The 72,089-nt window shown below is 38.8% G+C and overlaps 2 protein-coding genes across 2 annotated transcripts in view; both read right to left on the reverse strand.

The window, feature by feature from the left end:
- Positions 1-40,235: 40,235 nt before the first annotated feature.
- On the reverse strand, positions 40,236-56,131 carry LIPI (lipase I). The gene is made up of 10 exons (XM_066568451.1): positions 56,083-56,131; positions 52,543-52,919; positions 50,566-50,674; positions 49,837-49,938; positions 48,725-48,814; positions 47,485-47,652; positions 45,985-46,077; positions 44,323-44,434; positions 43,805-43,978; positions 40,236-40,331 (listed from the first exon to the last, which is right to left on the reverse strand). Exons 1-10 carry the CDS (start codon positions 56,129-56,131, stop codon positions 40,244-40,246), a joined length of 1,362 nt encoding a protein of 453 aa, XP_066424548.1. The 3' UTR covers positions 40,236-40,243.
- Positions 56,132-68,278: 12,147 nt separating this feature from the next.
- Positions 68,279-72,089, reverse strand: part of HSPA13 (heat shock protein family A (Hsp70) member 13) — a 9,327-nt gene continuing 5,516 nt past the window's right edge. Inside the window, exon 5 of the mRNA XM_066571927.1 lies at positions 68,279-71,612. Within this exon, the coding sequence (XP_066428024.1) occupies positions 70,957-71,612 (656 nt within the window). The 3' untranslated portion in view covers positions 68,279-70,956. The remainder of the gene's footprint in view (positions 71,613-72,089) is intronic.

The following is a 72,089-nucleotide window of genomic DNA, read 5'->3' on the forward strand; positions in this document are numbered from 1 at the left end:
AGCAAGATTTCCAAGCTCCCTAAGGTGACCAAAGCAACATGAAGACTTTTCAGTGCAAGTGTGCTTGTGCTGACACATTTCAGCCTGCTGCTCTGAAGAATGAAGGCAGATACTATGGCTCAGCAAACAAGCTCTAACCCAAATTTTCTCTTTTCAGTGCTGGAATTTAGCGGGGGAATTTTCAAGGTGAGCCCTTTGCTCTGACTGGACAAGAAAAAACAAGGGGAAAAAAAAATCCCTGCCTCCATCAGAAGAGAGAGTATGATGACTATATGAGTGTCAAATGTATATTTAATGACTGGAAACAACTCTGGAATATCTGGATGCCTCATACACAAACTGGAATGCTGAACCTGCTGGAATTTGCTCAGGACCCGTGCAGTCCCGTGTTCTCAAGGGAGTGCAGAAGCACCACCACGTTCCAGCTCCCCCAACATGGGAGCACAGCTGCAGAAATCAATAATTCAGTTTTTACAGCAGCCAACAGTCTTGCAAGTCTTCATGGAGAGCAACTAAGGCATGAGAGATGCCAGGCTGACCTGGGGATCTGCTCAGGTGCATACAAGCAGGTGGTAAAGTCTGAGTAGGTTCAAAGCCTGACACCTCTCCTAACCATCTACAAATGAGTAAGTCCTAGTTGTGCTATTTCGTATGCACAAGATTTCCAAATTATTTGCTTTGGTCCCTACTGGCTTCTTTTTTTTTGTTTTTTCTTTTCTTTTTTTCTTTTGTACAGTTACAGATGCTTGTAATGTTGTACAGGACTTTTTAGAATAACTAAATTAGCTGGAGGTTGACCTATTGACTACATTCCAGTGAATGTATTTCATCATCTAGTATAGCTAAGAAATCTGATCATTATTTAATAAGTTATTAAATTACAGAGTTGTCTATATACTACACATTTTTACATTATTACCACTAACAAGGAACACTGGCACAGTTGTTCTTGTAAATCCCCCCTGCCTGACCTAAGCTAATTTTGATGGACTTGGAAAAAAAAAAACAAGTCAGGGTAGAATAACTGTGAAGAATGAGAAAAGTCAAAAACTCATCGAATCACCTAATTTTTTGAGTGGGAGTACCAACAGAGATGGAAGCAGTTGGTTAGGGCTTTTTTTCCTGTTGAGTATGCAGAATCCAAGTAGGCATAAATCCCAGGGTAATAAAACAGTCAATCTTCCCCCCATACAAGCAATCATACCTTCATATGTTCAGAGAGTGCATAATTTACCAAAAAAGTTTTTGAGAGTAGTCTAGCAGTTTCTAATATTTATTGGAATTCTGCTTACATCTCTTTTAAAGGATCTCTCCAGAGTTTAGCTGTTTGGGCTTCTATAAGATAAAAAGCACAGTGGCTAATAAATTTTAAAATCCTCAAGAAATTCTTTGAGTAACTTTCCTATGCATAAAAACATTGCATCTTGTGATTTTAAAGACCTGATCCATGAGAGCTACTTCTACCTTTAGGGGCAGACACCTTCCCTCTGTGACCTGAAGAAGTCTTTATTCTGACCAAGCTGCCTGAGAATCTGCCACCTTAAAACCATTGTTCATTCAATATTTTATAACTCTGATTCTAGGCTCTAACTAAGTGTACTTCTGTGACAGAAACTTCTTGTTTACAAGGTGAAGAGGGAAGGAAATGCTTCTTCAGCCATTAGTTTGGATTTATTACTTTGGGAGTTTTGTCTTCTGTTTAAAAGAAAAACTAGCATTGTTGGAGGCCCTGGGTTTTGAAAAGTGAAACTATTTGACAAATCATGGTTGAAAACAGGTTAGAAAAGAAGAAAACATTCTACTGTGAAAATCAACATAGTATTTAATATTGTTTTTCCCACAGCCAAGGACATGCTACCTTCCAGAAGCCCAGTTATGACTCCCAGACAAACCCCATGAAGTTGTGAGGTGCAAGGTAGAGCTGATGAATAAATTCTGCTGATTGAGAAGCAGACCAGCAGATAAAAGAAAAATCAATGCCTGAGCATCAGTACAGTGTAATAAAAGCAATATCTCATTTTGACACCTTGACTGAAGGCATTTTTTGGACAAAGACTGCCATTATTTTTCCACTTTCACCAGAGTTTAACCCCTGATGCCATGTTATGATTTCTCTGACTCCTGCCTCAGCTCCAGTTGCAGCCACAGAGCTTGTTTCTGTCTTTCATAAAGGCTGCCAAGACTTTTCTCTCCCTCAGAGCAAGCTAAACATGCACTAGGAGGAGATCAGAGACCAGATATTGTGATACTCAGATAAAGGTATTTGGGCTCCAGGGATTTTATTCCCTCCAAAAGGTGAAGACTGCTTTGTCCTTCTCACAAAATATTTCATCAGCAGAGACTTCATAGGTGGCCATTTGTTGTTGCTTATAACTTCTAGCTGACCTTGTAACAGGTTCTCTACATTCAATGTTTAAAGACAAAGCCCTGGAGCTGAAGGCACTCCTGAGTTTTTTTTTATTGAGCTGAACCATGGATCAAGATTTAATCTGATGCCAATTCCCCACATTCATTAAGATCAGTTATTCCACAGAAAAACCCAAATATTCCAAGGGAATTGGTGTCAGATAAACTGTCTCTCCAGATAACCAACAAAGAAAAGCACCACTTCAAAACACTCTTTAAATAGATGACTTGGCTTTCAGCTTTGTAGGCGTGTTAAGAGATTTCAATTGCTACTTGTGAAAAAGCCTGGTGACGTCTCACTGTTGGGAAACTTAATTTTAGCACAAACAAGAAGTCAAGGAGGGAGAAAGGAAGGTAATAACACCCACCTAGTACTTGAACCTGCACAAAAATTTGCATTGGAAACATCAATCCTGCTAAATTTCAGTAAAAACATATCATGAAGTGGCTTTCATCCATAATGGTATTTCTTTTCCTTATTGTTTCTTTAAGAAATAGGATTGGTGGGATTCTTTTCATGTTTATTCTCATGTTTACAACCTACCTAATTTAGGAATTTTGGGATAAAGGGACTTTCAGTATAAGCATATATACTTATACTGTTTTCTGTTGATTTTGAGAACTCTACTTGACATCAGAACAGATATTTTTAATTCATTCTGAAGCCACAGTAAATTGTGCAACAGAAATACGTAACTATTCAGAGAAACAGAACACCATAACTGCACTGTAAGAACTCCAGTAGCTCAAGAAACATACAGATCACATGGCAGTCCTCTGCACACAGGCAAAGGTCATTTGAGAGAGGAAGGACACATATTTACACTCAATTTCTACATATTAACTGAAAAGAAATTTTCCATCTGATGTTCTGAGTTTTCCACAATGGTACAAAGGTTATTAATGTTACCAAGAATGTCAGCTGAATGTCCACTGTAACTGTGAGTTACAGCAACAGCCTGGTGAATATCCTGTGCCCATATTAATCACTCTCATTCAATTAATCATTCAATCATTTCTCTGACTGACACTGCTGATGGAGCCTTGGATGGGAAGATGCAGGTAAACACCTCCTACTTGCACCAGATTTGAGCTGCAGCAGAGAGCACCTATTTCTCACCACCCAGCAGGAGACATGAGGCAAGGGAATTAATACTTGTCACAATTTTGCCTCTGTGCTTCTGGCTTACAGCAGTGTAATGACCAGAAACAACCACCTATGTTCTTGCTATACCCAGCTGTATGAAAAAATGCCAGAGAAATAGTGAAATGTGTACCAGGTATGAAGTACCTGAAATGTAACAAGTAACATGTAACTCCAAAACTAGTTCCCATCATTAATTTCTGGTACATTAGGAATAAAATATGGTTGGTTTTCCACAAATATTTTAATTCATGAAGTATATGTTATGTAGGTTAAATCTGAAATAAGTAACCCAGTATCAATAGCTTTAAATAGGAGGCTGTACCCTTGGCTAGAAGGATAATTACTTCTCTGGATTTACAGCTGGTACCCAGCCTATTCTTGACCCAAGATTTAAAAAAAAAAAAAAAGTTAGAGCCCATTTTTGCAATCCTATGGGCCTATGTTGGGACCCATCTTAAGCATTAGTATTCCTTCTTGACCATAAATGTTTTATCTACACACATAGGTATGTGGTGGACATACTTCCACTTATCCAAACTTAAGAAAAGAAAAAAAAACAAAAAGGCTCCTTCTGAGTTGGTTGCACACAGCTTAAATTCATCAGGTTGGGTTTCCTTTGGTGCAACATGTCTGTACTGGAGTGTCATCACACTCATTTGCATTTGTATTACTTCTCCCAAAGCTAATTACAACTATCTTTCTTGCCTAACTTTTTTCTTATTATTAACTTCAGCCAAATTCAATATATTATGCTAGCTCCAAATTAATGGAGGAAGTGTGCAATTTCCAATTTACATACTGCACTCTAATACCTTTTATGAGCTGCTTGGTATATTGTGATCTATAATTTGAAATAGCTGGCATTTTGATGCATTAAATTGTAGGTAAAAGAGGATGAATGAGCAAAACTCCAACACTCTTTCTTCATGCCAGCACTATTGGCTCCTCCCTTAGCTTTGCCATCAGGATTCCGAGGGATGCCCAGGACAAGCCCAGCTGGAAGCACGAGGGGTTATCCCTGCTGCCCTTGGGCTCCGCGCCCCCGGAGCCCACCGACCTCTCCAGCTTTCCCACCTCCAGCCCCGGCCAAACTTGGGGAAGTTACCTGGGCGGCGGGAGGCACCAGCCGAGGGAGCAGAGGGTTCCCGGAGGGCGGTGCGGGGCCGGGGCGGCCGCTCTCGGGGATGCTCCGAAGGGGGAGGATGCTCCCAAGGGGGAGGATGCTCCGAAGGGGGAGGATGCTCCGCCGCGCCCACCCCCATCCCCAGGGTGAGCCCCGGCCCGGCTCGGGCTGTGCTGGGGATAAACCGCAAGATTCCAGCCCCATCCCCTTTTTTCATCTCTCAGCTCCTGCCCTCTCCCCTCTTACCTGGAAACGCGGTCCCGGGAGACGCGGGCGGCGCCCGAAGTTTGCCGGGAAGGGCGGGGGCAGATCCCGCTGGAACTGAAGCCCAGTGCGGGGTGCGCGGTCCGCAGCGAGCGCAGCCCAGGCGGAGCAGGCTGACTTGCTCTGCTAAAGGGGGTGAAAAAAAAGAAGGGGAGCGGATGGAGAGCGAGAGGAAGGCCCCCGTTCCTACGGGCTCCGCAGCCGAAGGGAGGAGTTAGTTTAATGAGGGAAACGTGCCCGAGTGGGCGCACGGCCGGGCGGGGCGCGAAAGTTGCGGCGCTCCCGAGCTCCAGCACCGCGGACAGCGGCGCCGGCCCGGGCACCCGGCAGCCGCACATGGGGAGAAACCCCGCCTGCCGAATCGCTGATGGAAAACCCGGCAAGCTGTTCCAACCGTAAATTTTTATCACCCTTTGAAGATGGCATGCTATCCCTCCTGGGAATATGCCAAGCGGTTCCTGCCAGCACTCTCTGAAAATAGGGATCACGTCATGAGAGCCTGAAGCATCACTGATATCCCCCCCAATACACACAAATTATACTTTATTGTATGCATTCTGACAGATTAGTGATCCACTACCACTGGCTGGTAAATATTATTAACCTTATTCTGCAGCTGAGGACATTGGGACAGAGAGGTTATGATTGATGTTTCATACATAGAGCCAGATCCCTGTATGAATCCAGATCTGCATGTACTTAACCTGTGGGATGACTTTCCTCTTCAGATCATTTCTTTCCCTCCTCCTTGCTTCTTTTGTTGAATCATGGAATCAAGAGAATCCCAGAATATTTTGGGTTTAAAGGGAACTTAAAGATCATCTCATTCCGACCCCCGTGCCACGGGCAGGGACAACCTCCACTAGACCAGGTTGCTCAGAGCTCCATCCAATTTGGCCTTGGACATTCCCAGGGATGGGGCATCCACAGCTCCTCTGGGCAGCCTTAAGTGTAGTGCCTCAATAACACTACAACTTGGTTATCAATACTTGAAGTGTTATAGAACTGCCCCAAGCACAGAAATATGACTTGAGGTCCTCCAGAAAATTGGTATTTTGAATGTAATACCCAAAAATAAAGCAGCACAGTTTTGTGAGAAACAAACAATAAAGAGCATGAGAACAGAACCAGATATTTTATCTACACAGAGATGACCATGGAACAAGTCAGGTAAGAATTCACATTTTAGGCACTCTCAAGCAAAAAGGGAAGTATTTGCTTTTTGTAAGCCTCAGCGAACAAAAATTTCCAGAAATTAAATGCTTATTATCTCCAGTCCATGAAATATTTCATAAACATTCCAGGACAACAAACAATCTGTGTTCAACATTGTCAAAAAAGCACTGCTAAGTTATTAAAAAAAAAAAAAAACAAAAAAGAATTTTACACTGAGAAAGGAAATTTTCATTACTAATAATTCACATAAAGTTGAAACAAAAAGAACTCACCGCTTGCTGTTTGTTGGAAATAGTTTAGCAACTGAAAAAAAAAATAAAGGCAGACTTGTGGAAAGTTCATCAATGATCAAGAAAGACAAGGAGTAGGTAAGGTTATCTTAGAAACAATATGCATGGCCCTTCAGTTCATCAACACTTATATTATCTACTTATGTGCACACATTTTCTAAATACCTGTATGGGATGAGAATACAAACTACAGCTGTGAAAATGGAAGAGTATGAAAGGCTGGACAGGTGGAAGTAATTAAAGCAATTAAATAATTGTTTAGTATGTATGTATTTTGTTTTAAATAATACATGCAATTCCTCATAGCCCTCCCAAGGTGTTTACTGTTAATGTACATTCTAAAATGTACATTTTCCTTTTTCTGCTGAGCTTCCTTTTGTTAGCTAAGAAAAAATTTTACCTATATATATATATGTACATACACACACATATACATATGACAAAACCCAGTTCCAGGCATTTACGACATTTTGCAAAATGGAGCAAAACCAAAGGAAAGACAGGCTTTGAAATCTCAGAATCTGAGATGTAGACAGTAACATAAGCTTAGAAGAAGGGTTTTAGAGTAGCAACACACTTAAAATTGCCTGGTGGAAGTTTCCCCAACAAGAGCCTGAAAGCAGGTGTGCCAATTAGGCTCCTCACAGATTGTGCAGCAAAGACACAGGCGTCTTCAGTGGAAGTGTCTTGGAGCATATCCAGTACTGATCCATGACTATGGATATGACTGTGTCAAAACTCAGGCTGCTATGGCTTCACACCCAGCAGTCACCTTGCTGTACAGATGGCCTGAGAGATGGAGCATGGAAGAAGAGAGCTGAAATGCTGGTGGCAGGAGTCATGAACTGACTGGGACCAACTGCACGAAGCAATGTATGGCATCCTGCTGTGGCAGAGAAGACCTGCTTTGCTACCCTGGGCTAGCCACTTATTCCCAGTCAGGAAGCTCATTTAGGGTAGTGTCCAGTTTGGTGTGCTCATTTTACAGGGCAATCAACACCATCCTCATGACTGACACCCGGCAGTGTGGGTAGAACTGCTCTGACATGGCACAAGTTCTTGGCATCCATGGCCTCAGGGCAGTTTCCACCAGACAAAAATTTTCCTCAGACAGTGAAAAATCAAAATCAAACAAAGGCCGAACAGTTGTGATCAGAAATTATCAAGGACTGAATAATGATCAGCTCAGAATGTAATTAAAATTACAAGATGCATGAACGTATTCTTAAGACAAGATATTTTTGGCGTCCTCCACTTTTGCCATAGAGGAGACAGAGTCCTCTTATGCCAGACACAAAGCATGGATCAGCAACAGCAAAAATCTGCCTTCATTGCAGAGCTTATAGTGTATTAAGGTAAAAGTCTTGAGAAGAATAATGTACTTACTGTACTGCTGTGTGGGCAGCATAAGTTTTAAGTGTTCTTAATTATTCATTTCTTTGCTGCTAAGTGCTTTGATTTTAAAATGATGTGATGTGTACATGCAGTGTTGATACTCAGATAACTTAATTGTTTTAGTAATATAACAAAGCATATGATGTAATGTCAATAGACTGCACCTTGTGTGCATTACAAGCTTTTCCATGTGGATGCTTATCCTCTAGTGACAAAGCTAATGATTCCTAATATGTACACAGGGTAAGAAAGAGACTGTTGTGATGGACACTTAATAAACAGTTAAACAGATTGGTGGGAGAGCCAAGAAAAAGCCTCAAAATCTTGGCTTAGAACTGGTTTTGGGATGATATAAGCAGATGCAACAGATTTGAACATGAAGAAAAGGAAAAGCCTGTGGGAGAAAGATACTGAACTACTGCAGATATTTGTTCATAATTACAAACTATCGTCTTCCCTCCCAAAAATATGCTCCAAGCAACACCAAATTTACAGTGTATTCTGAGGAGTAATTCAGACTCAAAAATATTAGTTACTATAGGGAACAATGAATTTTCTTCTCCAGGTGTTTCAAGAAAGGAGTACAAAGTATCTAATTAAATGTAAACATCCAAGTGGGTATTCATGCCTTCCAACTGATGTCATCTGAATTACTGCCTAGGAAAATCTCTCTGTTGACTATACAGAAAATCTACATTTCTAATCATGTCACCTAAACAGCAATAAGTAAATAAGTAGATGGCTTTCATTTTTTTTTTTTTTGAGGTTCACATCCATTTGTTTTGAAGCAAAATAGAACTGGAATACACAATAGAGAGAAAGAGATATAAAATCTAGGCAATTACTACCATTATGGCTCTGCCACTTAGGAGCAGTAGCATTTATTGAAGGAAGAGGGTCTAGATGAGACAGGTATCAACAGCTCACTGTTCAGAGCAAAGAGGAAATGATCACCTTTATGTAATAATTGTGTGCTGTGTAGCCTTTTAAAACTCATATAGTCCATACTATTTACTGTGAGGGCAGTGAGGCACTGGCATGGGTTGCCCAGAGAATTTGTGGGTGGCCCATCCCTGGAAGTGTTCAAGGCCAGCTTGGATGGAGCTCTGGGAAGTGTGGTCTGGTGGAAAGTGTCCCCAACCTTGGCAGGAGGTTGAAACAAGGTGATCTTTATGTTCCTTTCCAGCCCAAACCACTCAGTCATTCTATGATCCGATGCAAGAACATTCATATAGGAGTCACCCTAGATCTGTTATAAAGTGCATCTTTCTGGACAGCTTGTGGGATATTTCTTGGTTTTGGTATTATTGTTGGTGGTTGTTTAGTTTATTTTTTGGGTTAGTTTTTTTTTTTGTTTGGTTGGTTTTTTTGTTTTTTTTTTTTTCCTTTGTGTGTGTGTGTGTATTCGGGATTTTGAAGATACCAATATTACGGATAGGTAGCAAAAAAGAGCAGGAAATCACCTCCTGTAATTGAGATAGGAAGACTAATTAGAGCAATCAACTTTCTTCTCCATGAATGTTAGTCTCATTGAAATTAGTTAGTATTTTGGAAGTGATTTCAGCAGAATTGGGATTTTATTGAACAATTTTAGTAGGTAGGAAGTATGAATGTGTTAACAAAATGGGAGGAGGTTGGAAAATAGGCTGTAAATGTAACATCTCTAATTAAACCTATAATGAAATATAAGCAAATCACCACCATCACTACCATGATTCACATTTTCTTTTTAGAAGCACATCTACTAACACCTTTTTTCCTCCAGTCAGCCTCAACTTAAAAGTCAGATTTACATTCCACTTGCCCAAAGGTGTTGCCCCATTTGAAGGATTTCTGACACAGAAAACAGACGTGATAAATAAGAACAAACCCATCATTGTGGTATCAGACACGAGTACAAAATAAAGTATTGGGTTATCAGGATGAACTAAGGGGTCCTTCACCTTTTTCCAATTTCTTGTCTTTAAGATTTGATCTGAGTTGTGTCAAAAATAAAGTACAATCATGCTGTTGAGTGAAAATTAGCCTCTGAACCCCTTGTAGTGTAGGAAGGTTAAGCACTTTGGTTACTTCCTACCTAGATCTGACCCAAAATCTCAGTTTCACAATGCCAAACCAATTTCTAATTGATTTTATATCACCATTGATTATTACAGCTATGTAAGACTTCATCCAATTGAGTTATAGAGAAGGGGAGGGGGAAAAAAAAATCTATCACAAAGATACAGAAGCATCCATCAAAGATGCATTTAGAGCAAATGGACAATGCACTTTTTTTTTTTTTAAGTTGTAATTGTATTCAAGGGAATGACATTTAGTAGCCATCCATTGTAGGTTATTGAAATATTCTGTGACCTTGGCTCCACTTCCAAATGGAAAACAAAACCACAAATAAAACTGCAGGGAATACAGAAATCAAATTTTTGTCTCAATTACAGTTTTTTGAAAATGTTCAATAGCATGCTAATGATCTTAATTAGTCTCAGAGATACCAATTTTGGAATCAGTGCTTAGCCAAAAACCACATGTTGAATAAGCCCACAATCTGTAAATAGGCAGAGTTCAAATGCATAAGTGAATCTATACATATTTACTAGAGTAGTCCAACTGTTTTGCTAAGAGCAGGGAGTTTTTGCCCAAATAGTTGTTCCAGTAGTCTTGTATAGGTCCAACACATAGAGAAAACTTTAATTATGAGTCAGTTCATCACTCTCTAAGATTAAACCACAGTGATACAGCTGCAGTCATGCTGGATGGGCATTTTCCACCCTGCTATATCACTATATCCTGGCAATTAAAGCAGTAAGCATGTGTTTAGCAGTAATGCTCTTTTTTATTCATGTCACTACTTCTTGGAATGCAAAATGAGCCAATTTTTTTTTTTTTTTTTTTTTTTTTAACATTTTATTTCAGAAGAGACAGGGAAGTGTAGAAGTTGAAGGCCATCCCCTCGAGTGCCAGTGTCTTTAAGAGTTATTTAGTACAGCTTGGGTCTGTTCACTGAATACAGCTGTAAAGGAGTAGGAAGAGAGGAGAGAGAGAGAGCAAGAGCTCTTTGCCTGACAGCAGTTGTTAGAGCAGCACTCCTGATTACTGTAATGGGTTCACTTGCCAAATGCCTTTCATACCAAAAGTAAGGCTGTTAAATGTGAAGTTGAGACGGTAGATGGTTTTTTTCCCCCAATGAAAAAGTATTCTGCACATCAACCCCCCACCAATGAGCATTAAAAGCATTTTGATGTTTGAGGGAGTCATTTCCAGGGGGACATCACAGCATCTACCTGTCTTTTGTGGCTTCTGAACACTTTGTTCACAACAATGAATCAGTGCATAGGAGTCCTTTTAGACTTTACTAATAACTAAGGTTTAGTTTTATCTCTTTTGATCAGTAGGATTCATAAATAAGGTCTATTTCTCACTTCCCACTCCCTGGAAACAATTAGAGTGACTGAACTGAAAGCCTTTGCTCATCTTTTCAGCTCTTTAGCAGCAAAGTTCATTTTAGACAAAAATCAAAGATCAATGCTGGTTTTTTATCGGCTACTAACCTGCCCCCAAAACGACACAGTTACTACACGAATATTTGGACACCTTAAAAATGAACAAACAACCAAAACCCACACACTTCAAACCCTTCCTCTACTGACTGAGAGGCAAAAAAAAAAAAAATCTTTGAGCAGCAAAGAAGAAAGCAAGCCTTTGGTTCCTTTGAAGGGAACACCTCTCCCATACCTTGACCAGGGCACAGCTGTCACCCGTGAGGCTGCTGCAGGCTGAGTGACAGAGCACAGAGCTGGAGCAAATGCCAGTGGGAGGGAGAGAACTCCAGGGCTTCCTGCAGCCTGGGAGGTCTGGGGCTGGGAAAACACATTGCAAGGAACATATGGATTGGTGGGGAAAATCATAGCTGGAAAGACTGATGATTGATCCCACGAAGAGTGCAGCTGAGGCAAATACTACACCCCTCCTGTCATGAAAGTGGAGTGATTTTAGACATCACAGTAGAATTGAAAACATGAAGATGTATAAAGGAAAATCAAGGAATTCATGCTCTTGCTGATGCTTTCCAGTAAGCAGAATTCAATGAGGGCAATTACTCCCTGGGTATGTGGTAACCCAGTTGGAACAGAATTAGGAAACAATAAATCACCTCAGTGACTGAGATTCTGACACAGAATTTTAATATAAAAACAACAATTAAAATAATCTGCTTCTCAACTCTTTACTTTATAAGGGGCATTTTGGAACCTCAACAATGTAGCTAGTACCAAATTCACATAAACAAGAATATAAGGACAACTAGAAGACTCAGTAAGAGGAGTCAAAATAGACTTGCTTTTTTTTTTAATTTTGTTTCAGAGTATTATTATTACTGTTATTACTGTTTACACTTCCAGATAGGTCACACTGTGTTTCCAGGAGAGGGAGAGGGAGTGTTCTTTGCCTTCTGTGTTAGGCTGGGAAGATTGACTTCTTTTGGTGCTAAGCAAGTCATGTACCATATGCTGGCTAGTTTCTTTCAATCACAAAAAATAAAAAGTTTTGTTTACTCCACAGATTTTTTTTTTAATAATAATATTTTTGTTTGCTTTGTATGAAGGATACTCTTGCACTTGCATTTTAGAGCACATATGAATATAGTGAGTATACAGATGAGTACCTCCACATTGCTTGAGCTTTATGGGAAAATAAAAACTATAATTACTGCTCCCAGTTTACCTAACTTATTAAAATACCAATTCATGAGGCATTTCTACTGGCTTTTAAACCATCAAAACACCTGCAATTCACTTGAGCCCTTACAGACCTGCAATTGTCTTTGCTGACACATTATGCACAGATTTTATGTATGATATTCCATTACACATGCCTCAAGCCACCAGCCTGCTTGCAGAATTTAAAAGAATTAGAAAAAGGAATTTTAAAAGACAAGTAAGAGGAGGAAGAGAACTCTGTGTGGAAATCACTACCAAAATTGAAATGAGATTTTTCAATTATTTTTCTAAAGCACTTTTTAGGCAAGGCAACAAAGAGAATGAGCTAGTATAGTCAAAGAAACCTCAATTCCTTTTGCTACTGTTCTGTAATGGATGTGCTAAAAAAATCATTAATATATCTCTGAAAGATGAGGAGTTGGAAATATAGCACCAGAGTTATTGGTTGTCCTTTATTACCAAGTCAATGTATTGCTCCAGGTTTTCTTACCATATGTATTGAAAAAAAAGAAAAAAGAAAAGCTGCAAAAAGGATTAATTCTGAAAATAGCATACAAAAGTAGAAAAAGAAATCAATAGCAACAGGAATCTAGGGAATAGATTAAAAAAAATCACAAGGGCTGGAATAGTTACTTATAAATGACAGATGAAAAGCAAAAATCAATAGAAAACTCTGAAGAAGGTATCACAGGAATAAATGAATATATTCTCCAGAAAAATGAATGGTTTGTGTATGGCAGACAAAACCAATGGACCCAGTCATCATGAAATGGAAAAATGCCATCACATCCCATGACACTTTGTAATGACCTTGATAGGAAGAAACTGCTGAGAAGTTACATCTCACTTAGTCTGGCAGGAATTTGTGCAGATTTGAAGGCCTCCACTTGATCCTTGTCATGGTTTATCACCAATCAGCAACCAAGTACCACGGAGCTGCCAGCTACATTAACCACACTTCATTACCTACAAACCCCTTGTAAACTGAAATCATGTCTTCCCCTGAATCAAGGCAAGACAGTGATAAATACTATGATTCTCATATTTGTTAGCTGCCTTTTTACTGCTTGAAGTGCAGTAAAAACAGCACGTTGAGACAAAAGTGGGAAGAAAGCCACTGAGTCACACTTTCTGATCTGGAAATGACAATTCAACATTGCTCCTATTCTGCAACTTCCCAGAAAGTTTCATGAATATATTTTCTTTGAAAACAAAGGGAATTTCTACTGCCAAGTGTGAATATACTGGTTAGGCAGCTTAACTAGGAAACCAGTTCATGTGCTCTGCTTAGATCTGACTAAGCAATCCACCTTTTGTTCCACAGCTCAGGAGAAAGGTCCCTAAGAACAAGTGATCACTAGTTTTTGAAGGGTTTTCCTATCATTTTGTTCTTGTTCCTGATTACATTTGTGTTTTATAGGGCATACAGCTAATATGGAAGATGTCCTGTGTTGGTAGTAAAGTTTAAATAGATTCATCTAATGGGATTTCATGCAATAGTTTTTGTTTAAATTCTTAAGACCCTTTTTTATATATTCTTGTTAGTTCATGTTAAAAGAAAACAAACATATGTGTAGCAAGACATTTTCTGAAAGTTTCTCTTTGCAGCACATTAAAGGACCTTAAAATCTCTGATTAAATCACTTTGTTTGCTTTAATTTTGGTGCTGTGGTGTCCTGACTCTTGCCTCGATGTTAAGAAACTAAGGCAGCATGTTCTTCTTGCCTTGAGCTGGCCTAGTGTCAGGACAGGAGTGACTGGACTGACAGACAAGCCACCTAAAAAATGTTGTCCTGAGCTATATTTTGGCTCATAACACCTGTTCTTTGTCTCAGCATTAGGATGTATGAACTAGACAGACAGAAATGTAAACAGCTAACTGGGTATTCCCCAGGTACTGATGATGCATCTAGAAACTTTTAGTCTGGAACTAATTGCTCTCCAGCCATCCATACCTGGGAGAAGCCTCTCAGGGACTGTTAGAATACACTGCAATTTGAGCAATTTCAATTAGACTGGACAGGGAGGCCTCCAAAAGGATAAATGAGGAACCTTGAAAAGCACCTTACGATCACATACTCAGTGATATCTATAATTCCTGAAATTTTAAATGGCTTTTTGAAAATGCCAGTGTGGCTGATGCATGATTTACATGCATGATCACTGTATTTTCCTCTTCCTGAATCCTCCCTTGCTTTGCTGACCTCCTTTTTCTTGCATCTGGCTGTTTTATCCTTGGAAAAAGCAGAATTGGATGTTCACATTTTGCTCTGAGAAAAGAGAAGAACTCAACATTTTGTGAAAAAATCAGAAAATGAAGCAGAAAATTTTTTTTTCATCCTCTGCTCTTCCTTGATGCTCATGTGCTAACCTTACCCTGCAGCCACTCAGGTTTAAACCAGTTGCTACCTCACAATCCACTCTGCATATTTTTGAGAGTTTTGAGCTTATTCCATTCTGCTCCCATTAAGAAATAGTTCTGGACAAGCAAGAAGAGGAACCACAGGAACTTCAAACTTTACTCTTACTTCTTGTGAGCATATACTTACAAAAGATTGAAGTCAGATGAATCTTTATGGAAACCTTGTGAAAAAAGCTACAGATCTCTGACAAGGAAAAATGCAAATGTTATTTCCTCAGTTCTTTAATCCATTCTTTATGCTGCTCTCACAGCTTTTTTTTCATCTTTTAACATTGGTTCCTACCTAAATAATCTATCTATAGCTAACATTCAGCTATATTGCATAAGCCTACAGTACTGCCTCCCCTTGTTTCAAAAAGAATTCTGTACCACTGCCGCAGGCAATCTCTCTAACCTTCCTTTTCACATCACAGTGTTTGAGGAAGAATTTTTCTCTCCTATTCCCAACAACTTCTCAGCTGTACCCTTGACAGATTTTAATCAGGGTTTCTCTCTGACCAAAGGACGGACACCTCTCTCTCCCAATTAGTTAATGGCTTCCTACTCTCTGCTGCTTCTGTTGTTGTTTCCATCTCACTCACTGTCCTCCTTGACCTCACAGCAGCTGGAACTCTGAAATTAGACAGGTTCATGCAACTCTCTCAGCTGCACAGAGGCTGCTGGAGTAGTTTTGCTATTTGTGTCTAAAAATATGACTGAATTAGTAATTTTTCTATAAATTGCAGCAATGGCAGGTATGTAGTAATGGACATGACCATTTCAAATGAATGCAGGAAAAAAGCAGAAGGCAGGTGCATTTCCTTTTGTAGCACAAACACACATAAGACAAATATGCCTTCCCAAAGACTGTATTTAAAGCACTGTTCATTCTACACTGCCCTAGACACAGCCTTACAAAAGGAAAACTACTGGTGATATTATATTCCACTGATAAGGAATGGTTTATTATTAAAAATGCTCTACTGATATTATGACTGGTCAGGAACTAATCTTTCAATTTTAAGTATGCTACAGTTGTACTGCAAGCCTCATGGTAATACTAGAACCAAAGTGCAAGGGAAAAGGATTTTACATAGACAGACAAACCTCTATTTTACTAATTCCTGTCTCTTATGAAGCAACATTAACTCAAGTGTGCTCTCTAATTCTCAGTGCTTATATTTTACAAAAAATTTAAAGAGATATGGGCTTTAGCAGCAACTACTCACAAAGAGTCCTTTCTGCAGGTCATTTGCACAGTTTTGAAAAACTGGAGTGAAGGCCATGCAAAGAAAACATTACCTGAAAACTACAGATAGCAAGAGAAACAGAAGATAAGGCCATTGGTTGAAAATGCAACTGAATGTGGTGGAACAAATTAATTGCTGCTCAGCAAGAGCCTGTCAGTAGCTAGAATGGTATGGCAGTCCATACTGCACACCATGGAATTGTAGAATGCTTTGGGTTGGGTGGGACTTTAAAGAGCATTTATTTCTAAATCCCCTGCCATGGGCAGGTACACCTTCAACTAAAACAGGTTGTTCAGGGCCCCATCAAACCTGGCCCTGAACACTTCCAAGGATAGGACATCCACAACTTCTCTGGGCAGCTTGTGCCAGTGCCTCACCACCTTCATATAGACCTTAATCATTGATCTATTAATTTAAAAAACAAAAACAACAAAAAAAATTCAGCAGAGGAAGAGGTAGCCATCATTTCTATTACTGCATCTATTTTTTTACAACATGCTGGGCAGAAGGAACCTGTTGCTATTCTTTACAGAGGAAACATGATGGTGTGCTAAAGCTTCTGCTGCTTTTCTTAAGGAGCAGTGCAATTTAAGTTTTACACTTTAACAACTGTTCCTTTTTCACCTTGATGCCTTTCTGCTGTTAAAGTAGAGCAGGATCAAAGAGAGATGTTTGTTAAACAACTTCCCCAGAACCTTCATACTCAGTTTCAATTCCTCTGACTGTGACATTTCCGTTTCATATATACAAAGGGTCAAATCCAGGCTGCCTGAGCTCTTTCTGAACCCTCAGGAAACATCCCTCCATCCACACCTCCTCTCATTTCCCTTACATTTTGCCAAACAATAAGGAGCCCACGCCTCAAATCAGGCATCTGAGCTCTGCAGGGTGCATATGGTTGAATATAGGAAAAGTAGGTCAGATGTTTCAATTCAAAGAGCCTAACTGGTATGCTAATTAATCTTTCCGAATTCTAATGAATAATTAGAGATGTTATTTCTGTGATGTCATTATTTTCATTATTACAGTAGTGTAAAATAATTTGCATTATTTTACTAATGCAACATGATGCTCTGTGAATGTTAAGGATTTCATCAGTAAAGCAGCCTTGACAGATATCTGTTACTATGCAAAACAGTGAACTTCAAAGCTGTTGAGTTACAGTGAAAGTTAAGGGGAAAAAACACCAGAAAACCCAAACCAGACAAATGGGAAAAAATAAAACAAACCCAAGCAATAATAGCAGAAGCTTTCATAGAACATATAATTCCTGATAGCTAATCTGCCCTTTAAGAAACAGCAATTGATCTGGATAAGAATAGAAAAAACAAAAGAAGGACTTTCTCCCATTGTCAGTCAGAGAGTCGAAGACATGAAAGATATTCATCGAAAGGGCAAAATTCCAGAAATTTTTATCTGCATAAGCAAAGAGCTACAGAATTGATCCTGCTAATTGTTTTAATCATCCATTGCAATGAAGCTAAGAGAAATCTATCTACTCTGTGGGGTGCAGGACCAAACAGTAGTGTCAGGTCAAGTCTAATGTGCATATCAAATGTTGCTTGATAGAGTCCATAAACATCAATGTTATTTCATCACAAAAATGAATAATTGAATACATAAAGAGACCTCAACTGTACACCAAGATTCAACTTCATTAAAAATAACTGCAAGGACTTAACTTTGAGAGCACTTGTAGATAACCCTCCCTCACTCAGAAGTACCCACTGTTAGTAAATATAACATCATTTGGCTTTCTATTGCTCTCCCAAGTACATGATTACGGCTGCAACAGAAAATGAGTATTCCATTTGCTACAAATGTATTACTGCTTGTTTAGGACCCTCCCTCCACTGCCACCTTACTGGTAATATGATGCATTTCACAGCATTTTGCTGAGTTCAGTGCATTTCAATACTTCCTTTAAGTGTTTTCCACTTTCTTTTCAATTCTCTCTTTGCAGTGCATCAAACTTTGTTTATTATATTTCAGATACTGGGGCAGATAAATAGCGTCTACCATGATATACTTCCAATTGAGGATTGAAAGTGCCTGCTTAAAATTCCCTTTGAATAAATTATAGTTTATAAAAAAGAAAGATTTTAGCAAGCCATTAATTATCACACAATTATTTGTGCTAGGCAGTCATAAGAAGTGGATGTAGCACACACATTTTGTAATTGAATAGCAAAGAACATCCCGACCATCTTTCCCAGTGAAGAATTTGTTGCACAATCCCAAATAAATCACATACATGTCCTATAAAAAGGATTTTAGGCACATTTCTCTGGACACACACACTACTTTAAGTTTGGCAGTTTCCTTTAAAACAAAGAACCTCTACTCTTAGAGGCAGGATAAGCCACATTTTTTAACAGTTCGCACCCGTTTGAATGAACAATTCCGAGGAGAAATTGTATAGGATCTGCTGCTCGATTTGGATCCTTACAAATCTATGGGGTCTGATGGGGTTCATCCAAGACTCCTCAAAGAGCTGGCCAAGCAAAACCTCTTACAATGATTTTTTTAGTGCTGTTGAAAAACCAGAAGTCCCAGCTGACTGGAAGCTGATGAACATTGTCCCGATTTTCAAAAAGGGGGACTTTGGAAGCTACAGACTGTCAGTCCCACTTCAGTGCCTGGTAAAGTTATGGAGGAGATTATTTGGGGATTATTGAAAAACACCTGGAAGCCAGCACAGCCATTGGTCACAGCTGGCACAGCTTCATGAGGGGAAAGTCCTGCTTATCAAACCTGGTTTCCTTTTGTGGAAAGGAAACCACCCAGCTGACCAAGGGAAGAGAGTTAATGTCCAGATCTTTCTGGATTTCAATGAAGCTTTGATCCTGGCTCTCCCAGGATCCTTCTGGATAAAATGGCCATCCCACAGCTGGACAAACACACATGGGATGGGTGAGTGACCAGCTCACAAAGGGATACAGTGAATGGAGGGACATCAGGCTGGTGACCTGTCACCAGTGGGGTTCCATCCTCAGCCCTGTGCTCTTCAACACCTTCATAAACAATCTCTGCAGATAAATCCTAAAAATATTCTGAAACTCTGTCCAGAAGCATCTTCAAGATGCTTTTCAATAAATCATCTTCACTTCAATATTTGACAATTAAAATTCTGTCTGATTCATACACTTGAGGTAGAAAACATCAGGAACTGAGCTTTGACCTTCTCTTATTTCTATAGGACTCAATCAGGGATAAATATTGCCGAGTTTCCCCTACACAAGGGACATCAAAAAGTCACCATAGATACCCATTTTTGCTTTTTGCCCTGATCATATGTTTTTTTGTTGTGTTTGGTTTGGCTGAGATGGAAATAACTTTCTTCAGAGCAAGCTGTATGTGGTGCTATATTTTGGATTTTTGACTAAAACAGTGTTGATAACACATCAATATTTGGACTTTTGCTGAGCAGTGCTTCAAAAGGAGTAAAAAAAGCCTTTCCTTTTTTTGTTGTTTGTTTTTCCTGCAGCAAAGAAGATGGGTAAGAAGAAGAGTGAGGGGTCACAGCTGGGACAGCTGACCCAAATTGGCTGAAGGGAGATTCCATGAACCATAATATTATGGGATGGAGAAAGCAAGGGCTGGGTGGTTTGAGGGGATGGGGAGGGCAGGGAGAGTTATCTTCGGAGGTGGCTGGTGCTCAGAGGTTTCTGGGCATCACTTTGCTGGCAACAGGCAACTCATGACTACTTTTCCTCAGTTTTGGTTTGTTTGTTTCCCCTGCCCTTTCCCTCACCTATCAAACTGTTTCCACGTTGACACAGGAGCTTTTTCATCACAAGGGGAAGGAATGAGCAGCAGTGTGGGTGCTTGGAGGCTGGCTGGGGTCAGCCCACAACACTTGCCAAGTTATTCCATGTATTTTGTCTTTTCCTGTATCCTTTCCTGCCTTCCCAACAACCTGTTGCCCAGTCTTGACCAAGCTCCTTACTTAGGGACAGAACTGAAGGACACCATATGGAGAGCAATTCCCTCCTCCCTTAAGCTGTCTCATGCTGCACAATTCAAATAAGTGAAATGTGCTACACACAGCACCGAGCTTTTAATGAAGCTGAACGTTTTGCAGCTGGCAGTTTATGATGTAAACTGATCCTAGTGTCACCTTTTTAGTAAGGAGTTTTAAAACCAACAGAACAGTTTCCCTGAGAAAGGCAGTCAGACACTGCTCAATTCACACAATTAATTCCTTTTAAATAAACTGATATTTCTAGTGCACAAACCCATACCTGAATCCTTCTTCCAGTGTCTGCCTGAAACACAATCCAAACAGTAATTGTACTGTAACTTTGATGCTGTTAATTTGGGTATTTGAAACAGCCTAACCATAGAAAGGCAGATTTAACCTTTTCTATTAACTCACCTGGAACCTCAGGAGAGATGCTCAGCCAGGCAAACTTGTGTCTGTGCCCAGCATAGCCAGACAGACCCACCACAAAGTGGCTGGGCTAAGGGAAATTTTGCTTTTAAAATCTCAGAACAGCCATGACCTATATTAGATGTGATGACGCTGTATATGGACTTGCACAATAAAAAATTATACAATTTATTCTATTACTTGCTCTGTTTGCAAAAATATTTTTTTCCAGATCACAAGGCAAGAGAGACTATTTGCTAGAGAAACTATCCACTTGCCTGTGAAGTAATATTAAATTCCTGGAGGAATTATTCAGATATTTGGAGAAAGAATAGGATCATTGAAGATATTTCAGGAAAGACAGTCTGTAACCACTTATTGGCACAACATATTCTAAAAGGTCATTGATTATTACCAACCATGTCTATTAAAATCCAATTTTATGTGACATTTTAAGAAGTGCATTGGGCAATAAAATGCTGGATTGAAAGTGTTTTTCGAAAGAAGAGAAGGTAGCCACAAGGGCAGATACACATTGCAGACCAGTAATATTGCAATAAACTAAAGTACACTATCAATCTGCTGAATTAAAGCAGGGGGGCTGATCCATTGTATTTGCTGAAATAGAGAGAGTTGTCAGAGAAAAAGCACAATGTTATGAGGCTTGATAACTATAACTGTGCTGAATGCTAAAGGACAAGGCAGTTCTTGAGATGCCCATGACAAAGCTGATATCCAACTTATTTCAGATAGGCATGAAAAATATTTTTATATTGCCCTTTTTCTTCCAATAAGCTCTGGCATTAATGGCTTATTAATTGCCATAAACATAGGCCCAAAAAAGAAGGCTGAAGTTTCTCAGGATTCTTCCCTCACTATCCATCCTGCAACAGAGCCTCAAATCTGGTGCTGCTGGCAGCTAGGAAATCTACTACTAAAATGTGTTAGAATAAGGAGAATTTTACAGCAATGGATTATTCAAACAGTCCTCCTGCAATTTTCAGAGATCTAATACCTCTCTGGTATGCTTTTCCTCCAGCTACACAAGGGAAATAATATTAACTCAGAGAAGCTCCTGTTTACAGATCTGCTGGTTTTCAGGAGCAACAAAGCTCATGAAAACAGGTGTTGTAGTGTGTTTAACTCTCTGATGTGAAACAACTAAATCTGAATTCTGGGAAAAGTCTTCCTGTGGGTGAGGCACTGGTAAAATCTTTCTCCCTCGTGGCTTCTCTGGTACTTAATAAGGACTGAACTCACCCCACAGCCTTTCCCTTCCTCAGGGAGAGTTAATGGTGTCTGTCTGTCCTCAGCACCTACTGTCAGAAAATGCCAAAATGACTGTCTCAAAGACCACCAGAAGACTTAGATATTTCAAAGCAATGGCTGGATGGAAAAGCAGCCTGATATCAAAACCTACACCCTAGGAAACCCAGGTTTCCTACTACCTTCAGGAAAGAAACATTTTTGTTACATCATTGTTTATACCTGATTTGGGCAAGTTTTATCTCTTTGAAACTTAACTGTTAGAATGCTACTAAGACTAAATAATAGCTATCCCACATTTTAGTACTATAGAAACCGTAGGAATGAGAGAGTGAAAAAGCAAACAATTCCAGCAAATCATGTCTCACTAATGGCAACATAAATCTGCAGCTAGCCAGTGGACCTCAATGAATCTACTTTACATTTATGCTGCTGTAGCCAAGCATGAAATTCATCCCAGTGATTTATTCCACAGATAGGAGAGATCTAGGTTGAACTCAGTTGTGCACTTAGAAAATGGTCCTTAGTTGAGAAAACCCTGGTAATTAGAGATAGAATTCATGTTTGAGGAGTGTTTCCAGAGAAGAAACTTTTAAATGTGTCAGGGATGGAAGTACTACAAAGGGCCAGATGTATGCAGCCACCTATGACTCAAAGTGCATGTTTCAGATGTGAAATAGTTCTTAGGGCTCACATTTAGAGAATAGACCTGTAAAGGTGATTGCTTCTCACCTTTTAACAAAGGCTACAACTTCATGCTGTAGTATTCCTGTGTCTGTAATCAATTTCATCCACCAAAACAAAAGCTTTACCTAAGAAACAGAGTTGAAGAAGGAAATAGAATAAATCTAAACCAAAAATCTATTGGCCACCTTACTCTCTAATTTGGAGCTGCAAACACTTAAAAGAGTTTTACCTTAATTACACAGGCATTAGGGTCATAAAGAAGATGTAGCCAGACTCTTCTCAGGAGTATCCAGTGACACGATAAGAAGCAATAAGCAGCACAAATTGCAATACAGAATATTCCAGTCAAACATAAAAGGAATGCTCTAACTATGAATTCCTATTAAGTTGTTGCGAGTTACTCAGCTACTCTTGATAAAAAGCAGTCTTTTAACTTCAACAGAAGACCTAAAATTTTTCTGTACCTCACAGTTCAACAGCTTGGGGCTTGTTGTTAAAATAGATCTGTCTTCAGGAAAAGAAATCTTGCTCTACAGCTCTTATTCTGCTTCTGCAGAAAAACTGGAGCAATACTCATTGTCTGCCATGGGTGGATCACAGGATCAAAGTCATTACAATGAATCCTCCATTTCTTCCCCAAGAAATGTCTTTTAATTTCTTGAATTTGGTTTCTTTTCTGGAAAAAAAAAAAACAACAAAAAAACTCAAAAAACCAAAAAAAAAAAGACAAAACTGAATTAGTAAGAGTGTTGGAAATTGTCTACATTGACAAAAATTGAAAGCAATTTCCTGCCTCTTCCAAAACTGGTCTGATCCAAAACTTATTTAAAAATCAAAAAAGTATTTTCCCTGATTTCAATCACAGCATTTGAGAAAGATACCATGTCAGAATCCATAAAAGAATTTAAAAATAATCAGGAAAGATAAGTTAGATGTTTTCCCCCTCAACTGACTACACTCTCTACCCTTTTCAGTAGTTGAACAATAGATGCTCTGTAACAAAGTTCAGAGGGAATTTACGTACCCATCTGGATAAAATACAAAATTCATTAACACCTTATATTATAGATGAAAATTGCAAATTTAAAACCTTTCTTCTTGTGACAAACTGAAGTCTTTTTTTGTCAGTTGTGTGAATTGATGTTTCCCATCTTTTACTTCAAGTGTTTGGTGGGAAATGTACAATTTGCACTTCAAAGACTCACTCCAGATTAGTCCTGTGCTTTGTGGCTGTAGGAAAGTCTTGCAATTGTATCATTAGAGTCAAGACATTTCCATATATTTAAGGTGACAGGCTTGTATTTATTAAATTGCATAGGAAGCATTAGACTGCATATTCTGAGAAGCATTTCTGTGTATTTGGATCTCTGATCTATTTATTTAATCATACAAATGATATTCTGGGTTCCCATTGCAGTACAAACCCTCGTCTGTGTGAAACAGTTTACCAAATAAACCTAAAACATGAAGCAAAATAAAAGCTGGCTCCATGGCCCAAAGCAATCCTCTCAAAACCATTCCTCCTGCCTTAGGCCATTATTTGATTGTACAATTAGCTTTTAAATCCACGAGCTAGCAGACTGAACCCTGACAACTTTACTCATTAAGTATTCCTGACAGGGAATGTCCATCACAAAGATTTTGTGTGAGAGGTCATCGGGGCACCCATCATACCCTTCAAGCACCATTATTCATCGGGGCACCCATCATACCCTTCAAGCACCCATCATACCCTTCAAGCACCATTATTCCTGCTATGCCTGTTTAGAGAACCAGCTCTGTGATGGCGTGGAGGCCCTGAAATGTTCATTATTCCCATTCATAGCCTGCATGGAGAGTATTTCTTCACAAAAGGATTTGGGAGATGTATGTCCCATAAAGTGCTATCCCAGCAAGTAGATGAGATGGCCCCACTTTTGGTGCTGCATCCCTCCAGAGCCAGCAGCCAGGAGACCCACACCCTGTGGCATTCTGCTCCTGGCACTAGAGCCCCAGTGCATCCTGGCAGGACACACACCTTGGTCCTACCAACTATGGGCACACGGAGTTGCTCATTCCTGCCTGCCCCCACATGGGAATATATCAACGCCACAGAACTCAAGACACTGCTGCCTAGGAAGTGTGCTGAATAGATCCTCTGGAAATTATCAAACCCTTGGGGGCACTATTATTGTATTTGCTGGGACCCCTGTGGCAGGATGGAATGATGAATCTGACTCCATGTTCTTAGAAGGCTAATTTAGTTTTTTATGATACTATATTATATTATATTAAAGAATACTATACTATACTAAAGAATACAGAAAGGATATTTACAGAAGGCTAAAAAAAGATAATGATGAAAACTTGTGACTCTTTGCAGAGTCCCAACACAGCTTGGCCCCAGTTGGCCACTAAGTCAAAACACTCACACCAGAAATCCAATGAAACAATCACTTGTGGTAAACAATCTCTAAACATATTCCACAACACAGGAGAAGCAAATGAGATAAGAATTTGTTTTCCTCTTTCTCTGAGGCTTCTCAGCTTCCTAGGAGAAAAATCCTGGGCGAAGGGATTTTTCAGAAAATGTGAATGCCACACACTTTGTGATGAGTCTGTGCCATTACAATTCATGAGAACTGTATCAAAAAACTGAAAAAAAGCCCTGAGAAAACTGTGCCAGGCACCCTGGGGGCAGTGGCCATGGTGTCTCTCTAACCAGCCACCTCCTCAGCAAGGTCCAAGGGGCCAGGGGAGGTGGCTGGGGTCAGCCACAGCCTGGCCATCCCCAGGCACTGCCCCAGGCAGAGCCATCCTGGATGGGATGGGGTCGCACTCAAGGCCTGGACACCAATATTTCCCCCAAGTGGATCCAGCTGATATGTAGGGTTTTATCAGGCTTTTAATGCTTTTATTCTGCAGAAACAGGGACAAACTGCAGAGCTCTTCCACCAGCTCAGCAGGGCTGGTTTGAGTCCAGCCACCCTTCCAGGGAGGGAATGGCCACAGGCTCAATCTTCCCATTGCTGATTAAATTCCTCCTTGTTACAACTGCAGCTACACCAGCAGCCAACAGACCTAGCCCCAAGCTACTATTTCCATTATTTCCATTAGTTCCTCAGTACAATGTAAAAAGAAGTTAAATCCACAGTCTGGTGACGGTCAAGCATTTTTGGGGTTAAGTTTGTTTCAAGCAATTCATCTGTGTAAACTTATGTCCATTCACAATAAAAGGCTGATGACAAAAATAGAGTAATCCTGTAGGGTATAAGTCTTAATTTGCCATCAAGTCTAGCACAGCTCAGTCTAACCTGAAAATACAGCACTTGCAATTAAAAAACAAACAAAAAACCCAAAAAACCCAGACCTGTCTAAAATCTCTAGTCAGCTGAAACTGATTCTTAAACTAGAAGGCTTAAGCTGGGGGATTCCTCAATAGCAGAAAAAGCTTTTTTTTCACAAGGCATTCCATCCTCTATACTTTTGCATTGCTAAATAGCAAGTTCTTCACAAGCCTTAGTGAATTTATAACACTTCTGGAAGGTAGAGGAATACCATTATTTTACATTTTACAGATGGAGAGCTGAGACAGAGGCATTAATTTTTGGCTGCCAACAGGTGGACAAGGAATAGATTCTATACAGATTTCTTCAGCAGGATTTGCCACACAACTGTTCTGGGGAGCAGCCAGAAGAGATGGCTAAAAATTCCTTGTTACTTACAGTTTTTGTGGCCAAACTGTCCTAAGCCATCAGCATCAATGAAAACCTGGCACCAGCAGGAGGGAGAATCAGAAAATGTCCACTGCTGCTTTTAACCCTGGACTGAATTATTTCATTCTTCCGGACACACGTTACTTCCCTCCATAGTACATGAGACTTTTTCCTCTACAGAAGAAAATAATACAAAAAGATTACATAAACAAAATATTGCTGACTTTGCCACTGCCTTTTCTTGCAGCACTTTCTATGGAATTGTGTTCTCCACAGAATTACACAGTCACATTGGTAGTGTATCTGCATAGATAGTATTTCTCCTACTCTCCCAGATTCTAAACTCTTTGGTCCTTCTGTATTCTGTCATCTGGTCTCCTTGATTGTAGGTTAAAACATTTTATTTTTCAGAAGTCTGTCTTTCTACTAGGTAAAGAAAAATTCTATAGATTTAATGAATTAACATTACTTCTGATACAAACTTATTTATTTCAACTGTTCATGTTCATAAAACTGCATTGCCAATGAATCCTTGCTACAAGTGGATGCAATCAGAGCTAGTCATTGCTGCAGTGATAATTTTGGCACTTCAACTTCAAAAAAAAACTGATTATAATGATCAGTCTCTTGGAGTTTGTTTTATAATTTCTAATTCTTTTGTTTTAACACACTGTATGGCTCTAATAAGATAATGCCTAATGCCTAAAAGGAATGCCTACTTTAAATAGAAAACCATGTTTTCTGCTTTTTTCCTCTTTCAGAAACTGAAACTCCTGCAATGTTTGACAGATAATTGAATAATGAAAATGATGTACTCATTTTTAACTGAAAAAGCCCCAAACCATCTTGCAGAGCAATTCAGTCTTGGAAGTCTGAAAGATAAGAGGAGCTGTTATTCAGATAAAGTCCTGCCCAGTGCTTTGCAATCAGACAAAATTCCTACTTGTTTTAATAGAAGTTTGAAGGAGACTAAAGTACTTTGATACTGAAAGCTTTTACATATGAAAAGCATGGACATGAGAATGGAGGCTACTTATTTAACAAGAAAAGCACCTCATAAGGAACCCAGCTGGAAAGGATAAGATTTAGGGACAAGTAGATCTACTGTGACCTCTATGATCTGCAATGCCCTGACTTTGGAAAAGGTCACGAGACCATAATGTGCATAGATTAGTGGATAACCCAACTGGTCACTGATTCCTGCACAATGAACAATACTGAACAGAGAAATTCCAATATCATGTCTGAATGATGGTATTTCCTTATACATATTGTGGCAGTTTACCTGCTGAGAAAAGTGTTTATAGCAAAGAAATATTTATCTACTTATATTGGCTTCAATAAGAACTGCTATAGATTTGGGGTTTTTAATATGGAATTTGCTGATGGCAATTTTTTAAATTTGATCCAGAAAATACTAAAATGTTGTAGTAGACTGAAAAAAAATAATATTTTGTTTCCCTTCTGGGTTCATGTTCTTTTTATGTTCTTTCCTATCATTACATGACATCTGAGCAGCAATAACTCCTACTGACATGTCATAATAATTGAAATGTTCTGTTAGTCATGCTCTCTTTCCAAAACCAACACAAACAGTTGAATATTATCTTCAGATCTGAAGACAAGAAGATTTATTATATTATTTAGAAATAAGCCTCCTGTGTCTGCTGTAATGAAAGCATTGCCACTGGCACATACTCAGCTCCGTTGTATTGATTCACCAAAGTGCTGCTATTTGCCATCTTGCTCTGATGATTTCAAAGAAAACCTAAAATGCAGGCTAAAGGAGTGCTTAAAAACATGTTTCTTTCTTGCAGTAAAGCAGATCATTCTCATACTCACATTTTATCTTCCCTGAATTATCTCATACAATTGCCTGGAAGTCAGCACAGTGAGATGTATTTCTGTAACTCGCTGGGTTACAAATGCTTGAGAGGTGTTTTTTAGCTTATTTTACCACACAGGTTTTTCCATTGCTGAGTTCACCCTTTTGACAGTGTGCTGGCAGAAATTAGAAAGCAATAAATCATGAGGGTAGGGGGGAAAAAAACCAAAGTGGGGAAGGGATGTTTCAGAACAGCTTCTCAATTTAAGACAAGTAGCCAGACAGAAAGTTTAAGTGCTGAAGAGGCTGATGCGCAGAAAGCCTGATTCAACAGGTAAGATGGAAAAACTGCTCCAACCACAGCAAGAATTTCCCAAATCCCAGAAGGTTTGCAGAGCATTCAGCAGCTGTGTTAGACTCAGAACTAGCTGGCTTTGGCACAAGTAACAGGAGCTACAGCAGCCAGGGACTCAGTTGAGCTAGAATGGCTGTGTGTGAGAGCATTCTACAAACCATATCTGGGAATTGGGCTCTGCCAAAACTCTTTCCTGCTTTTGCTGCTATTATTTTCAAGCTTTGAATTCAGCCATGTAGTGAAACCATAGTTTGAGCAGCACTTAGACAGGAGTTTCAGCTTCTTTCATTTTTAATTACTCAAAAAAATTAGGTGAGACAAGATCCAAATTAAGCAGATTGATGCAGGCTCAAGACCATTTCTTGAGGAAAAGATTTTTGTAACCCTACATGCTTCTGAATAAACACACATTCATAAATCTCCAAAACACTCAGGATGGAATACTTCACAATGTAAGCATACAAAGTAGGTAATTACTGCCTTGCTCACTCTTTCTGCCATTCTGCAATTTTCATTTCACTTTGCCAAAATGCCTGGCAGGAATATATGGAATAAGAATGAGAAAGAAAACAAACTTGAAGTGCCACCCTCAACAAGTTAGTAAGACATTAAGGGTAGTTTCAATGTTATTTTCTGGAATGACTGCAGTGTCAAAGCATATTGAAAGAAATTTATGAAGAGCTGTGGAATAGGGACACAATAGACACTCAAATCCCTAAACTTTGGAGTGTGCAAGCATATAATTAGGAGAATGCTGCATAATAAACACCCAGAAAGCCAGAATAATTACAAGGGAAATATCAAAATGAATACTAAAGCAGGGAACCCAAAGCTATCTGCACACTGAAAAATACTATGAATTCAAAACAGTCTGTGTATGACTGCACACCTGAAAATGTATTTATTACCAAAATGTGCAAAGAGGGAGAAAGGATGTCATAAAATCAACATCCTTGTTGCAAACTTGTTCAGCTGGGATGAAATTAACATATAGGCACCATGTGATAAATTGTTTCATGAAAGACACTAAAAAACTAAAATCAAATGGAAAATAAAAGAAAATAGAGAAGGATTATCTGTAATCATTTGTTTAAAATAAGTTAGCTCTGCTCACAGCCAAGACTGAACCTAAATACTTTAACATCAATGCAATAACAGGAAAAGGTTTATTTTGCCTATGGAGATTCACTGAAGGTTTTCTTCCTGTGACTCACCTGATCACAGGCATCCAGGCCATGGACAGCAGCAGCCAGCATCAATAATAGTTACAACATCCCTTCTCTAACCAGTATCAATCCACCTGCTTCACATTCCTCTCTACTAACATCTTAAGTTCTTCTTTATTTTACCCCAAACAATTACAGCTATAGAAGTGTCTTATTTTCCCAAACATGGAGAGCTCTTATTCCCTTTGCCTGGTAAATAAAGGCCTCATTCTCACAAAGACTTAAATCTAATTTCACAAGGAATTTTCTACATGAGTAGTAAAATTAACATCATTTGCGATCTGTCCTGGAGAAGTATCCAGGCAGCTTTATTTAGTGTTGCACTTGTTACAGGAAACAAAACTTTAACCATATGAGTGTGTAAAACTTTAAACACATGAGTTTACCTGGTGGCTTTTTGCAGGGGAGTTATTTCTAGAACAGAAATCCTTCCATTTCATCCAGCATCCCTGTTGCAGCCTGACATCCAGCCTCTGGGTGCCTGTGAGTGCAGGGAGACGCTGCAAATTCCCCCATCTACAAGGTGATGGCATCAGCAATGCCACCAAGAAGGAAGAAAATAAGGGAAAAGCGAAGGACAAGATGCAAAGGCTATAGTTTAATTAGGCTGCAGCTTCATTAAATCTGGGATCATTTCTCAGCAGTAAATTGTTCCACCCATGATTGCCCCAATCCATTTGGGAGGGTGCTCCTCACCCTGCTGACATGGTAGCAATCTTTCAGTCCCTCCTTGGCTAAAAATCAAAGGAGAGCTGATCACTGTTATTTGTTACCCTGTGACCTCACAGAAAATAGGTATTTTAATGCCTTTCACCTTCTTCCTGACAGCCCATTTCCCACCTGGCTTACCAGATAACAAGACCTTCTGGTTCTTCTTCTACCATGAATACAGTTGAAGAAAAATCAAATCAGAACAAACCAAAAAAACTTGACCAGCCCAGTCTCCTAATAAGAGAAAATACACTCTTTGTTCAGTTTCAATCTCCTGCAGAATGCAGCAGTCCTCAATGTGAATTTCCAAGCACACAAATAGCAATGTGGGTGCTGGTCACTTTTGCCATGTCTCAGGTGAAAGGAGAAGAGGAAACTGCCTCAGGTTGCAGCAGGGGAAGTTCAGATTAGATCCATCAAAAAAAAATTAACTGAAATAGCATTGGAATAATTACCCAGGAAGATGGTGGAGTCACTGTCTCTGGATTTGTTCAAGAGGCATCTGGATGTGGCCCTTGGGGATACCACTTAGGGGTTTATTGTAGTGCTGGGATGCTGGTCAGACTAGATGATCTTGAAGGTCTCTGGATCCTCCTAAATATTTGCCTGTATATTGCTTAAAGCTAGATGATAAATTAAATGTTAGAATTCTATATTTTTGACAATACATTATTTCTGTAAAATGAAAAGTCAGAAGAGAAAATAAAACACTGTACCCAACAATATTGATCAGTATAAATGATGCATGACTCATTTGGAATTACTTCTATAACCCAATAATCTCATCTTGCTAGTGGAAATAAATTAATTATAACATGAGGAGCCATTGTACAAAGGTTAAAAACAGGCATGCATGCATTCATCTGCAGAAAACTAAAAAGTTTAGGTTAATGAAATGTCTGAGGAAAGCAGTCTTATTAATTAGCAAGTTCACAGCATCCTTCACAGCTGTATTTCAGAGATGCCAAACTGTAATATATTAACGCTGTAGGCAAAATCTGCATCTCCATCTTGAAAATAATTTCAAGCTTCTTTCATTCAATGTTGGATCTTTCTTCTAGTGATTTGTATGCCTGAAAGCACTATCTCTTCTTCAAAGTCTTGCATGAGGCAGAAACCCAAATGCAATGTCTATGTCTCTGTAGATAATGGGATAAAACTACTGCAAGAGCCCTAGTTATATTTATTTTTTTTAGAATGGATTCCATTTTCAAAGTTTCATTAACATTATACCTCATTTCCCCTTCACTGGCTTTAGATTTTTTATTGATATTATGACACTTTTTTTCATATTGGTGGGGGTAGGTTGGGAGGGGGCTCATCCAAGCTCATTGCCATCAGAAGGAATTTTTCCACTGACTCTACTGAATACTTCAAGACCTAGAAAACAAAAAAGTACAGTACCTTGCAACTTAATAAATGTGAAGCAGAGAAGACATGGAGTGAGGAGTATTGGGACTAGCTATGACCCTGCTTCAGTCCTTTAATTGAAACCCAAAAGACATTCAGGGGCAGGTATTGCAGTGCTTCATATTTTTCTCTTTGCAGCCTTTGTGCTTTGAAGAGCGTCAATAATGTTTATTGAGATTGTTTTTGTGAGATGGGTGTTTCCATTTTTTAAACACCAAGGTTACTCTGTCACTGAGCATCACCTTTACAAAGCAAGCAGTAAAGTAGGGTTTGTGAGGTTTTTTTCTTGGGAGGAAAAGTTGCTGCTGGAGGGAGGTGCAGGAATGGGTGAGTTGCCAGACTTACAGGCAGTTCCAGTGATAGGGACTTGATGTTCTGTGCTTGAGTGGGCAGGGGAAGGAGGAGCTCACTGCTGAGCCAAGTTTGGGTGGCATGGCTCCCAGAAAAAAGTGTACCAGCATGGAGAGCTGCACTTTTTCAGCTGAGAGACAGCTGAGGATCCAGCTCTGACTTTAATACCCACTCATCTGAACTAGAATGAACCCCATCTGCCTCAGCCTGGGATGGAACTATGTCTAACAACAAAGGCCCCCCCAATTAGCAATTCAAAATTCTTTCCCCAGGTAAAACTGTATCCAGAAATCTCCCTCTTTTACCCTGGACAGGTTCCAGACTTTGTCATTATTTTGACTGTCTCTTTCTGAAAGACTTCCTTGGTTTTCCTTTATTTCTCTGACTTTACACAGCTGATCAGGTTGATGATTTGTGTTATTCTTCAGCTCTGTTCTTTAGGACTCATCACCCCTGTCCTGGTAGTTACAATGTCCTCAAAGCTGCAAGCTTCCTATCTATTCAGATAAAGGTGACTGACACAGTTTAGCTGAAGCAATTGAAACACAAGGTTTTGACACCAGCCAGAGTACACTGAGGTGGATGGAGCAGCAATAATTTTTGCAGGAAAGGCAGATGGATTTACTTGGATATTAATCAGCATAAGCCCTACCCTTGATAGAGCTTAACACTTCACCATTATTTATTATATTATATATTTACTATATTTATTTTTAAAATGGTTCTAGTTTAAGATTTTTTTAAAAGTAATCTTTTCACAATAAGGACACATGATTTCAAAGTGGGCAATTTGGCTGACCAGAAACAATTTCTCCCCTCTTTGTCCAGAAAGAAAAGAATGGAAAAATTAGGGAAAAACATAATCCAGGTATTGAAAAATTAAAGGATGGCCTAGGAATCCTAATGACAAGCCAAAGATAATGTCTGTGAGGGGAGAAACTTTGATTGTGTTGTACTGGGTTTGTGTGACCAGGCATGACTTGCAGGAAGCCCACACTGGAGGAGGCTCCTGATGGGACCCGTGGCCCTGGGGCACCCCATGGCAGGAAGGAATGATGAATCTGACTCCATGCTCTTAGAACGCTAATTTAGTATTTTATGATACTATATTATACTAAAGAATAATAAACTAAACTAAAGAATACAGAAAGGATATTTATAGAAGGCTAAAAAGATAATAATGAAAACTCGTGACTTTCCAGAGCCCCAACACAGCTTGGCTGTAATTGGCCAATAAGTCAAGACAATTCACAGAAAACCAATGAAACACTCACCTGTTGGATAAACAATCTCCAAACACATTCCAAAGCAGCAAAACACAGGAGAAGCAAATGAGATAATATTGTTTTCCTTTTTCTCTGAGGCTTCTCAGCTTCCCAGGAACAAAATCCTGAGCAAGGGGATTTTTCAGAAAATATGACCGTGACAGCCCACACTGGAGCAGGATTTGTGACCCTGTGGAGGACCCACTCTGGAGCTGTTTGTGAAGAACTGCAGCCTGTGGGGGAACTTCAGCTGGAGTTGATGTAGGACTGCCTCCCATGGGAGAGAGCCCAGGTGGGATCAGGGGAAGGGTGTGAGGAGGGAGCAGCAGAGAGAGCCCAGGATGGACTGACAGAGACCCTGCTCCCACTGTGGGGAAGGAGGCAGAGAACCCAGGAGTGAAGCTGAGCCTGGGAAGAAAGGAGAGATGGGGGGAAGGGTTTTAAGATCTTGTTTTCTCTCTCATTACCCTGCTCTGATTGGACTGGTAATAAGTTAATCTGATCTGCCCAGGGTGAGTGTGTTTTACCTGTGACAGTGACTGCTGAGTGATGTCTCCCCACGAGCCTCTTGTGGTGTTTTCTCTCCCGTGTCCAGCTGAGGAGGGCAGGGATGGAGCAGCTTTGGGGGGCACCTGGCACCCAGCTGGGGTCAGCCCACCACACACACACCAACAGGGACAAGGACACAAGGCTGCTACCTCCAACCAGGCTCAGAAGGAAACATCATAACAAACAGCTAGAGTCATACTGTTCCTGGAGAATTTCCAATTTATACGTGTCTCTTCAATAACGGGGACCTACCAGGAACCCATGTGTTTTGCTAGTCAAAACATTGGGAAATATCCAAAATTCAGCTATCTCAAACTACGGTAATAGGCTGTTTGTTTGTTTCTTAACTGGAACAATGGCATAAAATGCATATCACACACAAACTAAATATTTTATGATGTTTTTAAGTACTAAAGTAATCATTAATATCTGAGCAAAAAGCACTTAAGCGCTTGAGACTACAATTAGGTAGGCTTCTGTTAAAGTGCCTAATTTTTATCTTAACCAATCACTTAAATCACTGGAGCTTAACTTCTTTGCTGAATCAAGATCTAAAAACTTCATTAACTGAAGCTGAGTCCTCACTCAGCCCAGTGTCTAGACCCAAATTCCCAGTCTAGATATTTGGCCTGGCTTTCCATTCAGAGTTCTGCTCCATAGCCCAGCCCTACCAGGAGCCAATTTACTCACAGAGACACAGCCAAAAGGTTACTCCATCCACTCAGGAACAAGAAATTAAAAGAATAATAAATAAAACCAAAACAAACAATCAAAAAACCCCAACGAAACAACAAAATGAAAAACATCTTCATAATCTCTATCAGTTCACAAATGACATTCATTGAAATTCTGGCACTTTTTCCACTGCAGCAACAAATTCACTGGAATTGTTACAGACTAGCTGTAGCTGAAGCCTACTGACAGCAATGAGTTTTGTAGGAAACCAGTGTAGTCTGCCAATTGTTTATGACATAAATTACACTATTTGAAACAGTCTTCATGAACTACATATTGTATTTGAATAAATACTGAGACAGATTGATGTGATTAAGAATACATTAATAAAGCATCATTCATTTAATTTTCTAGTTCTTTGTTCACTCTTGATCTAAAGATTGACTTACTTCTCTGCAATATTTAAGCAAGCATCTTTTGTCCCTGATATCCAAAGTTCATTTCTCTTTAACAAAATAAAAACCAAAAAGGAGGATGATTTCATTTCCCTTTGTTGACTCATCTTACAATCATTTCTAACTCTATTGTCTGAACATAAGAGGAAAAAAATATTTCTACAAAGCCAGGCCTATGTCCTTTGTAGATAGCACAAAAGAGAAGCATTCTTGTTGTGATCAAGTTTCATGCATGTTCCATGGTTAACAAGGTTAACCCCACAGTGGCATGCCTAACTAGTGAAAGGAATAATTTCAGATGTTTTCTGTGTTGTTGCTTTATAGTTTATGGGAAAAGGCTGCCCTCTTCTGACAACTTTTCAATTTCTACAAAAGCCTTTACACATTTTTGTATTCTCCATTTCTAGTTTCTCCTTTGTTTCTTTGTACATGGTATCAAATAGGGCCATTATCCATACTCCTTATGCTCATATTCAGAATGATAAAACATAGAAATGAGAGGGTTAAATACACCAAACAATTAATGTGTAAACCGCATGTATTTGATAAACATTATAAAAATCACCATCCTTCATACCCAGTCAAGCAGGAAGCAAGTAGGTGTCTGGTATTTTGAGCTGTGGTAAAAATATTAACTGCCACATTTCCCCTTTTTAAACAGGTGTCATCTTCCCATTTTTCAGACACACCCATGGTATGGATCTCTATCCACAGCATCTTGGCAGTATCTATGTAAGCCTTTTAGTCTGAATCCTGACTTACCACATCTAACTTCACATTGCAGACTGGTCTCAGAACAGGCAGAGCATTTCATTGCTTTCAAATGAAATTAAATAGAAAGAAGCTTTCCAGGAGCACACCTAATGCATTCTGACCAGTGCTGGGGAGTCAGCTCTTCCATTCCTACAGTACACAGAAGGATGCAAGGGCTGAAATAAAACTGGATTTTGATGCCACACTGCAGAGCCTCCCTGGCAGCTGCAGCAAATCCAGAGGTGTCTGGTACCAGCCATACAGGCTGCTTCTTACCTTCTAAGAAAGGACAGAGAGTTCACTTGAAATTGACAACTGAACACAGAATTTTAGGAGTTACACATTGATCATCCAGTATTAAAATTATATTGAATAAGGCCTGTCACCCAGGAGTCCCTCTCCCACTGAGAAATCCAATTTCTGGGCTATCCTGGGCTTTCTCTGTCCCAATAGCGCAAAAGAAACCTTGGAAACTTCAAAGTGGAAAGAGAAGCTGAGTGCTGCCAGTGGCAGCTGTCAAATGCATGAGATGACTATGGACTTACCCTGGTTTAGTACCTGTTTAGGACCCCATGTCTGAATCCTTCATTCCTGACTCGTATCAGCTGTGCTGCACTGACCCATCAGTTTCTATCCAGACATTATTGCCTCATGTGATTATTAATTACCCTAAAATTCTCCTTCAGAAGTAACCTATAACTCTATTTACAAAACTTGCATGAGAAGAGTAGATGTTTTTACAGTGTTTTCTTCTTCTTAAAAAGGTACCCAACCTCCTTTGAGCATCTCCTTATTAAATTGCTTTCCACTTAGCTGCATATAAACCCAGCCCTTAATTCCACCATCACACATCTGCACTTCACCTTATACAAATAAGTATTTCCAATGTGTAATCAATCCTTATCTGAGGCAGAGATCATAAACCACAGCCTTAACTCTACACAGCATCACTGAAATCAATACAGTCATCCCAAATTAAACTAGCAAATGGTCTTGTCCTGCATATCTTTGATCTAGAGCATTTCAGCTTATCATGAATTAAGATGATGATGCAGCAAACATCTCCTGTCTTAGACTCGTTGCCTTTCATCCAAGTAACATCCTGCTTGCTCCAGTGACTCCTAGCACTTAGAGCTTCTTGACTTATCCTTCCTGTCATGCCATTCCAAACAGTATAGTTAAAAGAAAAAATGAATTTATCAAATACCAAACAGGTCCTATACACACACAGGAAAAACAAGTTTGTAGGAGTTTTTTAAACTGTTCACTTAACAATTTAATCTCTTTATGACTACACACTAAGTATAAATACTGCATTAAATTTCCCAAGCTTGTTGCATCTGATGAAACTAACTTAGAGCTCATTACTGCAAGTACACACTAATGAGATCCCTTTGGTATCACTACAATACAGTGGTTAATTACAGAGCCTACATTTACTCATGGGACATATCTTCCTTCTCACGTATAGAGATTCTCCCCTACTGTTTAACAAAGTAGCTACAAGTAATTTTTTAAAAATAAAAAAAGTTAAAATATTTATCATCACAAATTGGTGTTTCCATTTCACAGGTGGGAAAATCAAAGCACAATGACATCACCAGGCAACCCAACAGGAATTATTGCCAAATACTGAACCAGGAGAAAACTGGAGCATTTAGGGCATTTGTATAAGGAAAACATTTATTTCTAAATCAAACTGGTCTGAAATTAACTAATGAATGACTTAGGATATTCTCAAAGGAAGCTGATTTGGTGTTTTCAGCCCTTTCTGAATTTCCCCAATGACACCTTTTTGCATTAAAATGAACAATGTTAGTGGGTATTTTGCACTCTGAACACAGATACACAAAGGAACTGCAATGAGTCCAGCCTCTCTCCAGCTCTGATGCAGAAGTTTGCTCCACTGAGCCACCAAGCACTTGCTTCAGAACAGGGAACTCCCTGGAAGATTTTCATTTTCTGCATCATCTGCTGAGTCTGAGAGCTGACACAATTAGTACAAAGTAGCATGTGGCAGCAAGCCACAGAAAGCACTGCTTTCCCAAATAATTACAGCCCATTTTGCTGGGACTGGGAGACACAAGTGCTCAGCCACTTGAGAAGTGCAATTTCATGCTGGAAATGCACTGCCTGGAACAGTCCCTCTTACAAAACAGAATTTACCAGCCTGTTGTTTAGAACACAAAATAAAGCAATGTGAATACAGGATTTTTAAGGTAAAAATAAGGGTGTTTAATTTTTTACTTTAACATTTATAGATTTTTAAAAGTGACAGTGGATTGGAGGATGAGAGTGTCACTTACCCAATGACACTGAATTAACAGTTTATCAATTTTTTTTCATTTAGAGAAGAATGCAAAACAATAAGCTATTTACATAAAGTGCATAAGAAAAAAAGTTTGTTGCAAGAAAATAAACATCAGAAGGCTTAGAAAAACTTAAACAAGCTAACACCAGCTGAAATGGGAAATTGGGAAAAGAAAGTTTCTTTGTCTCACGCTGTTTGTTGGAACCTCCAGAGTTATCAACCCCACTGTTTCTTTCCTTTTTACCCAAAGCTTATGAAAAACAAGGCAAAAAAATCATTATTCCTGTCCCACATATTTTATAGGGATGTGTGAAAATATCATTCCCTTATCACAGCACTGAACAACACTTAGTCATGTCTGTATGCCTTCCTGTCTCAACAGGGAAAACAGAAAAATTTTAGCAAGGTGTCTCAGTCTGATGTATTTCTATGCCTGAATATCTATATCACACAGATTGAAAGACTCCAGTTCCAGACATGCGAAATCTAGCATCAGGTCTCTGTGCTTGTTTAAAGGGATATAAGTAGCAGGTATTTGGAGGCAAGGTGAGGAAAGAAAAGGAGATTCAGAGACCTGTTAAGGTCAGACTAGGTAGATGAAAGTCTGGACAAAAACCTGCAGAATGAAATGAGAGTAACAGCAGTTTCAAAAAACAGAAAAAAGGAGAAATCTTTAAAATCCACCCCTTAACAAGCATATCGGCAGACAAAACAAGTCTTCTCCTGTGTATCTCCTAATGATGGCCTCAAAGGAAAGAAAGAAGTATAAAGTAAAATGCTAAAGCTGAGAACTTGACTAGATCTATGGTAATTGCCTACGGTAATGCAATTACTATTTCTCAAGAATTATTTTTTTCTTTTAAAGAGTCAGTCCATAAGCATGGCTGTCCACAAGTCTGTGTATTTTTGGTTTATTCAGACAAGAAAAAGCATGTGCAATGGCTGGTTCAGAGTTTTGCATGGTCTGACCAGCATGCTGGAGCTGTCTCCAGCAGGGAAAACGTGCCTGCCTAGCTGCCTTAGGTCACTGTATTCCATCTTCCTTACTACCCAGCTTTTGACTTGCAACAAAACCTACAATTCACAGGTTTGGACATCCCATTCCACTGACATTCAGTTGAAATTGGTTAATAGGTTCAACCAAGCATTGCTGTCAAGTGTAGGGACAGAGGGGACATGGGAGAGGAAGGAAATGGATAATGTGCATAGGAAGAATTTGCATGAGAAACCAGCATGAAACACATGAAAATAGCTTTACAGAAGAAAAATACACCCATCTCTCCTCCAATCAGTTCCATCAGGAAAGGCAGTCTGGGACAAGAATACTTGTTTTTCTGAAGAGGAGGAGGTAATGTTTTTGTACCATTTATTCCTGCTCACATCCCAATAGGTGGAAAGCTTTCATCAGCCTCAACCCAAACCACAGATCTGATTCCAAGAGGCCCAAACAGAAACAAAATGAAAATAAATTTATTTCACTTCTAAGTTATTCTCCTCAGAATAGATATTGGATTACTTTGCATCTGAAACAGCACTACTCCGTCCGTAACAGTTATAAAAAAAATCTGAAAGTCTGCAATAGCATTCATCTATGATAAAGACAACAGATTTAAACCAGAAAATTTACAAATGTACTCACAAATATTATTGTTCCACTCCTCATACTGAGATGTTACATAAAGAGAAAATATGAATTCATTTATCCAATGAACACAGCACAGCAAAACTGTTGTGTATTAGATCTGTAGATCACATGTACAGTATATTAAATTCATTTAGTAGACAGATTGTTATGTTTCCATGAAAAAGCCATTACGAATAATAAATATTTAAATATATGTATGACAAATAATGTGCCAGGATTATGCAGACAATTCATATTTAATTCAGTAGTTGCTTCATTGCTAACAAAGAGTAATGAACAGACCACTGCATGTTCTCCACCATGATACATTTACTTTACTCAAATAATTTTCCAAGCACATACATGTCTCAACTTTTCAATTAATTTCAGCCTAAGGCACTCAGAGCAAGTAATGCATATTATCAGGTAGACTCTTGAAAAATAAATCTAGCTTATCTCATTTCCTTTCTCATTGCAGTCTTTATCCTGAGGAAGCATCAAAATGTCACTGCCCTGAGAGAAATTAGGTTAGTAGTAGCTCTCTTTTCATGTACCCCTCTCAGAGCAAGGGATAGGTTTGAAGGTCACTTCAGTGTTCTCCATCAGTACAAAATCATATCTGCACAGCTGTAGCCTACAAAAGCAGAGAAAGAAAAAAAATATCACAACAGAAAAAGTTCACTTTAACAGAAAAATAATCCAGTATTTGAATTATTAAATCTCCAGTATTTACCAGCTCTCAGAGACAGTACTCAGGACAAGTGTCTCCAGGTATAAGTTTATACCTTATTTCACACATTCCTAGAGTAGCTTTGATGGACTGAAAACAACCAAACATCAGCTGGATGATGCAAAGAAGTGCATCGCACTGGTCTGAAGCATAAAGATGCAGCATTTCCTCCAATACAGCTATTAATCTTCATTCAAATTAACTCCTTAGCAGCATGACCCAAAATCTGCACGATTCTTGCTAACACAGGGTCTGAATAATTGATTTTGACTTCCCTATGTAGAAAAATTTCTTTGTTTTTATTTTACATAGGAAAGTAAGGAACCACATGATAATATTTTCTCTTTCACTTGCAATGACAGCATGTGTAAGAAATTTTAATGCAAGAGTGCAATTTGTCTTCTAAACACCTAGAAAACTCACAGCTGACTAATATTACATGAACACATAAAGAGGTCACAAAGGCAGCCACATATACACGAAAAACATGCTTTTTGAGGTCAATGTAAGTGCTCTGCCTTTTAGGGCAGAGGCTGCTCTTCATGCACTACTGTAATGTATGGAGAGGGGAAAATGACAGGAGATGAACAGGAAAATCACAGACACACTCTGGATGGCGCCTCCATAGCACACAGCCATGAGACTTATTTTATTTAAAATTATCTTCTCTATTGCTCTGAACTCATAGATGTGGCTATACCACACAATTCACCTTGGCCTGGGAAGTAGAATACAGTGGAACAGCAAAAGGAGAGAACAGCACACCAGGCATTTCCATTGTTGCCCATTCTTATAAGATTTCCTACAGTTAAGACTCCACCTGTCTGTAGGTGGAAGGACTGTCAGATTTCTACTTAAAAATTTGACACCTTTTAAGGGCTCCACAAAGTTATGACAGTAATTTTATGATTAAAAAGATCAAGATGAATTTGGGTGTCCTGTACAATCCAGTCCTTCATCAACAATTGGTTTTGATTTGAATTCAATGTTTCATTATTATAGTATTTTTGTAATATTATTTCTATCTAACCACAGGGGCCAAAATACCTAGCCAAACCATACTGCTGAATTCTAGAAATAAAAGCTTCTGTCTTCCAACACATTGTATCTCATTTGAACTGCAGTCCATTTCAGTTTGTGATTACTGATTACAGAATGCCTCACAGGAGAGTAGCCCTGGGCAGGGGGCAGGTTCACCAACAAGGAGCAAAACACAAAAAATGTTTTTTTGAGGCTTCTTAACCCCTCAACCTAAATATCTTCTCTGCTGTCTACTAAAAATCATGGGCATGCCACACCTGTTCAGAAGAGGTATTTGCAAGGTCTTCTTTACATTATCTCTGTTCTTGTTTTGGTCAGAAAAACCCAGAGGTGTCTGGCTAAGTATCTTTGAGACATTCACCTTCTACTTTAACTGCATCTGAATTCACTGACAGGTTTATAAGATTTTGGGGATAGCTGACACCTGGACATGCACAAGTTAGCAAAGCTTTCTGGTTTTATGGGTGAGCAGAAATGATTTATCTCAGGGATCAGAAGAAGAATATGAAAATGATGTGTACCTTTCAGCACTCCCATATTCACATACCATCTGTGTGAATAGTGAATCAGGCCAGCAGACAACTGTCTGTGATATTCCCCAAACTCCCACGGTTTGCCATTAACCCAGACCTGAGCAGACTGAGATTCCTATTGTCTTTTATCCCTGCATCTGTCCCCTGGTTTTTATCTACTACTTTGTTGTGAATAATTCAAGTAGTTTTAATGGAGTTTGTAGTTGATCATCCTGTATTCAAGTAATTGTTGTAATTATATGTAAATAAGGTAAATATAGGTTGGTATAATTACAAAGAGCAATTAGGTAATTATACCAATAGTGCTTTAACATCTGCATTTAAATTACCTTCACATGCTGATTCAATACAGTCTTTTTCCCTGTTCTCTCAAAGTACCTAACATGCCTCTACAGCTGCAATCTGAGGAGGCTCTACATGAAGGACTCTAGTGGATCTTATATTAAAGCACATCAAATGTATCTTACTTTTAAACTAACAAGAGTCAGACTAACAGGAATGAAAACTCAAACCCTATAAGGGGTTGTTCACTGAAAATCTTTCTTGTTTGCTTGCTAGATCATTATCTGAGAGAGCCCCAAGTGCTGACAGGCTTATATGAAAATGTATCTTCTGATTTATCACCACTGGGCTGAGAAAAAAATTGGAATCTGATTTAGAATTTTTCACCCTCTCTCATCACCAAATGCTTTGAAATACAATCATGCCATTTTCACCTGAGAGCTTGAGACTTATGGCTTTCAATAAGTTAATAAAGTCAAATGTATGTATATTCTGGGGTACTATTTTGATTACTGTGTTTTGTTTCTTTTTAAGTCTCTCCCCATCCATCTCCTTCTCTTTCTCAGTAAATCAAAAATGGATTAACTTAAGAAGGTCTCATAATTTTTGCAAAATATCATACCCAATTCTTACTAGGCTATTATCATGCACCATAAAAGAAATCCTCAAGTGTTGCATCTCAAGTTAATAAAATAAACTAACTTAAGCCTTAGTAAGTCTTGTAATATTCTTCTCATTCATTACTCATTTGATATTACTCATTTGATATGCATTCTTATGTTTTTATTTTAAATTCTGATTTTCTTGAATCTGCCAATAATAAGAAACAAATTAACAACTCTCAAATAAAGTACTCTTGCTACTCCTGGATGTTTCTTACCTATTCCATGTAATATGTTCTTTTCACAAGACGCAAATGCAAAATTTAACTGCTAGCGTTACTGCACAAGTAAATTTGGAGATTTGAAAATGAACATATGGTAATAATGCTGAAATATTTTAAATCAGAATAAAAGCTCAGCAATTACACTCAATTACAAAAAAAAAACAGATTTAATTTTAACTGTAAGCAGACACAGACTGTGTTCTGATCTTAGAAGAACTTTTTACCATCATCAGTAAGACCAAAAAACCTATTCCAGTCTCTCATGTTGCTGAAGCTCCATTTCACACCTGAGTGTGAAAAGCTGTGTACAGACACATGAGAAAAATCAGAAAACTGCTTGATAAAGTTTATCTCATGGAGGAAAAGCTGACCATGCAAGTCAGGCTGGTGCTTAAAAGCACAGCTGTGACACACAGCACGTGTGACACCTCCATGTACAAGCTGCTGTGCACTAAATGTTAATGTACACAGCAGCTCTTCCACAGGACAAATTTGATCATCAGGATGATGAGAAGAATATTCATACACTTAGGAATATGCAATTAAAAAAATTAATGCAGGGAAATCGAGGTTACTGAGAAAACATCCTGAGCACCTTAGTTGACACCCAGCTGTGATACATGACAAACACTCACCTTTTTGGCTTATTGAGAGATTTCAACTTCATCTGAAGAATCCTAAGCTTTCTTTTTGGGCCTATTAAAGTCTTTGTAGAAAAAGTCAAGGAAATTTTTGCAATTTTCTCAATGTCTTGGTAAAATCCAGTCAGTATTTTGACTCTTTTATATTGCTGAAATGTTGAAGCTTCACTAAAAAAAAAATATTTAGACAGGCTTTTGTTAGCTGAGTAATATTCATTATTGCTAAGTATCATTATTTAACTGGGAAATCTTTTGGGATGTATCAACTTTGAGCATTGAGAAGGAGGCCAGCTAGAACAGGATTCAAACCAGCACCAAGCAAGGATCATTTCAGTGTGAAGGCATTGCCCTGATACTGAGCCACGTCCAGGCAATGTCTTAACATGGCCAAGCCTTAACAAACTCAAGATACTTTTTCAGCTTGCAAGTTAACAAGTTAAAAGGTTTAGAAAACTCAGAAAATTAGTCCTAAGAAGTGATAAATAAAAAATTAAAGAGAAAGAACAACATACCTATTCATTTGCGCCTCTACTGCGTTTCCAGCATTATCTATTATTTTAACTCTAATGAAACCTCTCCTCATGCTTTTATTCCAGGTGGTAATGTCCAATAAGTAGTTATACACTGCAGGAAGAAATAGGAAATCATGAGAATAAAAGAATGATCTCAACAGGAAACAGTTGGTATCCCCACCCTGTTAAATGTATTTACTGGTAGGTGATAGGCATAGTGACTCTTAACTTTTACCCTCCCTGTTCAAAGGAGAATAAAAAGCTGACCTGCTGCTGACCTGGCCTTCTGTAGCCATCACTGCAGTATTGGAACCACACACCTTTACTGCTCCAGTCAGGACACCAAGAAAAAAATGCCTTTGTTTTTTGGCATGTGGCCAACAAATTATCATTATTATCATTCTCTCCTAAAAGACCAGGACTCATATGAGGCCATGACTTGCTCAAGTTTACAATTGCCCCTTCTTTTTAAGGCCTCTTGTTAGTGTCTGTCTCCTCAGCTTCCCAAATATCTAATAATTAAGGCTTTTATTAATAAATACACTCTTTTTCAGACTGGTTTGTTTTGCTTCCTGACTTTGCTTTTTTTTTTTTTCTTCTTAATCTTGCATATTTTCCTTCAAATATATACTGTCATTACAATATTTCTCATTCTGCTCCATGTGCCTCCTCCTATCTTTGGTAATATTTCTCTTCCTTTTTTCTCCCTTTTACCACCACCAGTGAGGGGCAGGGGAGAACAACAGTAACAGGTTTGGGTTGAGCTCAAAGTCATTGGGAAGAGTAGTTATATTATATGTAAATTTTGTGTTTAAAAAATGATGTAAAATCCATCACTTCATTCACCTCTCCTCAATCCTTCAGAAGATACAATGATGTCAGCAAACATGACTAGGACCATCTGCTCCTGGTGACAAAACTTGCCAAGAGGATGGACAAAACTAATGGGAAAACCTAATTTCACATTCATTCCCTGTAAGCCTGTCCCTATACCCTAAATGAAAGAACCTTAAACATAATAATTAGAAGTGTGTGTGGCACTTTTTCAGGGTTATAGAGTGTTTCAATAGCAAGAGAAGTTAGATGAGAATCCAGGATGAACCTACATGGGTAGGTAGGTATCTAAACTGTTGCAGCTGAAGCCCACACCATGAGAGCTCATTGCCACAGAATCTAACTCTGAGAAGCCAGCTGAGTTTTCACTTCACTGTTTTACTCCTGGGGAGACATGGAGACGCTTTATTTGACTGTAGGGTGATCTACTGGGGTGGAAGATAAAGGTTTCTCTTTTTTGTCTCCCACCCAGGGCAGTCTTGCTTCCCTTTCCTGCTCTCTGGAAATGGCAGCATTGATCCCATCTAAGGAAGTTGCATCAATCCAGCTTTTTCCTTCCCACTTGATTCTCATTTTCTGGCTTTCTTCTTCCTCTTGGCAGTCCATCCCATTACTCTTAAAAGGTACATGTCTTTCCCAGTTCACACAGTATTACTTTTTCCTCTTTCTCCAGTCTGTGAACTGACCCTTAGTTCATGGTTTTTTACATCATTTTACACAGTGGCTAAACTAGCTTCTACTTTTAACATGCTTTCACTCCAGATCAGCTAAAAATTAAGAATCATAAATTTTTATAAAGAGGTTTTATGTATGTATTTAGTTACTCACTGCAGAATGGGTCTTTGTCAGAGGTATCAAAGTAAGCTTTTGTTGGTGAACTATATGGTATCAACAGCTTTTTCCATCTATCAGCATGATAACCTGAAATGCAAAGTTGAAATATTTCATTTCAGACATTTAGCAAAATCATGATACACACATGTTTGCACAAAAGTATCTCATAGCATGACAAATTTGGCTTTAATTTTCTTAAATATCCTCTGAGAAAGAAACCTGACTAGAAAAAGGAAGGAATCCTCTGAGTAAAACAGACTGTAGTATATAAGTATTTATTTCCTCTAATATATTAATATCACTAAAATTTTCATAATGTAATAGTAACCTCTTTAGTCTAGATACTAACTCAAAAAAGTAGTGCTGACAAAACCCTGCAGAGGTAATAAAAACAACTCCAAAAATGTGGCCCACATATTTGCAGAGAGCACTTACAGAATAGCTTTCCTTTCTTTCATTTGAATCATTAAATATACTTTAATTCTTTAGCCTATTTGTAGCTATTGTTTAATAAAATATAAGATACTGTGCAAACCCCCTAAGATCATGGGTTTAACGTAGAGAGAAATTTATACAATTGCATGATTGTTGGTTTTTGGGAGTTGATAACAGCCCTTGTTTCTAGAGCAGAAGACCCTCTTCTCTCCCTGTTAATCTCTCTATCTAGACTGGACAAGGAAAGCTAATTCCAGACTGCAGAGCTTCCACTGCAAAACAGCAAAGATTGCAGCAGAAGGAAGGATGCTGCTTCTCCACTCAGTTCCCAGACTCAGGAGCTGACTGGGGAAATATTTCTGCACCTCTACCTTGGACATTCTGTCCAAGTGTATCCAGCTTGGCTAACAGCCATGCTGGAGAACTCCTGGAGTCTTCCTGTCCTACTATAAAGCTCATTATGGTTGTTTTTTTAGGAAATAACACACAGACCTATCTAGGCTTTTTCTTCTAGCCTGATCCAACTAATGTAACATACACATCCCAGCATAAAGGTGCAAAAAAAAAAAAAGACAGGATATAAATTAAAAGTTAACTTCTAATTACATATTTTTAAAATGTCATTCTTAATGAAAACCCTGCCAACTAGGAAATGCTCATGCTAGTGTAGCTCTTTTCAAACTGCACCCAAATCCTCTATAAAAGCAACAAAACCCAAAATAATTAAAATCCCCTCCAAATAAAAGCTTGACTCCAAAGGAAGAGCAAAAAAAACCCCATGAAATTGCTTTAAACATTACTACCCTTAAATAAAAACTACAGGTCCTTTAGGGATCACACAACACGCTTAAGTGATGAACTAAGCACAAGCAGTTTCTCTCTAGAAAGGGGAAACACTGACTCCATTCCAGACTGGAAAGCACAAAACCCAAAGAGTAGGGACATTCAGCACCTGTGCCTAACAGAGATAAGTGTAAAGCAGACAAACTCATGAATTTTTAACTACTTGAACTTCCCAGGAAATCTCACCCAGCCCACAACAGGGAGGGTAACGCTTACCCACTACTGGGCAGGACATGGGCTGGAAAGCATCACAATCAACACATTTTCCTCTCTTGTAATCCAAGTAAGAGTCACAAGGATATGCTATTATGTCACACTTGTTTTTCAAAGATGACAAGAAGAGGAAGACAGATCTCTGATGGTCACATTTAAAATACTGAAGTCCTTCAGGGAAGAAAAAAGAAATATAAAAAGAAGAGTTAATTTTTATTAATTAAAAAAAACCATGTTGTATAAGCAGAATCACAGAATGGTTTGGGTTGGAAGGGACCTTAAATATCATCTTGTTCCAACCCCTCTGCCTTGGGCAGGGACACCTTCCACTACACCAAGTTGCTCAGAGCCCCATCGAACCTGGCCTTGAACACTTCCAGGGTTCATCCTGTGGTACATCCACAGTTTCTCCAGGAAACCTGTGCCAGTGCTTTATCACACTCTGAGTGAAAACTTTGGCCAAAGGAAATTACCATGAGGAACACTTCAGAGATTCTTCTCTACTTTTCTGGGGAAAGAAATTCCTTCCTTTCCCGACGAAGCAAACTTTGGGAATTGTGGAGATCATGATTGTGCTACCTTGAGGTATTCTCCCATACTCACTAACACACAAGTGGAAGCCTTATGCCTTTGCAGCAGCTCTAACTGGTAGCACTGTGCAAATTAGTAATGGGAAACAAACACATCCAAAAGAGAAAACAAAAATAATTGCCAGCAACCTTGCCTAACACACATGGAAGTTGAAATAAGCACAATTCTGCATCAAAAGATCATTTCATAAAACTGTTTTTACCCTAGAGCCTAAGACATATCCAACACCCAAACCTAGTTCATCACTGCCAGCCAGGAGGAACTAAAAACACAGTGGTGATGTGGAAGCTTTGCCTTCCATGTCATAGTCAAAGGATCCTGCCCAAACCAATGGAACACAAATACCTTCCCCCATACCTGGACCCCTGTAACCAAGGAAAAATAATGATCAGTATATTCAGGTTTTATATATAATACAATAACATAATTCCATCATGCTAATATTAATTATATTATGGGAAATTTATGTTAGAGCAAGATTATTTTCAAATATCTTCATTATTTTTCTTTTGCTGCATAGGGATGGAAAAGAAAGCATGCAGTACCAGGTCCCATATTACTGACAAAGTGCAGTGTACATTCAATTCAATTTAACCTTTTTTGATTTGATCTCAAACTTTTCTTCTCATTAAAGAAAGAGATTTTTATTTACCACTGAAAAATGTTTTTGGACAACCAGGCTGATCCATTCCTCCATTTGGATAGAAATCAATGGTTCCTAAAGGCTTCTTGAAACCTAGTACTAAAGCAAAAACATCATGAATGAAAAAAAAGCCCCATAAACAGAATTACAAAGGCAATTATCACATTCGCTCCAAAATCATGGAAGTCTTAAAGAAAATTTTTGCAATTATACCATTCTTTTTGTACTGTAAATCAAAGTCAGGCTATGAGGTAAAAGTCAAGGGTTTTTTTCTCTTTAAGAAAATTATATATATGTAAAATGATGTGCACAAATGTATACAAAATTGTGTAAGACTCCTACTGCTGCAAAAGGGAGGGAACAGAAACAGCTGTAACTGAGATATTATTTACATAAATAAATTTATGAAATTGATATCCTCTCCAACCAAAATTCTTCGCCAGTGCAAATTTCATTAGAGCAAAACTTTCCATTTTTTGCAAGACATTGGATTCTGAACTACACCAATATTAGCAGTAAGTCAAAGTAAGAAAATTTGTATCTGCCCCATAAAAGTAAGCAAAATTCCACGAGTAAGAGTTTATTCAGTCTGACCTACCTTCCTTTTTACCACACATTATCTGTATTCACATAATGGGAACCTTACAAAAATTGGTATTTTACAGCCTCACACTGAAATTGATATAGGAAAATGCTTAAATTTTAATATTATTAAAGAAACTGATACGAAACTACACAAATAATGGGACAATTGTGGTATTAAAGGTTTACTTATGGTTTTGAGGAAAAAATGAAACCAGAGATTAAAGCATAGATGAAGCAGACTTTACAATGCTCTTCTTTTTAACCTTACAGTAACATGATTTGGTATTTTAGGCAGTGGCTCTGTGGCGTACTAAGTTGATGCAGCAGAGACTGTCTCAGAAGGGATTAATTCAGTGATAACCAGGTGCTTGCAACCTCTGTGTTCATACAGACTTGCACAGCAAAAGAACATTGGTTTTAACAGAAAATATTCTCCTGCAGCACTATTTGGATGCTACAGAAACAGCTTATCCCTTCCCTTTTGCTTCCCTGCCTTTCCTCAGGCTGAAAGAGTCAGGTCAAGGCTCTGCTGTTACCATCAATATCTGAATGGATTACATCCACAAACTGTGCATCAGTAGGGTCCAGTCTGTGCTTGGGTGGTTCTCCAGTGAATGAAGGGCCTGCTGGATCCAGACCTGAATAAAAACAACATTTGCATCATAAACCCTGGGCTCCTTCTACAGATATATGAAAGACCAACATCTGAGCATTATTCAGCAGAGATTCTTCATTTTCCTGGTATAAAAATTTTAAAAAAGCATAATTTTTCTGTTCATCTTGCTAAGAAAAGAAGACTCCTACCACAAGACTGTTCGATCAACCCATATGTTGAATTTCTCTCTTCCCATAACTAGATGTGCATTTATTCAGATGAATGTAAGCCAACAGCATTGAGGATCAAATCAGGATTTTTTTTTTGTCGTTTTCACTGAAAACACCATTTTATAAGACCAAATTGCACAATATAACTCCTCTCACCTCCAGAACACAACTAGTCAGACACTGGGGTATCATTTAACTTAAGTGTCACCTAGATGAAACACTCCATTTTCATTTGAGAGACTAGAGGTAACCAGGTTGGAAAATTTAATCTGTAATTTATGTCCTGAAGGCAGACCTGCCCCATTCCCTGAACTTCTATCGGGGCTATATTGTTCCTCATGTTTGTCATTAAATATTCAGTTCTCATTTGTCAATGTCTCAGAGCTCTGACAACAATACAAGGTACAAGAGAATATGTGCACTAGTATTAAAAGGCTTACCTGTAATTCTGCCAAGTTTGCCTTTATACTTCTGGCCCACAAAACCAGCTACATGAGCACCAAGACTGACTCCAATCATATACAGGGAGTCAAGAGAAGCTCCACCCACCTATCAGGGGAAAAAACACCAAAGCCAGTCACACACAGAACTAATGGAACAGAAATCACTAAGCTGATTTAGTTTTCACTTTTGGTCAGCACTTATAATTATATCTCTAATTTTCTAGCTCTGAAAAAAAATGGATATTACGAAGTTCCTTTCAGTTTGCAATTCTATTTTAGTTAAAGTGCAGAAATTATGAAATTGTTTAACTAGAAAAATATAAAAAGGAAGTTTGAGTCACATTTCTCCTGAAATGCTGCATTAGTTAGAAGGGAAGCAGGGAAGGGAAGAGGAAGACATTTATCAGATATAAGAAAGTTGAACCAAAACAATGAAGGAGGAAAAAAAAATCTTGCCCTGTTTTAGCCTTCTAATAAAATAAATTAAAATCATAATACCATAAACAAATACTTTTGTCACACAACGGCTGAATAATGGTGCCAAATGCACACCTTAAAATGCCTATTCTAGAAAGCAGTATTCAAAAAAACCCCAAATGAAAATCTACAGGAGAACTTTAAGACAGTGTCACCTGACCTAGTTGGAATCCCTACAAAATGATAGGGTGACACACAGGACCTGAAATATTAGTATGTCTTAAAATGAATTAGAAGGGCCTCACAACAGCTTGTAACTGTGAAAGTGATAGCTGTGGGACACTACAGACCCTCCTTCCCCATCACTTTCAGGACTCACACACAGTGTCACTGTTTGCCAGGCAGATGTGTAAACAGCAATTAACTTAATTAATCTTCTCATAGTCCTATTTAATTTTTTTAATTCCATAACAATAAATCTACTAGCACAATTGCAAATTGCTATCATTGTATCTAGTCCCAGAGGACAGATTCTGATAGGCTAAAGTGAAAGGAGAGAAAGCCTTTCTCAAAATGTTGGATGTTTTTCTGAAATTCCACAGGAATTTTTTTTTTTTTACTTCACAGCATTGTCATCTTATTGCAGGGGTTTCATCCTGTTGTCTCCTATCACAAAAATTCCATACCTTCTTGGTGTTTCACATGGGTAGCACCTCAGAACACTAACTCCTTCCCAAAGTAGCCAACAGACTGCAGCTTCCTTCTCAAGGCCACCCCACTCTTTTATAGCACTCTTCTTCTCACTGGTTACAGCTGTGGCCTGGTAAAGTCAGCCCTGCTCCTAATCTTTGATAATTGGCCCAGCTGCAGCTCATTAGGGGTAAGGTTACTTTCTACACTATTTTTATTTTCTTATATTCTATCGCCCTACAACACAGCATTCAAAATTTCTGAGAATGGCTGAGAAAGAAGTGGTGAGAAAAGATGAAAATTCAAGTGACAAATCACACAACGGCATAAATAACATCATGACATGTTTTGTCCATTTGATCAAGCAATAAATCTAATATCCAGTAAAGACCACTGGCATCAACTATGGTTTCAGGAACTGCCTCTAGAAAAAAGAAGTTTATACCATTTGGGAATGAATATTTGTATCTTTGCCAATGTTTTATTTCTCATTTAAAACCTTTATTTATAGTGGATTAATAGTACAAAGAGTAGTGCAATGCCTTTGTAAAATGTTTATGCTACATACTATTAGAACATCTCTCCCTCTACTTTCCCACTAAAGAATTCACTCTTTCCAGAAGACCTAAAACTTCCAGCTGGTTCAAGAAATCAGATGCACTTTCAGGCACATTTCAGTGAAAGGGAATTAAGAACTCAGGTGAAGTTAAATATATGCAATAATAACTGCAAGTAAAGTTAGTAATACCTCTTTAAAGAAATGTGATTTGATATTGTTCACTGGACTTCTCTATATTTTAAATATCCATTCCCACTCTAACCATGCCCTTCACACTTACTCAGAACAGATGCAATGCTCTGCCTTACCAGCATCTGGTCAATATAATTCTTCAGTATTTCTGCAACTTTTCTGCAGTTTTCCACAGCAGTTATGTAATTCACAGTGGTAGCACCACGATTCCAATCAACTATAATGAGATTAATATCCTCTGAAGAGAGTAAAAGCTTCTTCATGTCACCCAGCCATGCTGGAGGAGATCCTGTTGGCCTGAAGCCATGAATAACAAAGACAATTTTCTTGTTTGTATTCAGGTACTCAGATGCAGAAACATTGTGTTCAATGAGTCTCTCAGCACAATCTCGATTTTCCCTTGTGAACAGGAGTAGCTGAACATGGAGTTCTGTTCCAGACAAAGCATCACCTAGGTTAAGGTCTGTAAATTCAGGACATTTTTCTTCCTCATCTGAAAGAGATGAAAATGTTAAGACCATCATTTGATGAGTTGGGCTACCTGAAATACCACTTCTTCACTTTTCTTTGCATATCTTTTTCTGCTGAAAGTGGACAACTTCAATTTTCTTTACTCCTGACCTTTGGAAAGAGGTGTCAAAACATGCACTGAACAAGGAACCACACTTTAACTAACGACTCTGCAGATACCACCGTCCTCCTCTGAACCCTTCAAATGTAAAATTATCCCAATTTTTCCTGAACAGTGTATTTTCTCCTTAGAAGTACTAATTAGTAGCCAGTGTTGATAAGATCTTTTACTTCACCATCAAAGGAAGGTTCTCAGAATTTTTTCACAAGAAGTGTGTGCTGTATAAACAGGAAGGCTGTTGTGGCTGTTTCTTCCTCTTTGGGCTAGGATGGCTGTGCTGCCAATCCTTAGACCTTATTTGTTTGATCTAGCAAAAAGAAATAGCTGCCTGACAAAACAGGAATGATCCAGAACCCTTTCCTAGCTTTGGATTACCATAATGGCACCATTACCAAGAAATAAAGGCAGAAGAAACAAAGAATTTTGCTCTGAGATTGAAAAAATAAGAATTAAGGTCAGTGTACACAATGGCACATGACAAACAGTGGGATTTAGCATTTCTGTCTGTACTTGGACAGTTAGGGTGTACCAAATTAAGCTGGTCAACAAGAGGATGTAGATTTTCAAAAGAGTCTAAAAAGATTAAATTTCTCTGCTGTCTGGTGATCGACATCCAAAGTTCACACTTTAAAGATCTCTTTTGGCTGGTGAGGTCACACTGTGTGGATAAACCACTCCAGGATTCTGGGCAGAACACCAACACCTGTCAGTTCTTCTGCAATGGCCTCTTCACCTCTGCTATGGTTAGCTGTTTTTTGGCCAAAGTTTTTGGCCCATCTCTTGACTTCCAGTGGGATACCTTACTTTACACAATACTTTTGTCTCTCTGTTACTTGATGTCACCTTTTCTACTCTTCCATCATTAAAACCTTTGCAAAACAAATCAAGAAAGCAAGAAAACTTTCAAGAAAGCAAGAAAACTTTCAAGAAAGCAAGAGTGAGAAAAGAAATAGTGTCTTCTTAGTTCCTTAAAAATAATATTAAAAAAATAACCTGAATTTCTCAGATTTTTTGAGGCATAAGAGAAGCAGTCGCAGCCCTTCTCCTTTTCCCAGAGGACAGTTCACAGGCAGAACCAAATCCACCACATCTGAGAAGGACAGCAAGCCTGCAGCCTGTCTTAAATCTGCCAAGGCAAGCGTGGGTGGCTTACAAGGTATTTGAAATATGTGTTCAATACTACAGGTCAGGTCTAAGCAGAGCTGAAAAATGTGAATTATGGCACTCAAGGTGCAGTAAAGATTCAATAAAGGCACTAAAGGCATTAATTCACTAATTTAGGGAACGAGACCAATCACCTCTAATGCCAAACTATGTATCTACAAGGACTAGATTGGTCACCTCTGGGCTGGACATCACAAAAAAACAATGGATATAGTCCAAACAGGAGCAGGCTTGAAGTTACACAGTGTTAAAAATAAGCTGAAACTCCCTGCTGCAAACCAACCAAACAAAAGTTTCACACCTATCATCATGTTATGACAGTAACTACAATTATTACATGGAGAAAAAGACAGAATTATATTGAAAAATAAATACCATTGTTATCCTCATTTAAACACGTATTAATATAAATAACTTTAACTGACATTACTAGACAGGTTATTAACTAAGAAGTGATACAGGAAGACAACTCATTTCATCACTTGGACTTATCCAAGAAGTTCTGAAACTGAAAACTGTTCAGCTGAAGTGAACTTGAATTTTATAAAAAACATAATCAAGAAGCTGTTAAAATGTCATGCATGTGACATGATCCTGAGATGTGAACAATATGTGTCACATTGGATTTCTGTTTTTCATATATTTGTATAATATGATAAAACTAGAATATAAATTACATTACACTAACTTCACCCATAAAGTGAAAATAAAAGCCAGCCACTTGATTATAGTTTCAAAGGTACAACAAGAAACTCTCATTTTGCCTGATCTGGTCTTTAAATCCAAGTTTAATCACTGATCCTTAAAATTCACTCCTTCATATCTAAAATATAAAAGATCCATGCTAAGATATTGCTCTGTATCCCTTTAAATATTTTGATTTTTTTTTTAATCATTTGATTGGTAGAAATAAAACTTACTTCTTCTAAAACCAGTGGAATGACAGTGAGATAAACCAGACACAATGTGTTCCATGGGAGTGAGAAATATATCATAAGGAAATTATTTTAACTGCCAAACCTATTTACTAGCTGGCCAATGTCAAAGAGAAGCAACTTGTTTACTCTTGGCTGTGAAATGACAGAAGTGGTTCTTTCCAAGGTAAATAGAGAATAAAAACGAAATGATGATGTTTTTACTGTGGAATTAGATAAGTCATACAAATAGGTTTATAGATTTAATACTTTGAATTGTTTAGCGAGGAGTCATAAGGGGAAGTTTTTCAAACTCCTGTTTCTCATTGAACACTGGAAGCAATACCCAGCTGCCCTTTGTGCTCTCTTGTTGGAGTGCTCACTCTTTTCTGTGCAATCAAAACATACACGTAGGCACTGGGCTGTTAGGCATGCATTTTAAGCAAGTTAATGTATAATTGTAACTGTCTTGTGCACATTTGTAAGCATTTTAATTGCCTCGTGTGGTTGAAAAGGGGAAAATCTTAAGAGCACAGTCTTCTTTGTAACTAAATGTTACCATTTAAAAATGTAACATGTAACTTGAAAATCTAAGCACCTGTCACATCAGCAACAATCAATAAACACGCGTGAGTATATTAAGACTATTTCATGATTACGTCTACTTTGTACAAAGTGCACACACCTGAGCAGGTCTCTGGGCAAAGTACAACCACAGATAAAGTATCAGGCTTGGTTCTATTTACTTTAAAACAAAAACTTATGTCTCCATTTCAAAGTAATTGAGTTCTTTTTACTATTCTTTTTACTAATCATCTGCTCCATTAGGCATAATTCATAAGATTTTATCTTAATCTTTTGGCCAATTTAAATGAAGGAATATTCATTTTTTTTAATGTTTGATTAAAGCAAAGGTTCCACATTACAAGCAAGCTAATGGTTCTTACCTGATCTCACCCAGTATATCAAACAGAGGAAGAAACACAATTTCAGCATGTGGAAGTGGAGAAAAAGTGATGTGCAATATCCACAAAGAAGTGGCAAATTGAGTGTTTCCTTATGCCAGATATCTAACACGACTGAATGACACCAATGAAGCGAGTGAGTAGGAAGCAGAAAATAAAGCTGTAGTCAAGCTTCTACACCTCTGACTCCTCCTATTGAGTGACTTCAGTAGATAGGGTGGTTACTGGGCTGTGAGGGTTGGGACTGATTTTCAATCTATTTCCCTCTCTGTCTATCAGCAGATTTCCACGTAAGCAAGTGATGTCATGTATTGCTGGCAACTCCTGCAGGTGTGGAGGTTAGGAAGTGGGGTAACTAATGCATGCCATGAAAGATCCACAGTGTGGGGGGTTTTAGGTGCCATGAAAGATCCACAGTGTGGGGGGTTTAACTGAACTGCAGTTCAGTGAACTGAACTGCAAGTAGGAGCACTGAGACGGGCAAAAGGGGCTTCGAACAAAAAGTCATTCTGCTGATGTAGGGTCTCCCTGTAAGAAATTGAAAATAGTTCTGAGCACTGTGTATCCAGAGATCATTTTTCCATAAAATTATCATCTGAGCTTTTCCAAGGATTCATTCTCTAATCTAAATTTTGAGAGGGTATGAAAAACTTCTCTGGCAGAGAGGTGAAGCTTAGAGTCCCACATACCTCACCCAGATATTGATTTGCTGTGTTTTTTTTAACCTCATTCCCTCCGTATCCCAGCTGCAAAACAAATCAAGAAATATTTATTTTTATGAAGTTCATTTATTTGCACATCCCTTCACTGGGTAAATACAGGAGTGCAGACTACAGATTTTTAAAGTTTGAGGTGAGGCAGAGGCAGATAAGTCCTGCATTATTCATGTGTGAAGTGTGGATGCTCAGCTTGCCTACATCTCTGGCCCAATTATTTCCAGTGCAGGAGAAAGAAAACCATATCATAACCATTGAAATAGGATGCAAATGCACCTTAGGAATGTTTTTTGCATGGAATATCCTTTACAGTGCTTCTAAATATAGGTCTAGGTTTCCTTTGTTTCTTTCCACTACAGTTAAGGGTGTATGTGTGTGTGTTAGTGTGTGTTAATGTGTTTCATTACTTAATTTTGAGTGATCAGTGTCTTCAGCTTTATGAATCTGAGCAGCTCATCAAAGCTGTGCTGCACAAGTTTTTGCAGCAGATAGCCTTTAGGAGGTGCCACCAAAGGTATCTTTTTCACTTTGAATGAAGGCACAAGGAGCAAAAGATGCAGCATGTCTGCTGTTATGAAAATCAACTCAGCTCAACAAATGACCTTTAATTAAATTTTTGCTCCCATTTCTCGAATATGTCACTTTGTTTGGAGTAAAGTCCACTATGGCAACTCTTGAATTCTTTTGCACTTCCCTGTCACCTCAAATCTTTGACACTTTGCCCAACCACTACTATAAAAACACAGCTTTGCTGACATCACATATTGCTTAGAACAAGTAATGGCAGAGTGTCAGTCTGGCTCTTTCCTCTCACAACTTTTTAATCTAGATTATTGTTACAACAAAAGCTTAGTGCACCCAAGAAACCTCCAGTCAGGGAGCCTCAGCATGCACTCTATATACAGTACCCATTCATATACAAGTTACAGCATGGAGAGATCAACACCACTAAAACCAAATTGCTAACAGCCCCAGTAAAACATTTACTGGGCTTATACAAGAGCCAATCACCTGATCTTAGAAGAAAATCTTACATATGTACTTTTATATGTACCTAATGCCACTAGCTGTGAATAAACTTCCAACATTTATTCTTTTACACAGAAACAGGGAAAAGAAAGGACATTTTAAGTTTCTCTTGAACTGAAAACTGAAATAAGCCCAGCTCACAGTAATGTTGATATAACCTCCCATGAAATGGTTTCAAAGCTCTCTGAAACCTGGGAAAGGACTCCCTTACCAAATCAATGCCCAGAAAGTTTTGTGGTGTTAATCAAGATGTTGAACTGGGGTGAACTCACGTCTCGGTCTGGTGACAAGGGAACTGTGCTCACCAGCAGTGGCACTTGTGCTTCTGAGAAATTCAGAAATCCCAACTCCTGTTACTGGTTGTACTGCAGGTTCTACTGACATCTCCCTGCCAGGTAAATCCTTCCTGGTGGGACTGAGTTCCAGGTACACTCTCACAAACTCCAAAGTTCAGCTATTTCCCACCCAGCTTTGCTGCACTGTTGTTTTGCCCACTCATTATGCCTTGTGTTTTTCCCACAAGGATGCACTCTCTCTCTCAAACTGAAATGCAGAGTTATCAGGAGTGCCTTATGCAAACCAGTGGAGGATGCTGGCACTGCCTCTTCAGGACTTTGACCCCCAAAGTGCTCAGGACTGCCAGAGTCACCACCTGCTGAATAAACTCTGATAATTTTAGGGGACCCCACAGACTGCCAGCTAAGTATTCAAGCTGAAAAAAGAGATAAAAATTTAATTTTACTACAGTACAAGATTGCTATGGTTTATCAATAAAAGAATGGCACTATTACAATTGAATTTATCCCCAGAAGTTTTGGGTAAAATAGCATCTAAAAACATTACAGTGTGGTTTCTCAAGATGAAGATGGAATTCTTTCACAAGTCTTGATATGCTGATCTGTGGTCATATGCAAATGGTATTTCCCCTTCTAATCTCCTCTCTGCCCACAGGAATTCCGTGGTGTTGGGAAATCCCATTCTCAGACCAACTCTCATTTCTCTTCCGTCTCAAGCCTCTTCTACAGAAAAATTCTTCTCTAACCACTAAGCTTAAGAGCACTTATCCCTTCCAGGCAAGAGAAAATCCCATCAGACTTTTGCAATGCCCTATGTTTAACTATGAAAATAAGTTATCTAAAGATTGCAAACAAAAAAACTCTGACTTGTTGGAAGAAATGTAAGACTGTCTTCTGCACTGATGCTTGCAATTCCTGTAAATGTATAATCCCTTCCTAAATAGGCTTGACAAGTTGGTGATAATCCTCTCCTTTAGAAAATATGGGCACTGAGGCAATGCACACCATTTATGCTTTGGAAAATAAATTCTTTAATGATTATTTCTTACATTGCTGTCATCAGGATGACTTGTGAAAATGCGCTCCTTTGTAAAATTACACTTTTAAAATATACTTGAAATACTGAATATGTGGACATGATTGAAACCTGTTTGTAGCAGCCAGGCAGCAGTGGGTTATAAGGCAGTTGTAACTCCATTTTAAAGATAGCAATCATACTCCAGTAATCTTTATTGAGAAGTGAACAACATCCAGTACACGTGTTTTGTCAGTAACTATTACAATGCTTTTCCATGCTGATGAGGGCAGCATTTGGGGAGTGCAGTTTCTTAGCCCGATTTTCACATAATTATGTGGTTTCCCAGTAGTTATTCGCTGTTCACTTGTGGTTTCACTCAGAGGAGAAGGAAATACCCTGTGGCACACACAATTCTTCCCAGGGCCTTGTTCCTGTGCCATGCATGCTTCCACTGCGAGGCTTGCCAACATCATCCTTTCCTCCTGTCAGCAGGGGAAACCCAGGAAAGAAAAACTGAATTAAGTGCCTTAAAACACTGAAATGTCATGGGATCACTGCAACATGTTGGACCTGTGCCCACTGTGCCACTCTTTGCTCTGTCCCCCTCCTCATCTCCTCCAGCACAGCCACAGAGCATGCACCCCCCTCACAGGTCACTCTTTTCTGACATATTTATTTTTCCAGCTATACTAGATGTTGGAATAAAGTAGATCAGCTTTATTTTCAAACATTCTGTGTTATTTTATAGTTTTTCAGTCTCTTAACTTTTAAAGCCATAATGCATGCAAAATTAAACTCTTCAGAACTCTCCCAGTGTTAACAACCCAAGTTTCTGTTTCCCTAGAAGTATCATTTTTAGCATGACAGTACATGGTAAAGACTCCATCAGGTCAACAATTTCCTTACCAGCAGGTGCCTCCACCAGTGCCTTCAAATTTATAGTTTTGTCCTCACCAGAATCAAGGTGCAAATGTTAAGATTGCACAGAGCTCCTCTGAACTGGCCCTGCCACATCCAAGTGAATGTGAAGGGCACCAGGTGCAGGAAAGACTGTCTGAAAGAATGAGAACATGGCAGAGTTGTGACAATGACACATGGAGTACTGAAAATAACAAAAGCAGACAAAGAGAGCGTGGCCAGAACCACAGGAAGTCAAGAAAAAGACGCACTAATAGTGGATAACTGGATTAAGCATATATTTTTTTTTTTTTGGTTCTTTGGTTTTCATCGGTTTCTCTGGGTCTGGATTGAAGACACTTGAGACAGTAGTTCATGTTCAGACTCAAGTCATTAATTTTTCTTATTAGTAAAACAGTCTCACTACTGTGAGTTTGGCAGCTTTTCATTAGAAGGCACAAAATGGCCAACAATCTCTTGTTATGAGGTCTTTTCAGACTAAACTATCCAATTAAGAGCTGACACCTGGATTATTTTCCCTTTCAACCCAATAACTGATCCCACAGAGCTGCAATGCAGATTTTCTACCCAATTACAAAATGCCACCCAAACCCACGAAGAAGAAGGAAGAAGAAACATGAAGAAGAAACCCAGGATGACACCCTGTGCCCTCCATCTTGCTTCCATCCACAACATACTAAACACTAGTGATACACCTACACTGCTCTCTATAATCTATTTCACACTTTTGTGGATTTCAATCTATCTTGAAGTCTGGGAAACTTTCTCCATGAATGAGGGTCAAAGTCAGTGCTCCCCTGGAGGTCAGGGCACCCCAGAGCAGACAGAGAAATATTCCCAGTACCCCAGTTAAGCAGAACTAATGAACAGATTTTCAGAGGGCATGTAGATTAATGTAAGAAAATATTTAATAGCACTTTGTTCCTATCCTGTAATCTTAAATTCTAAAGCTGACACATTCCACATTTTATGTAAAAATACAAGCCATCAAACTGTGTTTTGATGTCTAATAGGACCCAGTTTCCTGCATATAGATATTACAATGGATGTAATATGTATATGCAGTGTAATATCACAGTTTGTCACTGTGATCCTTCCCTGGAAGTCTTTGCTCCATATATGTCCCAACTCTGTCAGTTTTATTCAAAGTAATTAATATGTGTTTTTTAATAGGAGAGTTGTTATAGTGCAATATTCTGCAGATCGTTTTTATTACCTGACTTAATAAAAACTTTAACAATATTCAAATAATTGATGACAAATTTTAATAGTGCTCAGGTTTTGGAAGGAATTACTGGTGTTACTCTGAGGCAAAGATGGAATTTCAAATTTATTTTTAAATGCTGTTTTATATGTTCAGAAAGCCCAAATAAAACAAAATGGTTTCCAATTCTTTTAAGGGTTCTGTGGCATATGTTTCTCAGCAGGCCTGGATTTGAAATGACAGTTTACAGAAAATATTCTCTTTGGTTCCATTCTAAACAGGCCATACTACGAACTTGTTTTAGAGTCTTGTGCTTTACTGCCAGATTTTACTGAATGAAGACCAAACAGAGATTGGAGAAAGGATGAGAATTTGAGGTGTCAGAAATTAAACAGTAGGACAAATTATGGATTCTATGGTTTTGTGATTATCTGTTTGATAATTAACACTGATGACTAATCAGTGCTCAGCCAAGTACATCCTGCCCATCTCCTTGCTTTGATTACTTACTTTGAACTTAAATTCTGTTCAAGTTCTGAACTCTTAAAAATGTTGGAAATGGCATTTTCTGTATAGAATTTTGCATCTGCCCTGTTCTGTTCTTCAGGGGTTTCTTCTATACTGTAAAAATGCCTGTATGATTGTAAATAAAATTTATTTTTTAGTTTTATAAAGTAACCTTGAATTTGCCAATTTGGACTGGGAATAATCAGCAGAGCCCAATTTTCGCCAAGACTGAGTATAATACACAGGTCTTTAATATTTCCTATTTAAATGTGGATTGTTTTGGCTTTCTTTCCATAGGGTGTCAATGTAAGTGGAGGGCAGAAGCAGAGAGTGAGCCTTGCTAGAGCTGTGCACAGCAAGGCTGACTTGTATCTCTTGGATGACCTTCTCCTGCTGCAGATGTACATGTTGGGAACCATCTTTTTGAGAAGCTAATTGAAGCTAACCTTTCAGATCTCCCAAAAATCAAGGTAACATCAATGGCTTCCTTTCAAATTGTACAAAATGCTTTGTCATTCTACAAAAGCTCATCTCTTACCTAACAGGTTGATGACAATTATTCTGAATAAAGAGGTTAAACAAAAAGCAGCACAGGGTACAGCCAGTACAGATTACAGAATGAAAGGGTTCTTGTTGAACAAAGAAGTTCCTACAGGAAAGTGGATACTGGAGAAATAAATTCTCCCATTTAAAATCACTCATGTGGGAAGGTAAGATTTGTCAAAATCTCAGTGGTATGAGTTAGTACAGATTATTCCCACTGCTGTCTGCAAAGCACATGTATTAACATGAAATTCCTACTATTGGGTCAGCATTACTGACTTCACAATTGTCTTTTCCTCTCTCCCTTTTCCCTGTTCTTAATTTACCTCCTCCATGGCTTATAAGTATCTGGCAGAAGCAAGAATTCCAGTGATGGTAGACTTGTAAGCAGATTTTAATATTGAGACTATCAAACTTCATGTAGTGTATTAAAAGCTGGAGTATCTCATTCTTTTCTTTAAACCTATTCTAAGCCATTCCTGAGCAGGAAACAGGTGAAAAAACATAAAACATAAAGAAACAGGTAAGTACAAGTAATAGCAAGTAGCTATAAGCTTATAGTTTGACATTACAATTAGCAATTAAAAGAGTGATGTAGCAAAGTAGGCAATAAGTAACAACAACAATAAGAATAATAATCATTATAATAATAAGGTAGACAAATACATGAGGAAAATCAGAGGAGAATTTCATTATAACATTCCAGCTATCATAATGGAATGGCTGCTTTTAGTATATGTTTATATTAAATGAATATAGAAAACATTGTGTTTCAGACTCATATATTGGTGACCCCTAACCTCACCCTCCTACCTTATACTGATCTAATAATAGTGATGGAAGAGGGAAGAATAAGTCCAATAGGAATCTACCGAGAACTCATTTCAAGGAGAGGTAATTTTTCTGAGCTTGTTCAAGTCTTCAGTTCAGAGCATACAAGTGAGGAGACAAACCCAGTGGAAGGTGACAAAATTTGTATACTGTGTTTGCTTAATATTTTTTACTTTTTATACCAGCTTCTCAATATATTTCTTCTCTATTCCTGGAAATGAGTGAAAGAATTGCTGGAAAATTTAGAGCATTCTAAATTTTGCTACAGAATCATAATTATAAGTTGAAAAAAACTCGTTTTCACTTTTGGCTTCTTGTGCTGTATGTATCTACTCGTGGTATATTGTTGAAAATGTTTTTCTGGTTTTTTCCAATGTAGTGAGTTCTTCAAAGGAAGAGCGTCAGCTTCAGCTGGGCAGGAGTCTGCAACAGAAAGGGCTGCTGAAACACAAAAAGTAGGTATTGAAAAGCCCTGAGCCCTTCTTAACTGATGCAATGCTAGAGCAGCCCCAAATGCTGAAGGCTGTGCCCCCCTGCTTTGCTGTGGAAACATGGGTTAAACTTGAATGCCAATTAGCAGCTGGCTGGAACATGTGTGCCTGGAGCTTATCTTCTGGATTCCCTCTATACAAAAGAAATCCAGTGAATGTGCCACATCCAAGGGGTTCAGTTCGTGGGCTGCTTCACGGTGGGAAACAAAGTGTGTTAAGCAGGAAAAAACTGCCTGATTTTATAATATTCTTTTTTGCTTAGCAATAAATGCATGTATTTTTTGATGATTTATAAGATTCTAAAGTGTTTCTTGCTTGCAGCTCTTCCTCTGATCAGTGGAACACACACACTAGCAATAGAGAGGAAGTTGCTGCTGGTGGCATAAGTATCACTGACAGAAAAACGTTGGACATTTGTTTTCATAAAATGTCTTCCTTTGCAGTTGCAGTTTTTAGTTTCTTACATCTCTTTACTGAGTTTAAAGTAATACTTTACAAAAGGTTTTTACCAAAATTTTAAGTATGTAATGACACAGTGTTTTCTCAACTGCAGTTGTGAATCTGATTTACTGTGGATGGAGTATATTGGTTCCACATTCAGACAACTGAACTGAGAGGAACCCAACAGTGCAGTGAACTTACAGCCTGGGTTCAGAATAGAACTGAAAGGTGAAAAAAGGGAGACTGAAGCTTGTGAGGAGTAGGTGCAGTCTGGAGTGTTGAACTGCATAGGTCAGGAGAGTGGATGAAGGTAAAGATCTGGGACAGAAACAAGGGCATGGCAAATACCAAAGCTGACAGTGTGCATGTAACTTCTTCAGATCAGCCAAATACACCTCATACACACAGCTTTTAAGAATCACATTAAAGTACAGATTAGAAAATTACTTTAATGTTGCTTTAGTGCAAGTAACATGAATTTTAAATGAAGAACAGGCACAAGCTCTGCTACCCCTTCAACTGTCCTGTTTGGTCACTGAGCTCCCTCAAAAAAAAACCATTGTCACTGATGTGTTTGCATTTAACTTGCTAGTGACTGCTTTTGGCCTCTTGCCTGTTGGGTCACAGCCACTGTGACTGCACTTGGACAAGGTGTCTGTTCACCACCTCTAGGAGCATTAGTTCAGTCTATAAATCTCTGCAGGTGTTCTTGCTGCTGAACATGTCATCTTTCCTATAGGAAATTAAGGATATTTAACTTAGAGTCAGAGCCTTTTAATTTTTCTAAACACTGCTCATGAATGTAGTCTCGAGTGCTTCACAAACCTTAATAATAATTCATGTACTGTGGCAGTTGCCAGGTGCTGGGCAGGTCTTTAGGCAGCCACAAAGCCAGAGCACAGAGAATGCACAAGAAATCTCTTGAGCTTTATGATTCACCTTAATGAAGAACTGAGCTCACAGAGGCTGCATGCAATTTTTGTCCTCCCCTTCACCAACTTCAAACTGTTAAAATTTCCCTTGCAAAGATCCATTCCCATGAGTATTTGTCACAGTTCCTTCTATTAATGTAAGGATTTATGACAGCCCATTTTAGGATAATGTTGGAATTGTGCATTCACATTCTGCTGCTATTTGGACCCCATCTTGTTTTCTGGGACACTGCAGTCAAATCTGGATCCACTTGGAAAACACTTTGAACTGTGGGAGGTGCTGGAATTATGTGACCTAAAGGATTTTGTCCAGTCACTGCCAAAGAAGCTCCTCCATGAGATTTCAGAAGGTGGTGAAAATCTCAGGTACAGAATCAAGCAAGTGCTAAGGCTGTTATTTTCCAGTACTGTAAAACTTGGTGATCCTTCCAGAGAATTTACTTCAGAAGGTATCAGGATAGAAATGACACATCTCCTGTCATTCTTCGTAGAACTATTCTGGTAGTGCAACTTTTTTTGAGGTGACCAACTGGTCACAGTGGTATAAATCCTGATGGCCTGTGCTGTATGAGAACCAAGGGAGTAGACTATTTTCAGCTCAAGTGTATAAGTAAGTGTAAAGAAGGGGGGCGTGGTGTTGGAACTCATGCAGCGCCTCATTAAATTTGGGTAGAAAAGTGCTCATTTATTTAAATTTAAAAAAAAAAAACAGGGAAAAAAACCACCACCAACTAGAAAGAACCAAAAAAGACCCCAAAAATTCAAAACCCACCAAAGTCCAGAGAGCTTATTCTTTTTTCTATTTGCTTAAGCAAAACAACTCACTTTTAACTTTGAAACATTAACCCATAGTTATGCAAGGAGGGTGACACTTGAAATAAAAGAACTCTAAACTGAGGAGACAAATATTGAAGTTTTCAGCAGCAAAGGAACAGGTCTTAAACAGGTCTTACTGTACTGAGTATCAACCTGAATTTTTCAGACAGATCATTTTCAGGAGGACATTTCTAGAAGGCACATACACAGCTAACATATAGAAGTATCCAAACTGTAACACTGAACATTATTAAAAAGTGGTTCAGCATTCAATCTGGCTCATTTCTAGTGCCCACTATAATGTGAATATAAAACTGAAGACTCTTAAGATTCAAAGTTCAGCCATGGGTGTTGAAGAGTCCTACCTTAACTACTATTGATATGCTGAGCAAGAAGAAATAAAATTCCAAAGCAGGATGAACATATTTCAGTAGTCTTTTCAGAAGCATAAAGTATTGTTAGGAAAGAAGTACAGACATGCCCCACAGTAATCTCAGCTTTATCTTGTGCTCCCTTTCCTCCATGTGCCTGACTTGCCCTTCTCAAGTGTATTTTTAACAGTGTTGGGCAGAGACAGCTGGTCTGTCTGGCCCATGCTTTGCTATGGAAGACAAAAATCTGGTTCTAGATGAGGTGAAAGCTTCTGTGGACATGGAAACAGAGATAACTTTGTGCAGTCCACCATCAAAAGAGAGTTTCACAACTGCACAGCATTAACTACAGCCCACAGGTTACACACAGTCATGCATTCAGAGAGGTAAGTTCTGATAAGCCATTTGAAAAATAAATTACTTCCTTGAAATACTTCCTTGAAATAATTCCCATCATCCAGAGATATCTTTACTAGGACTGGAAAATGTGGCTGAAGAGCTGATTTTTCTTCTGTAATTTTTCTGCTCTTGAATTGTAGAGTGCTTGTTCTGGATGCATGAAGGATTCTAGAATATGATACACCACACACTTTGTTACAGTGAAAAAGTGACTTTTCTGAAATGGTTGCAGAGGCTGGGATAAGAAGATGATGAAAACTAGTAAGAGAATTCTGAAGGAATGCTCAAAGGATCTCTGGCATTCCATGTATATAGGTGCAGTATTTTATATTCCATATAAAACAACTGACTTACTCAAGAGCTCCTTGCAGCATTGCTGTTTACTACAGCTACAATCTGTATATATTGCTCAGGTTTCTTAAATTTCAGATTTTATACAAATCTTTTGTTTTTATCATATCAGCACTAGAACAACAGAATGAAGCAGGGATGAATTTTCATGGCATATGCTAAAACTTTTGCATTAGTAAAGACTGATTGAAAAATAAATCTTGCTGTTGACATGCTGCTCTTAATCTAAGTTGCTCTGATATTATGCACATTTAGTTACTAATTCTTATTATGATTACACATTCAGGAAAAAACAAAACTGCTTGTTGTGTGGACACAGAGACAGATGTCCCTTGGGGCTAATTTTTAAGATATACACATCCCCCCATGTATTCTTAGGTAGTTCTTGAGGCAATAAATGTGCCCCATTAAGTCACTTTTCCGTTTGTGATTTCTGAAAAACTGTAAACCACATCTCACATATCTAACTGAACATTACAAAATCTCATTGTGAAAGAATCCCAAAACATGCAGTCAGGTGGAGCTGCCTCTTTGCTGGTAAATATTCATGTAAACCTCCCTATAATTACAGAATCAGGACAGGTTATGTACACTTACTTGAAGTGTCAGCTAAATATATCTGCTTCTGTAGGCCACATAAGTAGTTATTTCCATTTTTATTGCAGCTCCTGAAGCTCTTGAAATTTAATACTGACATGTAATCAGTCTTTTCTTAAGATCCCCCATCAACTGCTTAAAAAAATCCAAAAAAAGGAATAAAGTTCCTGGGTACAGCCCTGTTATATTAGTTTAATACTGACTCCTGGCCTATCAAGTACAATCTTAATTTCTTGCCCAAGAGAAAGTCTTGAGCACATAGGCTAGGGGAGGTAGCCACCAGTACATCAGGAACCAATCCCTTTTGCAAGGTCTCGAGAAAACAGTCTGAGGAGAGGCATCAGTGCATGGTAATTTTTACTTTATTTACTTTAATTTGTGGGGAAAGCTTTCTGTGCTTCCCGCCAGGCCAACATTACCTTTCACTTCCAGCTAGCTTCAGAATGCAGCTGGGAGAGCTGCAGACTGAACAATGGCAAAGCCTGAGAGAAAAGAAAATGCTGGACTAGTGTCAGCAATGCCATTCCTTCTCTTTCTGCTTTTTGCCAGCTTTGAAACATTTATGAAACACTGTAATTGTTGAGGCTCTGCACTCTACAGCTCCCCAAGACAAGGCAGATGTACAAACTCTCTCACAGCTGACACAACCTCATCTTCTACACTTCAGAGGAATTTGAGGAAGACAGAATTTCCTTGAGAAGGTGAAAGAAGACAGATCCAAGGGGTAGAAATTGCTTTTATTAAAAAAATCTAAAATGTTATTTATAAAATGCATTTCATCATCTGCACTGGGAAACAATTAGGGAACACACAATTGTTGAGGCCTCTTGATGCTTTCAGAATTTTGACTCGCCAAACATGCCTTAGCTAGAGAAATTGGTTACACACCTACCACCACAGGCAATCATAAGGATCACAAAAAGATTTCAGCCTTCAAGTATCAACTTTTTTACAGAGAGAATTTTGGTAAGCAGCCCATGTGCACACCTGGAAATATCCACTTAGTGCAGTGGACTTATCTTTAAAATGTAATTGTTTGTGTCAAAATACAGTATTAAAAGATACAAAATAAATAATTCAGAAAAGTTAATAAATAAGGATGCATTGTGATATCCATTGTATAGTAACTTCTCTACTAAAAACTTCAACCTGTATAGATCTCTGAATAAATACCCTTCTGTGGATTTAGTTTTTACAAGTAAACAACCTGCCCTTCCCTTCCAGTTCCCAGATTAACACTGAAGGAGATTCAACTCACCCAGGGTGAAGGAGGATGTGAAAGAAAAAAGTACTGCATTTATTTGCTTTGAGAGTTTTAACAGCTCCTACCTAACAAAACTGCAAAAGCTTTTAACAGTTTAACTTCTCTGTGATGTGGTTCTGTTTCTATATAGGTCTGTTTGCTTTACACAGTGCATTAAAGACATGAAGACCAAAGTTCTACTGTAACTCCAGTGGATTTAGAGATGAACTTACAGCAGGGCAGAAGGAAAGGCCACAATGACTCTAAAGAGTTGGTACAGATTTGGACAAACAAATTTACAAAGCAAAACAAAGGCCTCCAGCAGCAACTGAGGACTGCACTGCATTCATCCATGGTGTCACTGAAGAGGCACTTCTTTCACTGCAGGAGTTTTACTTACTGGAAGCTCCACACTTAGTTGGGGTCACTTTCAAAGAGGCACAAAGGAAGGAAAGAATCCTCAAATAAAAAAAAAAAAATTCCTTGTTTTCAATGCAGGAAAATTAAGCAGATGTCAGCAGTACTTTGGGAATCCTCTGTCAAGTTAAACAATGCTGATGGAATGGCTGTGTGCAACTATGATTCAATTTAAGAGGTTTTTAATTGGATTACTTCAAAGATGCATTCAGACAATAGCTATGCAAACAGCTGAATCAGCACAACTGATTTATGGCAGTGCCATAAATCAGGCCTGCTGCCAGGAGAGTAATAAGCCTATTTTAATATAGTCATAGGTTAAAACAATAAATCTAAGCCCCACACTTTATCTTAGCAAGGTTAATACAAAATTATTCTGGAGAAGACAAGAAAATCCTTAAACCACCTGTTACTAGAGCTTACTTGATGAAGACTGGGCTGATGGATGTTAAAACCAGTCTTAGCTGAAAGACATGTTTTTTTGGTAGGAAGTTCCAAGTAGATAATAGAATTCAGCTGGTGCTTGATTATTGCTTAATCCTTCCAAAGAGAACTCTCACCAGTTCTTTTTTTTTTCACATCAGTGACTTTGTTCTCCTCACAATACATTTTCAAGGTATCTGCATAGTGATTTTTTTGCCTCAAAGAGAGGCCTAAGAAGTGCCACCTCAAACCCCGAGTTACACACAACACTGTTTCTTTCCCAAAAGGACAGCTACAACCTCTGTTCCATTTAGAGTAGGGATATGAAAAAACTTGAACCACATAAGAGCTAAAAAGCACAAAGTAGTTGGGTCAATTTTCATTTACTAAGGCTACAGGAACTACATTTCATCCAGGCCATCCCTTCTGTCCCACACTTTCTCCACCAGTACAGTATGGCTTGGAGTGCTTCACAGAGAAGATGTCACACACTTGGAAATGCAGGATGATGGAATTCGTGTTGGTCAAATTCAAGGGAAGACAGGCAGGTGTGGCTTCAAGATACATGAAATCACTGTAGTTTTAAAATAAGGCAGGGGCAGGTATGAATATTTGGCAATATACCCTCGTTCTCTGTGGAGAACATCAGCACCTGTGTTTAACCATCACAGCCAGGTCAGGAATGAAGCCCTTGGAGACCAAGAAACTGCACTGGCAAGAGCCACATTTTCAATAAGGTTTCCTAATCATGGGACAATCTGCCACGGAGCCTCAGCATACCATTATGCTGTTATGAACAGCAGAAGAATCAAGTGAATGCCTCAGCCTCATTTAAGCTGCAAGATGCCTTTAGGAAAGGTGCTTAAATGCTCAAATGGCTCAATCTAATAAATAAGTGTAAGCTGAACACTGCCAATGCAATGGCATCAATGCTGCTTCACAGTCCTTCCAAGTAAATACATTGGACCCAGGAATACCTCAGTACCACATCATCTCAAACCTTTGGTCACACTCCCTTGATACTTTAAATACACACCGCTCCAGGATTTGCTAATAAAATTTAGCAAGAAAATGTGGGTGTGTCATCACTGGCATTTTCATCCAATATTCCCTCTCCAAGTAAACACAGCACACTTCAGAACTCGTTTGTACCTTTAAAGTAACATCAAGCTTTAGCACAGGTAGGTGTCCAGTAACACCTAATGGGAACAGGTGAAAATTGAATAGAATGAAGCTAAGATTAGGTTCCATTGCCAGTCAAAAAAGTATGGACCCTTTTGGAGAGCTGGAATGCAATTGAGAAGAGTTTCTTTTCAGTTAAAATTCGTCTTCCGTAAATGTTTGTTAGGGATTTCTATAGCACTGACTTGGAGAGGCCAGGACCCAGCAAGAATTCCCGCTTGGATGGCTACACCCGTCACAACTGCCAGGTCAGGATCTACAGAGGTGTTGGGTTCCTTTCCAAAGAAGTCCCGAATAACTTCACGGATTTTGGGAATCCGTGTGGAGCCTCCGACTAACACAATTTCATCCACTTCAGCTTTGTGCAGGTGCCCTTCCTGCAACACCTGTTCAATGGGCACAAGAATCTTCTCAAAAAGGTCCTTATTTAACATCTCAAACAGCTTCCGAGAGATTTCTGTTTCAAACACGACTTCCACAAAGTTGCCCTCTACTTTGGAAGTGTCTCCAAGATTTTTCAGGCCTTTTGTGTTTCGTGAGGCACTGTTTGTTTTTACCTGGCTTTTTGCAAGTTCTCTTGTCAGCTGGTTTGCTGGCAGAGTCAGCAGCACCCTCAGTGTAGCTGCCTCGTGGACAGTCAGGTTTAATTTAACAGCTTCCACGGCCTGTCTGAGGCGGTGAATCTCCTCCTTCTGTGTTGGCAGAGAACCGAACCTTTGACGGAGCTGTTCATATAAATACACCATCAACCTCTGATTGAAATCCTGTCCTCCCAGCTTGTTGTTACCTGTAAGATCAGAATAGAAGGCATCAGACAGAGCACCTTCAAAGCCCCAGAAAGCAGCACTCTTTCACTGGGAGATGGTGCTCAAGGACAAGAACAATCACAGAGGGACCATGAGCTCACAGAGCTGTGACAACAGACAAAATTGTTGTCCACTGCACACATGATGGATAATTATTTCCACTGTTTTGTTTTGACTAAAAACAGTAACTCACTTAGTGGACCTCTGTCTAACTAAATCAGAGTGAAGCTGCTGAATCTTTCTTGCTGTTCCACTCTAACTGAACTGAGCAGCAGCAGCACCTCACCTCAGAACTTGCTTGCTGAAGGCAACACAGGCAGCTGGCAGTGCACCTCAGAGCTGTGTGCATGCAGGCCAGCTGAAGCATGGCTGTCTCTTCACCAGAGTGACCAAACACTGCTGCCAGAGCTCTGTGCCCAGGGATGAACCATTCATACACCAATCCCAAAAATTCTGGG

This window comes from Molothrus aeneus, chromosome 2 (assembly GCF_037042795.1).
Source record: "Molothrus aeneus isolate 106 chromosome 2, BPBGC_Maene_1.0, whole genome shotgun sequence".
Taxonomy (NCBI): Eukaryota; Metazoa; Chordata; class Aves; order Passeriformes; family Icteridae; genus Molothrus; species Molothrus aeneus.

What these genes read in the sequence shown, in the direction of transcription:
- LIPI (XM_066568451.1), bottom strand. Translation starts at nt 56,131, where the DNA reads ATGCTGAAATTGTGTTTCTTCCTCTGTTTGATATACTGGGTGAGATCA. An exon ending in CAAACTTGGCAGAATTACAG is followed by an intron (nt 49,939 to 50,565) that starts GTAAGCCTTTTA and finishes GTTTTTATTCAG; the next exon opens with GTCTGGATCCAGCAGGCCCT. An exon ending in TCTCTCAATAAGCCAAAAAG is followed by an intron (nt 40,332 to 43,804) that starts GTGAGTGTTTGT and finishes CTGCTTTTGTAG; the next exon opens with GCTACAGCTGTGCAGATATG.